This window comes from Podarcis tiliguerta (genome assembly GCF_965153285.1).
Source record: "Podarcis tiliguerta genome assembly, chromosome: 7".
In the NCBI taxonomy this organism is placed as follows: domain Eukaryota; kingdom Metazoa; phylum Chordata; class Lepidosauria; order Squamata; family Lacertidae; genus Podarcis; species Podarcis tiliguerta.
In genome coordinates, this window is record NC_139540.1 from 24734853 (window position 1) to 24806941 (window position 72089).

The 72089-nt window shown below is 43.2% G+C and overlaps 2 protein-coding genes and 1 long non-coding RNA gene across 7 annotated transcripts in view; 1 reads left to right on the forward strand and 2 right to left on the reverse strand.

The window, feature by feature from the left end:
* Window positions 1-15712: 15712 nt before the first annotated feature.
* On the reverse strand, window positions 15713-35990 carry PLEKHF2 (pleckstrin homology and FYVE domain containing 2). 4 transcript variants are annotated; one of them, XM_083451420.1, is made up of 4 exons: window positions 35238-35990; window positions 21958-22112; window positions 16379-19752; window positions 15713-16300 (listed from the first exon to the last, which is right to left on the reverse strand). In XM_083451420.1, exon 3 carries the CDS (start codon window positions 19736-19738, stop codon window positions 18989-18991), a length of 750 nt encoding a protein of 249 aa, XP_083307546.1. In that variant the 5' UTR covers window positions 19739-19752; window positions 21958-22112; window positions 35238-35990; the 3' UTR covers window positions 15713-16300; window positions 16379-18988. The 4 variants fall into 4 exon arrangements, with proteins under 4 accessions (XP_083307546.1, XP_083307548.1, XP_083307547.1 ...); XM_083451422.1 differs by lacking the exon at window positions 35238-35990 and adding an exon at window positions 34892-35195; XM_083451421.1 differs by lacking the exon at window positions 35238-35990 and adding an exon at window positions 22451-22588.
* Window positions 35991-36101: 111 nt separating this feature from the next.
* On the forward strand, window positions 36102-42453 carry LOC310682554. Its single transcript, XR_014513985.1, has 2 exons — window positions 36102-36910; window positions 39859-42453. It is a non-coding gene; the product is annotated as an uncharacterized lncRNA (long non-coding RNA).
* Window positions 42454-57011: 14558 nt separating this feature from the next.
* NDUFAF6 (NADH:ubiquinone oxidoreductase complex assembly factor 6) overlaps window positions 57012-72089 on the reverse strand; it is a 21175-nt gene continuing 6097 nt past the window's right edge. For both annotated transcript variants that reach the window (XM_083451314.1, XM_083451315.1), the window contains exons 4-9: window positions 68862-68918; window positions 67630-67732; window positions 66035-66168; window positions 62232-62333; window positions 57875-57931; window positions 57012-57156 (exon numbers count right to left, since the gene is read on the reverse strand). In XM_083451314.1, coding sequence (XP_083307440.1) covers window positions 57028-57156; window positions 57875-57931; window positions 62232-62333; window positions 66035-66168; window positions 67630-67732; window positions 68862-68918 — 582 coding nt within the window. In that variant the 3' untranslated portion in view covers window positions 57012-57027. The remainder of the gene's footprint in view (window positions 57157-57874; window positions 57932-62231; window positions 62334-66034; window positions 66169-67629; window positions 67733-68861; window positions 68919-72089) is intronic.

The window sequence follows — 72089 nt, forward strand, 5'->3', positions numbered from 1 at the left end:
TTTGGGAGCCTGTAACAGCCCATTCTGCCTTCCATCTGGCTAAAAGCACACAAGCTAGATTCTACATTCCAGTCCACTATTTTAACTTCTTAGAAGGTTTTTTTAATGTTCTCAGATCACAAAAAGGAGGATTGCTTGTCCATGTAGTTAAAGTAAGCATAGTATTCCTATTCAAAACTGCAGAGGGCAGACTTACACCAAGGTAGGTCTCTTGCGTTTGTGTTTATTTGCACAGGAAGTCTTAAGCACTTCTTAAAAGCTGACCCAGAGCTCCTTCAAACCACTCCTCTGGCTATAAACTGAGTAATATGAACCCAAGATATCAAAACCTAGTTTTCTGTATGTTGCATAATGTGTGATAAAAATATGTCAAACAATAGTTCTCCCCTCCCCCCCTTCACTTTTTGACCTCAGATAGGGGTTCCCACCACCACCCACATCTTAACGTTGAGTAATTTATCAGTTACTGAAGCTGAACGTTGTTAGAAAAGACAAAAGAAAGTATATCTTCACACAGCACATGTTTTATCTCTGGAACTCACCACCACAAGATGTCATCAAACTGGATTACTTTAAAACAGCAGGGTAGGCATAAATTAAAAAGAACATCAAGATCAAACACAAAAGGGCAATATGAGGTGGGGGGGGGGAGAATCACTATTCTTATTTTCCTATGCTAAACTATCCACTTTTTTAAAAAAGGTTGTTTTCATACAATTAACTGGTGGCAGTTGTAATTACTGTGTTTGTTTGCAAGCGACAACCTCCAGGAAACTTACAGATTACATTATTTTCAATCTCATAACTGGGGGGGGGGGGCGATCCTGTGGTAAAATCGACTGGGCTGAGCAGCTTAGGATGCAGCACATCCCTGTCTTGTTTGGCATCAAGTTCCCAACCCTGGCTTAGCCAAAGAGATGCCGGTGTAACTTGCACATCCTGGCTGAGCCAAAGCTGGCAAGTGTAAATTACAAAAAAAGGGTGTTCCAGGAGTGTGGTGAGGGCAGGACCAGAGAGAGAGATCTTAGTCTGGATCCTAAACACAGCTCAGTCATGCAACCTAGCAAACCTGCATTAGAACATTATTTAAGGCTTGTTTTCCCTCTGTCAGGCTCAGGCAGAGCAGCAGCAGTAGCTCGGATGCAGAACGGGGTTTAAGAATTAACAGGGTATAAATCCAAGAACTCCCTGGCAGACGAGGGAGGGGCATCCCTCGCTGAGGATTTGAATGCCTTTTTTGCCCGTTTTGAAGTAACATCTGCAGCAACACCTGCTGAGGCTTTACCAACACCACCACCACTCCCTGTGAAGGCTTTGCCATCATCACCACCATTACCATCATCAGTACAAAGGAATGTAGTAGTCTCTGTGGAAAAAGAAGAGATGAGGAAGGTGTTGAAGGGAATCAACCCAAGGAAGGCCACAGGGCCAGATGGGGTAGCTGGAAGGGTATTGAGAGACTGTGCAGATCAACTAGCAGGAGTTTTCACTGGGATTTTAAATCGATCCCTAGCCCAGGCTATTGTTCCATCCTGCCTAAAGTCCTCTATTATCGTTCCAATAGCAAAAAAACCTAACCTGGAAGATCTGAATGATTTTCGTCCAGTAGCACTCACACCTATAATCATGAAGTGCTTTGAAAAGCTGGTACGAAATTATGTCATTGCCTGCCTACCAGAGGGACAGGACACATTCCAATTTGCTTATAAAAAGAAAAGATCGACAGAGGACACTGTGGCGATTGCCCTCCATGCCGTCCTTGCACATTTGGAGCAGCAGGGGGGTTATGCCAGACTGCTTTTTTTAGATTTTAGCTCGGCATTTAATACAATTCTACCACAACGTCTGATGTCTAAACTGGAAGATCTGGGGCTTCCGTTATCACTTTGTGGGTGGATATTGGACTTTTTGTCAGACCGCTCCCAGAGGGTTCGGTTGGGCCCTTATACCTCTAATATGCTTAAGACTAACACAGGAACACCACAGGGATGCATACTCAGTCTGCTCCTTTATATTCTTTACACGTACGATTGTGTCGCTACTCACCCTAGTAATAGGGTTGTCAAATTTGCAGATGACACAACCGTGATTGGGCTCATCTCTGAGAGGGAGGGTGAAACGGATTATAGAGATGAGGTGGAGCGGCTGACAGAGTGGTGCAGAGCTAACAATTTGCTCATAAATACAAGGAAGACAAAGGAACTTGTGGTGGACTTCAGGAGACAGAAGAGCAATGTCCAGCCACTTTTGATTGATGGGGTCTGTGTGGAGAGGGTAACAACGTTCAGATTTTTGGGCATTGAATTACAAGAGGATCTGTCCTGGAGTGTCAACACAAGGGGGCTTGTGAAGAAGGCGCAGCAGAGACTGTATTTTTTGAGAATACTAAAGAAAAACCATCTTCTGCAGAAACTGCTGCTTGCCTTCTATCACTGTGCTATTGAGAGCGTGCTCACTTATGGCTTATGTGTGTGGTACGGAAACTGTACTACCCAGGACAGGATGGGGTTGTGCAGGGTTGTTAAGGCAGCAGAGAGCATTGTTGGCTGCCCACTCTCCACCTTAGAGCAGATTTATGCCACAAGGTGCCATAGGAAGGCACTGGACATAGTAAAAGATCCATCGCATCCTGGTCACTGTCTCTTCGAGCTCTTGCCGTCGGGACGGAGATACAGGACGATGAAGACAAGAACGAGCCGTCTTAAGAACAGCTTCTTCTCCAGAGCGATCTCGGCCCTGAATGGGAAGCCCAGACTTTGAAAGTCATCTAATCTCCCTTGCTGTATTATACTGTATTGTTTAATTAGTGTTTTTATGGAGCAGTCAAGTAATTTCGTTGTCCCCGAAGGGGGCAATGACAATAAAGATATTATTATTATTATTATTATTATTATTATTATTATTATTATGATCTGGTGTGGCTTTATGGTGGCTAAACTTAACACCAGCTTCTTGTACATAGGATTGCTCCCCTGCTTTTTTTTTTTTTTTAAGGAGGGTGGATATAAATAAGGAGGTAAATTAAAAACAAATCTGCTAAATCAGATCTCAGTCAATTTTAGGGACATCTGAAAACTTATATCCCTACGTAGAATCAAGCTGAGAAGTTTGCACAGAGAGCAGTGAGAGCATCTTCATCTGCACATTGAATCATATGGGGGATTCATTTATATGGAGCCTTTGGACACAATCCAGCAGAGGCATACTGAAGACTGCAGTCCTAGACACACTTACTTGGAGCACACCCCATTGGATTAGGTAAATGGGACTTCTGAGAAGACGTGCATAGAATTGTACTGCAAGTGTAGAATAAGCACTGAAGCATTTCCTTGTGCCATTCTATTTCTCCTAAAAACATAGCTACAGGAGAAACCTGTAATGCAACTTTCTCTGGTGTCATACTACAGAATTGTTTGGAATAAAGGGAATAAGGAAGCATCAGGCACATAACTGTAGGATTGTGGCATTTGTCTTGACTACTTGTGTTTCTTCTCTCTGGTTTCCTCCTCTCTATTTGGTTTGCTTGCAAAAAGCTTACATGGTGTTGTGTCCTGTCTTCAATGATTAATTCTCATTTGCTCATGGGGTAGTTATATGACAATTAGCCTTCATCCTGATCTGCTTGGGAGCTGTTTACACGGCTTCCCATTTGTTCATCCTACACTTTTCAATGTATTTTCCCCTGTCACTTTCCAAACTGCAAAAGTCCCCTTTTTAAAAAGAAAAATAGTTTTGATGTGCCAGGACAACACTTAAATCCATTTCAACTGTGCAAGCCTAAATATCAGGCATGTGCTTGGGTCCCTCCTGCAAAATACTGTCATTCTGGAGGCCACACACACACACACAAACATGATCCTTTTCAGTACATGCATGATTCCTCTTGCATCAAAGGAAACACTTGTTCATATTTGTTAGATCCTCTCCATCTTTGCTGCCTTCCCTAATTCTACACTATTTCTCTGTTTTAAGAGCACAGCACTTTCCAAAAAATTGTAGAAGGCATTGGTGTTTTTGCTGTAAGGGGTGGGTGCAGGGAACAACTGTGAGGTCTGTCATAATCCAGATGTGCAGGAAGTTACATCCATAAATCTCTGTGCACAATGAGAGGAGAATACAGAATGGATTAGAGCGTGTTTTAAATAATCTCCGCAGCGAACTGTTCAAAAAATAGCGTGGTATGTAGACTATTGCTAGACCATCATTGGGGCAGAGAGTACGTTTGTTAAAGTATGCAAAGGACTGATGAAATCACTTGTATTCCACCAGAGCCATTTTGTGAAATTTGGGCATCAAGCCAGAGAGAAGCTGCCACTTTGTCAAAAACAAGGAGAGCTGCAGTGGTACTAGTATGTGTGTGAGAGCTCAGGGCTGCACACTGAAATAAGCCCAATATAATCCCATGGAATTAGTTTTAGTTTACATGAGTGTAACTGAGCACAGAATTTCACTTAAAATCCCATGACAAATCCTATTAACTTCAACAAAAATCCCGGTTAGGCTATGATACCTGTTAGACTTGGGAAGTTTAACAAAGGAGATCTCCTTCTGCAGACTGCAGCTGCATGCTAAGTATTTAAAAGACTCAAGGCACAGCCCATGACACAACTTTGCATAAAATTTGCTTGTGCTTGTTTACAGATGCAAATATATGGCAACTTTCAGAGGAGCAAAACAACAGTTCTTGCTTTTGCTCTCAGGGTGCAAAACTTTTGGGGCCAGAGGCGCATTTGTGGACACAACACACGTGGCAGTCTCTCACACACCACAACCTATTGGCTACAGCAGAATGCTTCTTTCAAGTCTGATTTAACTAGAAGAGGCAATGTGAGTGACACTGAATGCCTCTGTAGGTGCAGGTACACCCACGGGCACCATGTTGGCGACCCCTGCTCTGAGTTATGGGTTGCCAACAGGACTTTATGGTCCCAGGACACTGTAAACAAATTGAGGTGGTAGGTTGAGGTCTTACCTGCATGGTACTTTGCAACTTCTTACAATCACTGCGTCTGTGGTCTTCCGTTTCCTGCACTCTGCTCCCAGCCCATGAACAGTGCAGGATAGCACCTCCCAATTGAAGCCATAACATGGCACGGGATAAAGTACACATTAATAGAACCTTGCAGTGCTGTGGCTGCATTGCTAACATTTGATCCTACAATCCTCACCTGCACTTAGCCAGAGAAAGAAAAGGACCATAAACAGGGTTAAGTATGTAAACTAAGCCTATGGATTCCCTCTTCATAGAGCTGCAGCACACATATAATTGCTACTGTTGTTCTTCAGAGGGACAGAACAATATGGATAAAAACCCTTTGCTGGCGGCAAAATTATTCCCCTCCCTTCTGTTATGGTACTGACTTTGAATGGAGGCTTGTGGGGCCATAATACAGAGGCTGAAAATATGTATTCACTAATTGTCTAGAGACACCCTGTGTTCACATGTCATAGAATCAGAGAATTGTAGAGTTGGGAGGGAACCTGAGGATCATCTTCCTTAACCTCGGGCTCTCCAGATGTTTTTGGCCTACAACTCCCATGATCCCTTGCTAGCAGGACCAGTGGTCAGGGATGCTGGGAATTGTAGTCTCAAAGCCTCTGGAGGGCCGAGGTTGAGGAAGCCAGATCTAGTCCAACCCCCTACAATGCACAAATATGCAGCTGTCCCTTACGGGGATCAAACCTGCAACCTTGGCGTTATCAGCACTACGCTCAAACCAACTGAGCCATTCAGATTTGTCTTCCCTCTGCAATTTAAATCACATTGCACCATACTGTAGCGTTGGTATTTATTCCCACTTCCCCAAATATGAGATGTTTAGGAGCAGCATTGCAGGGTTTATTTTCTCTTGGATGAAAGAGCGTGCTGGTAGCTTCCTAAATAGGTTGTTTACAAATAAATAAGCAGAGCCCATTGGGAGCAAGCCGACTCCTAAGGCAGGCAGCGCAATCACTAATCCTGCATGAGGGTCCCACAGAGCACCTGAACCTCAAAGATGCTTCAGCAGAACCAGTTCCATCTAAAAAATGAACGTCTTGTCTCTCACCCCAACAATCACACAGCCAGCTCCCTCCATTTTTCTCTCTCTTTCACACAGGCACACAGGATCTCAGTCTCAGATCTCAGCCGAAAGTAGATTTCCCATTCATCTCCTTGTCACCATATCCTACTGAGGAAGCAATCAATTCCTCACCACCAGTAAGCACTTAGCTTAACAAAGGAAAACCATCCTCTTCCCATCTTGCAGCATGACCTTCCTTGCCCAGATATTCTCCTTCACCATTATTCTCTGATTAAAGGGAATGGAATTTGGCCTCAGCCAATGCATGTAGGATCACGTTCTTGTGACCTTGCTGTTTACACACAGAACACTTGACTCTGAACACACCCAAGCTAAGCTATGCAAAATGAGCTTATAAACACATGACCAAAGTTAAGTCAGTTCACTGATTTAGGCCAGTGTTTCCCAGCTGAGTGCTCTCCAGATGTTTTGGTCTACTGCTTGGAGCTTATGGAAGTTGTACTCCAAAACATCTGGAAGACATTCAGTTGGGGCAAGAAACAAACCCACGTTGGATCTCCAGCACTGTGAAATGTTGACGGGGTGTTTCAATGAGGTTTTTCAGATCATCCTTCTAATTTTCCTTCTCCCCCCACCCCCCTCTGCCCTCTGTGTATACAAACTGCTGCTATTTTTTGTTTCTTTGCTGGAGAAGAGAGGCGATTCTACTGCAGGAGGAGTAAAAATTGCGCCTTTCAATTGGAACTCTGCAACAGTCATAATTACACTCTGAAAGCACACTTAATGGCTAGGCTTTGGGCTCTCTTAAAACCAGATTGATGTCTCTACATGTTGGAAATCTACATAGCAAAAAAAGCAGGCGTGTTAGATCAAAAGAGTCCCTAGAGACAAGGGGCACAAACCAGCCCAATTTAGCAGTTACTAAGTTCTGTGGAAATCGAATAAGGTTTGTTGATCTGCTGCTTTCAATGGGACTTTTGGTGGGATTGTACCAGCCTAGTGGTTGGGCCAAAAGTGGTTTGTTCTATGGTTTAATGGTGGAAAAATCCATGCCACATCATTCCAGGCTTTAAATAAAGTGCTTTAACCCACTACTATCTTTCTCCTTTGAGATTCAATCCCTCATGGATGTCAAAGATTAATTTCTGGCAGTCCCCAGCAAGCAAATGCCACCTCTCCCATAGCTGTCCTTTATACAGGAGATCCAGTGCTAACCTTTCATTACAAAATGCCAGCTGTTTTCCAGCCCTCCCCTGTAATTTTATGGTTGAAGAGATTAACAGAGAGATGCCTGGTTCCTATCTGGCCACAACAGTTCCATTAAACAAGCTGGTCTTGGTCCAGTTGTACTTTGTGGTATATACGAACACCAACCCTGAGTTGAGGATGTTCTTTCCAGTCTGTTATCAAGATTATCATCCAACAGAAACTAAACCAACATAATGACATGCATCGGACCTGAATACATTCCCCTATATGTGCAGATATCCCTTGCTGGATCAAGAAAAGAATTCTAACCAAATTAAGCGTGACAGGCAGCACAGAAATTTTGGTGGGTCTATTTTGTCTCCATAAATAGGAAACAATGACTTTTGGGGCCATGGTTAGAGATTCAGACTGAATGGTGTACAGCAGCCACAATATGATGACAGTACAGCAGAAAGTAATTTTTGCACACATTTAAAATTCAGCGACGTTTTATAATTCAAAGCTCTCTTCTTGAAATTGCAAAGTTTGCTTTTGAAATCTGTTGTGTTGAACATATTAAGCTGCTTTAGGTGAATCTGAACTATTTGGTCCTACTCTGTCTACTCTGACTGGCAGAGGCTCAGCAGGTGTGTGTGTGTGTGTGTGTGCAGTTGCATTAGATTTAATTGACAGCATCTCCAGTTAAAAGATCTCAGGTACAAGATAGATAGATAGATAGATAGATAGATAGATAGATAATCAACACTGCAAAGAGCAGCACAAGAGCCAATTGGTAAGTGGGAAGAGCGCCAGAGAGATGAGGGAGACATCATATTTTTTTATTTTAAAAAAACTAAAGCAAAAAGAAACTGAGGGGATGATTACTACTGAAGTGTGACTAAAAATGCTTTAAGGTAAAAAATAAAATAAAATCACCTGCACAGATTGTGCTGCATCATATTATAATGTTGCAAAGGGTAACATTTGTAGACTTGTATCCTGAGCCTCTCAAGTCAAAGCCCGGGTACAAAAGCTGCAGGAGGCAGAATTCCAGACTGGTAGAAACACAAACAAGTTGGAAAGTAGCAGAGCATATTCAAGAAGCTCCAGGCTTGCCTCCTGGCTTGAAATCCCAACCACATTTATTTTTTCCAGAAGGAGGCAGAAACTATATTGATTGCTGAGGACCTATACAAAGCAAGTAGCACACACTTCCTTTTTCATATTTGCTAACTGCAGGGAAATGAAACATATGTCAGCTTGTGCTAGTTTTTTTGCAGTCTGGGCTGTTTTGAGATTTTCCTCTTCAAGGAAAATCTGAAAATGAAACAGCTGAGAACAGGAGGGTCCCCTTTCGTCCTGTGGCTGTAAGTTGTCCAGAAATCCTCCCAAGATACTTGAGGGTGTTAAACCAAGAAAACAAACCCACCCACCCTCCTCTCATCATCTCAGTTTTCCTGCTAGGAAACAGTGGGACCCCAATTTGTCATTCTTACAGCAATGCAAAACAAAACAAAAACAAGCCCAGCTTGCAAATCGCATTAAACATTGACGCAGATAACTGAAAATTTATCGCTATGGTTCTGTGGCATTCAGGAATGTGGCTAATGTCTCAAAGTGCTTCAGACCCACAAAGAAAAACAACTTTGAATTCAATGGGCCAGAAAGAAGCAGCTTGTGACCACCCCCTGGATAGAATGGAACATTCCGACTTCCAATCTCCAAAATGTTTTGCTCCCTTTCATGTTCCCTTCTGTCTCTTAGAAAAATTCTCTTTTATAGTAAATACAGGCCAGAGCTCCCTATCTATAGCCCTGAATTTATACACAGATGAACACAGCCTTGTTGCATGGCATGATTTGCATATAATGCTAAACTGTGGTTTATTAAAAAGAGCAATCAGTAAAATAATACTAATGCAAAAATAACGAGCGTCCAGTGGATGAGCTTAAATGGTACCAAGTGTGTAACAGGCCAGCACTCATTTCTGCATTTTGTGCTCTGGGAAGGATTTTCATTTCAAAAGGATGTTTCCAGTAATTGTGGGTGTTTTTAAATAAATAAAAGCCACAAAACTTGAGACGTGTATTAAAAGCCACATGGGGAGAGCTGCCCTATCTTCGAAAGGCTATGATTCTCAGCACCAGTCCTGCCCCCGTTCTCATTTTCATCTTAGCAAAGTCTGATGCAAATTACTACTCTATTAACCACTTCATTTTCAGATGGAAACTTTGGAAAAACAAGAAGGCAAATGCTACACTGCAATTAACTGGAAATTACAGCCTGCAAGGAAGGGGAAGGGATCCTAATACTAGCCACTTAGCTGCACAGTGAAGAAAGAAGCATATGGCTTTAATAAGGAAAACCCTAACAGGATTTTCCATCAGTAGCTGGAGCCGTGCCTGGTGCGCAGCACGAGACGTACGAACAGACCAGAAGACAGCACAGTCCTTCAGCGGTGCTAGAAACCTCTCGGAACTACAGAAGCAGAAGACAGATTTAGTTTGTGTGTGTGTTTGTAGCACGCTTAATAATAAAGAAGAAATAGAAGAAATCTCTGCTACTCTTACATTATTTTAGTCAGGTGCAAGGCATCCCATGTTAACACAAGGTGGTGCTGGATGACTCAGGGTTTCTTATTCCATTTAGGAAATTAGTGAGATTTGTTCGACTATTGCACCTAGAATAACCCAAAACAAAGCTTGTCAGGACGCATTTGCCTTAATTGTTACAGAAGGCATTTTAGCAGGCATAATTATAGATTGTTGTTGTTGTTAACTGGAGTTCTTAAACGCAATTCACTATGAGCTGGCAGGTGGCCACAATACAAAAATGCAAGATTAAAAATAGTTAAGTCAGGACAGGCCCGAAAGATATACACCTATCAGGTGTCTTTAGGTAAAGGTAAAGGGACCCCTGACCATTAGGTCCAGTCGCGGACGACTCTGAGGTTGAGCACTCATCTCGCTTTATTGGCCGAGGGAGCCGGCGTACAGCTTCCGGGTCATGTGGCCAGCATGACTAAGCCGCTTCTGGCGAACCAGAGCAGCGCACGGAAACGCCGTTTACCTTCCCACCGGAGTGGTACCTATTTATCTACTTGCACTTTGACGTGCTTTCGAACTGCTAGGTGGGCAGGAGCAGGGACCGAGCAACAGGAGCTCACCCCGTCGCGGGGATTCAGTGTCTTTAGCACCTGATAAAAAAACTGTGCAACGGAGGTGCCAGATGTATCTCTGTAAGGAGACAGCTCTCCCGTAATGCCATCACCTGACAGTGGAAGTGCCAAGAGGGTTCCTTCTGTTTATCTGAACACCTGAGAGGGTCTGTAGGGAAACAGTCTTTCAGATAGTTGGCTTTCACCTTCCAAACATGGCAAGTGGCACCTGCCAAAATCCCCTCACATAAGAGCAGGGGCAGAGGAAGGGGCGGGCAGTAGGGGCGGGCAGCCCCGGGTGTTACCACTGAGGGGGGTGACAGAATGCTGGGCAGCACTCACTGTGGGGCTTGCAGCGTGCCCAAGCCACGTGTCTCTCCTGGGAGTGACACGGCAGCTTGGGTGCCAGCAGGCTACGCTCTGCCCCAAATGGTCTGCCCACCGTCTCCCCCTCAGCTGTAGGGCAGCTGAGTGGGAGGAGGCAGGCAGACTCCTCAGAGGCCCTGCGGAGCGTCCTGCCCTGGCTGGCCCTGCCCCTGGGTGCAGGGCACACAGGCCGCCCGTTGCCCGATCGGCTTGCTCCACTGCTGCATAGGAGTCCTGCTGAATCAGGCCACAGGCCCATCAAGTCTGACATGTTTTTCTCACGGTGCTATGATCCAACAGGGAAGCTCGCAAGCAGAATCCGAGTGCAACAGTCCTCCCTGCACTTAACATTTCCCAACAACTAGCATTGCCTCTGTCAGTGGAGGTAGGAAAACAGCCACGGAGGCTGTTATCTATCGATAGCCTTACCCTCGCCTGTCTGATGGTTACAGTTTCTTCCTTGGTTCTTATCATCCTAACTGAAGCAATGCCAGTGCTTTTCGCAAAGAGGCTCCAAATTCAAGCTGCACAAAAGGTCTGGAGTAAGAGGAGTATTTCAATAAACGAGTGCTTGCTTTCCTAGGAAGAAATGAAAACATTCATTCAGGCATGAGGGAAGATTGCTGCATTTTAGATACAGTGGTACCTCGGGTTAAGTACTTAATTCGTTCCGGAGGTTTGTTCTTAACCTGAAACTGTTCTTAACCTGAAGCACCGCTTTAGCTAATGGGGCCTCCTACTGCCGCTGTGCCGCCAAAGCACAATTTCTGTTCTCATCCTGAAGCAAAGTTATTAACTTGAGGTACTATTTCTGGGTTAGCAGTGTCTGTAACCTGAAGCGTATGTAACCTGAAGCGTATGTAACCTGAGGTACCACTGTACAGAAAACACAAAATGGAAAGTATTGCTTTATTTCCCAATAAGGCTTCTCCAGATATTTGCATCACTGTTTTAACAACATCTTTTTTTAGGGGGAAGGGTGTTTTGGGGGGGAACCCCTTCATTGTTGAAGGATATGTTTATCTTCTTTCCCTTATTTTGGTTTTATTTTTTTATATATATATAATATTTTATTAAGATTTTCACATGAAAAAAAATACAAAACATAAAGAAAAACAAGTAAAAACAATTCCATTTTCATAGTATTTCTTACATTAGCTTGTTTCCCAGACTTCCCCACACCTCCCCTCTCTGTATTCCAATTCAAATATTTAATCAGCAAATCCCTTCCCTCTGTCTTATCTTTATCTTTATCTTAGTGTATTATACCTTTAATTCTTCATCTTTTTAACCTTCGAATTTTCCGTACTCCTTCACCACATTATTACTAATAACCCTTTAACCTCCATCCAACATCATTCTAACATTCATTAATTTTATAATATTTCTGTAAATAGTCTTTAAATTTCTTCCAATCTTCCTCCACCGTCTCTTCTCCCTGGTCTCTGATTCTGCCAGTCATTTTTGCCAGTTCCATGTAGTCCATCACCTTCATCTGCCATTCTTCCAGAGTGGGTAGTTCTTGTGTCTTCCCCCTTATTTTGGTTTTAAACCAGAGTGAACACATTTGAGCATCCTCTATCATGCAGAAAGAGACAAGAGTCACATCTGCATTGCCTACCATAATAAGTTGGCCATAGTACATCTTGTGCGTCGTCTGTGAACCAAGGAGAATGTGAATCCAGACACGTAACATAATTGTTTTAGATAGAGGACCGAATATGAAATAATCATTGCTAATCTGATAACTCTTTCCCTTCAGCTGAGTAGGGGTTATAGGAATGATTTCTCACATGGCAAAGGTATTTCCTCCCAACATGGTGATTAATACCTTTCCAGTAAAGCAGACTCAACTCCAGTTGCACAAGACAGGTGTCCTCTGTGCCCTCTGCCAAGAGTGGAAGTAGAGCACACCCAGTCCTAATTCAACTGTCCTCTGCCCTCTTCTGCTTCTACAGAGTTAAGACACACCTATGACTGAGTATGAACCCAAATCTCTTTCCTTTTTTCCAAAGCCTCTGTGGGGAAACTGGTTTTTTTCCTTTACAGTACCCAAGTTTACGTCTATCAGGTCTGAGCATGTTCTAGATGGCAAGGCTCATCTCTTTCATGTGTTCGACTAGTTCTTACCCTAAGACAGGAAATTCAAAGACTCGTGGATTCCAAAGGGAAAGATTCAAACTTGTGCTTAAATCTGTAAGACTTAAAAAGTGCTAAATTTTGGCTGGATCACATTCCTGTATCAAAGAGTAGAGCAAATGAGACACAGGCCCATCTGCCCTATACGGTGGTACCTCGGGTTAAGAACTTAATTTGTTCTGGAGGTCCGTTCTTAACCTGAAACTGTTCTTAACCTGAGGTACCACTTTAGCTAGTGGGGCCTCCTGCTGCCACCGCACCGCCGCCACACAATTTCTGTTCTCATCCTGAAGCAAAGTTCTTAACCTGAGGTACTATTTCAGTCTGTAACCTGAAACATCTGTAACCTGAAGCGTCTGTAACCTGAGGTACCACTGTACATTTAAAGCAAATATCACACCACTTCAAACTGCTATGGCTTCCCTCAAAGAATCCTGGGAACTGTAGTTTGTAAAGGGTGTTGGGAGTTGTTAGGAGACCCCGGGATCTCTTACATAGCTACAAATCCCAGAGTTCCCTGGCAGATGAATTGTTCTTTGGTGATAACCATGACTATTTAAGCTGGTTTCATGCAGCTTAAAATGTGAAGTGCCGTTGGGGTTATAGCTAGAGCACTGGACTTAGCTGGGCAAAAATTTGGTTCAGACCTCTTCAGCCATTATACTTATGGGGTGGCCTCAACCAACCTACTCTCCACCAAATGTGGCCACCCCACATTACCAGCACATACACCCCACATACACAGGAACACAAGTCTTCCCAGAAAGTTCAACTGAAGGAATGGATAAAGGTAAAGGTACCCCTGCCCGTACGGGCCAGTCTTGACAGACTCTAGGGTTGTGCGCCCATCTCACTCAAAGAGGCCAAGGGCCAGCGCTGTCCGAAGACACTTCCGGGTCACGTGGCCAGCGTGACATCGCTGCTCTGCCGAGCCAGAGCCGCACATGGAAACGCCGTTTACCTTCCCGCTAGTAAGAGGTCCCTATTTATCTACTTGCACCCAGGGGTGCTTTTGAACTGCTAGGTTGGCAGACGCTGGGACCGAACAGCGGGAGCGCACCCCGCCGCGGGGATTCGAACCGCCGACCTTTCGATCGGCAAGCCCTAGGCACTGAGGCTTTAACCCACAGCGCCACCCGCATCCCGAAGGAATGGATAGCACCCCTCAAATGACTGATCTGATGTCCAGATCTTTTCAGCTATCACACAATTACCCAATGAGTGGTTTATTTGTAAATGGCTAAAAGATAACCCAAACGTTGTGGAAAGTACTACCAAGTTGCATTCCCCCTGTCTCTTGGAAAACACACACCAATTTCCAACTGAGCTTGCTCCTGGCTCCTGGTTTTTTATAAAATCAATGAAGTGAGCACATTACCCAATTTACTATGATGCACTGCTTTTTCCTGGGGGGATGCAGGATTTTGTGAATCTAAGTTTGGCCTCATTGAGGGGCAGTATTTCCATATGAGTAGCAAAATGAGAGTACCCCTAAACAATTTTTTAAGGAAAAAAAGCACTGCTGTGATGTAATGTACAACAAACCAATTTCACACCTCCTCAAGTTTTTCTTTCCATTTTGGTATTTCACAACAAAACGACAAGATGATTTACTGTTGCATGTAGTTTGCTTCTCGGAACCTGTTAGATATATATGGTGAGTTTCAGTTCTTGATGTTATTGCCAAACCAAACGTTGAGCCATTTAAAGTCACTTTGGGGCATTTTTAAGTTGAGAGGCACAACACACAAGCTCTTTCTCTTCTCTGTGACAATAGCTCAAATTGAAGGGAATGCTTCCTGCCCTTTACTGCTGGTGAAAATTCAGTGCGTGATCACTTCACATTACACTACTGATATGAACAGCAGACTTTCACACAGACCGTTAATACCTGAAGAACAACGCAGTATTAAAAAACAATGCTGATCTTACTGAACGTAGCGGTAGAGGAAGCAAACATCTTTCCATTCATTTCTGCCAGTTCAGCCACTTGATACTCACAGACACTGTAAGCTTCATCCCTTTTGAATCCTAGTGCCAATATAACATTAAGGTCAGGACAGGTGCAGGCTTAGCAATAATGCTATTAACAAGACACTGGATGTCTCCAGCCCACCTTGTTTTAAATAGCAGCATTGATAAATAGGGACAGAAACCTCAACTAGACTACACACAGTGCTCATATGACTATTTCCTAGGGACGATACGTTTCCTTAGCAGTGCCACAGATTTTGGTGTACATTAAACAAACCTTCAGGTCCATTCAACGGAGTGTGGTTTAAAAAACTGTCTTGCTGGCCTATACAAAAAAAAGCCACCTTTGGCTTGCTTCCCTCCTCCCTTGTCATATACTAATTCCCACCCATCTTTCCAGTGTTGTGAGGTGTGCGGTGTGCAAGTGAGAATTGCAGGCTTGCATGCAATCTGACACTCAATTATAGGGTTCAGTTGATGGCAAGTCCTGGGCACATACCAGCTTTTGGCACTCCAATAACCATTAACACAGACAAAAGAGATATATCAGGAATAAATTCACTGTAACAAAAAGGGAATTAGCTTATTGTCTGAAAATGGAAATTAGCACATTTACTAAAAATAAATATAACCCTACAGTTCATTCTTATACCGTCTCAGAAATAAATCCTACTGTGTTCAGTGAGCTTTATTCCCAGGTTAAGTGTATACAGAGTTGCAGCTTAATTGTTGCTTATCTAACCACGCTCATTTTTTGAACATGACACTTTAAAACTCTTTCCTTTTTAGATACCTTACAAGAAAAGTACAAAGACTTGCTTATTCAAAACTATTCGCATATTTACAAAATGAAAGCAGCCCAGACTGACAAAGTTACAAAACCATTTATTAAGCCCTTTTAAAGTTCGACTAACACACAAAAGTTTATTTTACACAATAAACATCCTGAACGGAACCACAAAGTGGCAACCTATTTTCACACTCCTAGTCCTACAATTATTTTCTCCTACAATGTGAATTTGGTAACAGCTTCAGGGATCAATTGCAGCATAATGTGAATTTCATTCACAGATAATGATGGGGTTAAGGTAGGTAGGCAGAACACATTGCCAAATGGGAGGATAAATTTTCTTGCAGGTAGAAAGTGCTGAAGCGTTTGTGCAACATTCAAAAATAATTGGGTAAATACATGTATGACATTCAGTACTGACTATGCAAAATCTTTTGCACAACGTAGGATAAGAATGAAGATGAACTATATCAAGATGTACCTTATAGTTCCTATCTGTGCCATGAAAAAGAAACAATCTTCAAATTATGCTTTCAGTGGAAGAAACAGACGAATTCCATTTACAGCAAGCTCCTACGGAGGTCTGCTTAGAAGAAAGTCTGATTTCAGTATGACTTTCTCTCAAGTAAATGCACATAGGATTCCTTCCTTGAGATCACGTGGCTGGGGAAACCCACAGAGTGGCTGGGGAAACCCAGCCAGATGGGCGGAGTACAAATAATAAATTATTATTATTATCACGTCTCAGCGTTTCAGGGCCATCCATTTCCTGACATCAACTGCACGTTATTGCTCATCTGATTTTTAGTGTTTTAATGATCTATAGCTTTAACAGCAAGTCAAATGCCTCGTTAGGACACACTGCTAAACCATGTTTTAGCATTACAAGCATGAGCCTCAACAAACATGGGGCTTGTGTGCTCTCCCAGCCACCTTCCAGCACTGCTGATTAGTTCGGAAACTGTCATTTCCATTTTAATAATATTTTGCTGTGTTGTCCCAACCCAGAACAACCATGGGTAATTATTATTATTATTAAAAAAACAAGCCATCTTCAGACCATAGTGATCATGGCTTGAAGCTGGCTTGCTCTAACACACCATCGTTAAGTTTAACCACATTTTGTGCTAAACTGTGGTTAGCCTGAAACTGGCAAAGCAGGAGAGGGGAGGAGGGAATGCAGAGGCCGATGCTCATTGAAATTTGTAACACTAAACTATGGTTTACAAAATGAAAACATTTTAACCTTCAAGTGCCTTCTTCCCAAATCCCCCGAACTGCTTTACAACTTGGGAATTCGAGGAGCAATTAGCTACGTTTGGGGAGCATTTCTTAAGAGAGGTTCTCCATAATTATGTGCCTTATTCTGAGCTGCCACCTGAATTAATGCCATGGCTCCTTCCTTCCCTGGTAGCACTATTCAGTTATCTGTATATAAGATGGAAACCATAGCTTTAAATTGGCATAACCAACGAGGAAGGCACTGCTGCTGCACATTCTCCAACAAATTCCCAAGCAACCCCCAAGTGAATGGTAGCTGCTCCGCATCAGCTAATGCTGGGATGGGGAACCTATTGTACTTTCATCAACCCCCAACTGCAGGGCCAATAATCACAGATGGGAGCTGGAGTAGAAGACTGGGTGGTCACAAGTTCACCATCCTGCCCTGATGGAGTGCACTCCCCATCTCATTTTTCCAACGCTGACTTCTGTGCTACAGTGGCCAGATTACAGACTAGGAGACTAGAACAAGATGCAGAATTGATTGTTTATTCAATAAATATAGCCCAGTTAGTGCCAGATGAGGCAAACAGTGCAGAAACTGTCACTTAATAAATGAAATTCTAGATACTATAACTTTTTTTTTTTTGTACAAACAATATTCAACACTTTTTATAAACTCTCTGATGCTACTGAATTCCCAACACAATTCCATCAGGGGACTTTTACATAAACTGATTAAACAGGCTACCGTTATATAAAAATAGAGATATGTATTGGGGTTTTACAAAACTTCACAGAGCTAAATCTGACACTTCTCTAAAAACGACACCATCATAGAAAATAGTATTGTTAAAGGTAAAAAGAAAATACTCTATTGGAAACACTTTTTGCCCTAATTGCCCTGCTTCCTGGATTTATATATTTAAAATGAAGTCATCTGCATTTCTTTTCTATCTCGAGGTCAGCTGTGTACAAAGGATGGATATTTTTTGCAAGTTCTCTTCGGGTGGCTGATTGGGATGTTTTCCCATGATGTTGTGCTTTTAAAAGACATTCTAATTATTTTTTTTAAAAAAACCATTGCTAAAGTTTAAAATGGTTAGCGTAAGTTCTAAGGAATTAATTTTATAAATATCAAATCAAAAACATTACAGCAAATACCATGATCTGAGACAAAATACAGTTCTCAGTTATAAATACCTGATAGCTATAAACATTTAAAAATCTCACACAATTTTGAAAATAGCAAGATATTAAATCCATTTGAAGAATATCTAATTTATTAGCGGTCCCCAAGTTGAGTAGTTGTATACATGGTGTGGGAGCTCAAGCTGTATTCATCAGACTCCACAATAATGTTTCATCTACCCTCATGCATCCTATTAGAGGTACTGGGGGCTGGGGCTGGGGCACAACTCAAATTGCCGTAACATACAGTCCTCACTACTCAGATCCAAGTTACACAACAGCAATTATTGTCAATAGCACCAACTATTTCTTAGTTTGTTGCACAACAGAGGATACATTGGATTAGTTTCTTCCTGCAACAGTGCAGTCATTAAAAGGCACTGCTTGGTATATGACTTCTTGCATAAAGTTTTAGAAGTTAATAATGTTACAGAATGCATTTAGGTTAAAAGGGGTCATAGCACAGCATCAATTTCATAGCCTGGTTAGATGTTCTATTCAATCCGCTAACCAAAAATACCAGTGCTGGTTTAATTGCCCCCTCCCCAATATTAAAAAGAAGTGGTAGGATATCACTGCCAAACACACTGTGGGATGCTTCTTGGTAGCAAAAGAAAAGAATAAAAACTGTTCATTCTCTATTCTTCCGCTGGGAAAGAAGGGGAAGGAAAGGATGATCATCAGCTCACCCCTAAATAGGAAATCAAGTATACAAAGCTAGGAAAAAAGGATATATTTGCAACAGTCTATCCCTGCAGAAAAGAGAGCAATGATATATCTAAGAGATTCAGATACTGAGGCACATTTGAGCTGAAGGTTTTTCAGGCAGATTTTATGGCTAGGTCAGGCCTCTCGGAAGAGTCTGCAACTAGAGGTTTCCTCATCCAGCAACTCAGGTTCAAATACCAATTGTAATATTAAGACATTCGCTTTCATTACTTAGTCACTGCTGTCATCGTCGTCGTCGTCATCTGACATATCATTTAAAGGAAGCTTCGGTGGGTGACTGTAGGAGTCCGATCTCGTAGGCTGACATGTAGGCATCTCTCCTGTGGAAAGGAGGTCATAGCAGAAGTCGCAGATTCGCACAGGCTTGGAGGACTGACTGGGAATAAGAAACCTCTTTTCAGAGCAGGGCCCACATACAACAAATCCACATTTCCGGCAGTGGTGTCGACGATTGACGGGGGTGAATTTTGCTTTCTGGCAGCGCATGCATACAGTGGCTTCAGAATCAGGTACCCAAACAGCCGCGTGTTCATTACTGGGAGTCTTCCCGCTTTTGGAAAGCAAATCAGAAACACATTTATTTATGTGGTTCATCCATTCAGATTTCTCTGTGGCAGTAGCAGCATACACTGCAAAAGATTTAGTCGGGGTCTTGATAAGCCACCCATTCCGTAGATCCCCCTCATCCTGGATGGACTCAATCGTCACGTTTTCCAGTGGAATGATGTGCTGTTTGTTATATTTCTTCTTCTGGATGACAATGTTACCATACACAAGGATATCATTGAATAAGAAGAACTGCCTCGCTTTTGGTTTCTTCCGACACAGCTTTGTTAGTACTCCTTCACCAATCAGGACACGGCCTGGAATAGTCAGAGGCTGACCAGCGGCTCCGAAACAGTTTTCCACAATGCTTATTCGCCTAGTATTTGCTTCACTGTTTGCCAAGCGATCCACCATCTTTCACTAGTATCCTAAAACAAAAAGGAAAAATGTTAGGTTGTTGTTGCAGCTATTCAGCCAATTGATGAAAATCAAGCAAGATGTCATCAGCATGCATTTTTCGGTCAGCTTCTCTAGCAGCAGGTCCCACACCAAACCATTAAGCTGTTTCCCTAACCCCCCCAAGCATAGAGAGTTATTTTAAATGACAGGGGGAATTTGGTGAGCATCACTGGAAAAGAGTGGGGAAACCCTTCCTTCCCAGTTTTTGCCACCCTCTTGCCTGTCATTAAAGGATTTCCATAGTGGCTGTTGCTATCTGACAGCCTCCACAGCTGTGGTTTGCATTTTTCAACTAATCAACAGCTTAAGCAAGAAGACTAAACACAAGAATGAGCCAGTACCTCCCCCCTCTTATTTTGCTTTCCTACCAAGGAATAACAAGGCAGTAAAAAAAAGGGGGGGTGCTATTAGGCTGCTTTATAAAACTTAACAGGATTTGAGCAACACAAGGCAACTTGATTGTCTTCAGATTTTTTCCAAGAGATACCATTTTAAAATTGTAGGTTCTTCATAATAACACTGCTTTATTCCATTGACCTGAGTGGTCTCTTGCTGCATGTCCTGTATATGTTCGCTTTAACTTTGTGGCCTTTCCACAACTATAACTTTTGATCTTTGTCATATCCAATTATTAGTTTTTCTAAGTCCCAGTTTAGAGATATGTAGTGAGATGACTTGAGGGTGAAAGCTACTGCGTACAAAAACAGCAAAAAAACAAACCATAAGCCAATTCTGCTCATTTTAGGGAAGTTAACTCATCAGCACTGCACACTGAGTGGAAAGTCTTTTAACCTTTTGTCATGATACCCTTTTCCTAGAAATGTACTAGAAAGGCAGAATGCCAAATGGAAACTATGAAAACCACCACATTGTTCCAAGTTTAGATTTCTAATATTGTTGTGCTAATCTAGCCACCTTACAACTTTATGATATTTTCAGCAGTAGGCAGCACCAGCTTTCTGAAGGCCACTACTTTAAACACTGTTGTGCACACCCCAATCTCTGAGTGGCAAGGGACTCCAGGGGTTCCAGTGCTCACCCAGGGTTTGGCTTCCTTAGAATGAGGATCAATTGAGACTGTGGTGGTTTTAGGATGTATATTATATATACATATATACAACCTGAGCACAGGGTTTGTTTGTTTTTCTTTGAAGGAGGCTCACAGCATTAACACTCCAGCAGATCTTGCTTCCCCTTCAGGTTTCCAGTGAAGCCCCAAGTCATAGCTTTGGGTTCAGCACAGAACAAGACGAGCCTATGTGTATCCAGCTTCTGGTATCAGCCAAACACACACACTCTCTCTCTCTCTCTCTCTCTCTCATACACACACACACACACACACAGAGCTACCTTGACATATCGTTCTGCATCCTATAATGACATGGCATTAGTTCAGATTCACGAATGAAGTAAATTCAGTTTAACCTAATGTCTGTTATTTAAAAAGCAAATGCAAACAAGTCCTCTTCACATGCGCAGAGCTAAGCTAATACCCCTAGGCAATAATAAACCAACTTGCATTTAAAAATTAAAAGCATGCACCCAAACTGACCTTTGCTCAAGGAAAAAAAGAAGCTACAGAAAATTCTCCTTCCAGAGCAGATATGTGAAGTCCCTTGTATACTATTACATTTAAAATATACAGATGACAGCCCAGGGCCCTAGTTTCTAGGTTTCTAACTATGCACCTGCCAAAAATAGCTCCTAAGGGGTGGGTGAAATCCATTATCATGACAAAACTCTCTGCTATACAGCTATATCTATACATTAAAAATAAGTACCTACATGAAAACAAGAGGCATGCCTAATCCATTCTTTAGCAGGTTAGTACCTAGTCCAAGCTTCCTCAAGCTCGACCCCTCCAGATGTTTTGAGACTACAATTCCCATCATCCCTGCCCACTGGTCCTGCTAGCTAGGGATCATGGGAGTTGTAGGCCAATAACATCTGGAGGGCTGAGGTTGAGGAAGCCTGACCGAGTCAACATGCAGGAGAAGTGGAGGAGAGTGCACAAGCACAGGGCTTGCTGCAGCATGTTCCCATTGCACTAAAATGACCGTCAGCACCATGGTAGGGAGCTGGAAGTGGCTGGAAGTCTGGATCCTGAGTTCCTCCACTTTGACAGCAGGGAAGGCTGCCACCTGTCAATCAATTAACATGATAATTATGCCCACCTGTCAAAAAAGAGTTGCTGTAACTGCCAGTCAGCTGATTGGCAGTTACAGTGAGCTCTTCTGAAGTCCATTTATATGTGTGGCTTGGATTCCAACCATTCCTTCAAATGGGCTCCAAAGAAGTTTACAATGAATTCCATGAAAGGTGCCTGGGCCTGTCAATGAAAGTACAATCCAGGTATCCAGTTGCATTCCTTCACTTTGCAATCATAATGCATGAACATTTACGGAGAGTCTGGAAATTTACCTTGTGTTCTTATATCACTGCTCAACTTATCAGGCAAATCTTGTTCTAAGATACACCAGTGTTATAAAGAAGGCTTATTACAGCAAACAAATGTCACAAATTGGCTTTTAAAATGTTACTTGACAGTGCTGGATCAGATTCACTATCATTCACGTTTAAAAGGACTTAGTTAATAGAGTCACTGAATTTAGCCATCAGGGCTACAGAATCAAACTTCATGTCAGAAATTAAAACTTTTACACTTACTTGTTGCGGGAATAAGAAATGGGAAAACAAAACAGGAACAGTGACCTGAATCCAAGTATCACTTCCTAAAGAAATATACATAGCCAAATAAGTGCATAAAATCAGCCCTTGAGGTGGACTTCCACTATCAGCTATGGCAGTCAACTCTGCCTCTTTTAAATAATTAAAAAGCACAGTTTGTGCATGCCTCTGTATATGGCTAGACTGCAGTAAGAATTTTACATGAATGTAACAGTAGGGTTACTTTAATACTAAGTTATAATTATATTAATTCCATTTCCACAAAATGTGACTATGTAGTCCCATGAAGCTACAGGAATCAGTAAAAATGCTTGCTCAGCCATGAAGTTCAGCAAGTGAACTTGGTCCTCCCACTTCCTCTCAGCCTAACCTACCTGCCAAGGTGATTGTGAGGGGGCGGGGGGGGGGGAGAATGAAAATGAACTATACATACTGCCTTGAGCTCTTGGAAAGATGGAACAGTATAATAAATCAAATTAAAAGTAGATGTGAATCTGTCAGAAACTCTGTTAGACTAAATATGTGCCCTCTAACCTTATGGAATAAAGGAAAAGGTCCAGTCACGGACGACTGGGGTTGCGGCGCTCATCTCGCTTTACTGGCTGAGGGAGCCGGCATACAGCTTCTGGGTCATGTGGCCAGCATGACTAAGCCGCTTCTGGTGAACCAGAGCAGTGCACGGAAATGCCATTTACCTTCCCGCCGGAACCGTACCTATTTATCTACTTGCACTTCATGCTTTCGAACTGCTAGGTTGGCAGGAGCAGGGATGGAGCAACGGGAGTTCACCCCATCACGGGGATTCGAACCACCGATCTTCTGATCAGCAAGCCCTAGGCTCTGTGGTTTAAACCACAGCACCACCCGCATCCCTTATGGAATAATGGAATGGAATAATCTATGCTAAATTATAAATTTAGAATTCTTTCTGTAGGCTATTTTATTTCATAAAACATTTTATACTACCTTTCATCCTTAAAAAGAAAGGCAGTTTATAACAAAACATCAATGCAACTAAAAAGCACATTAAACTAGATAAATTAAAACATTTAAAAGCCTGGTGCAACAAAAATTTCTCAACCTCCCACCTAAAGGTTGGCAGAGGCAGGGCCAGTCTAGCCTTCTTTGGAAGAGAGTTCAACAATCATTGAGCTGCCCATGAAAAGTCATCCCTGCTAAATGCACCTGACTTGGTGGTGGAAAGCAAAGCCTTTGGTCTGATCCAGCATGACTCTTATGTTTTTATGTTACATCAATTAGGTCTTCGACAATAACCAGCTTTACATAATCTGCTATTGCTGTCGTAGGACCTGCGGGATTTCCTGGGAAGATTCCCTCAGCATTACCCACAAGAAGATTGCTATTCATTGAAGACTTTGCAACAGTACAAACACTATGCTATAACAAGCTCATGATTCTCAGCTGACTTAATCTTCCGTGCAAGAAACAGCCTTTTCTTAAATAATTTTACCCAATCATGATTTAAACATAAAATTATTCTGTATGGTGCAGAGCCGAGGCATGACGCTAACTAGATCAGCACATGAAGCAATTGTATTTTGCCCCCAGATGCCATACCATATTTTAAAACAAGGTACAGCAAGACCTTTTACTGTTTCACATGCAGAGGAATGAGACTACATGTGAATTTCATATCAGTTTTACTGTACATTGTTTGCATTCTGGAATGGCAAGACCCCTTACTAAACTTCTCCTTAAGAGGATCTTTCAGGAAAGCACATTCATCAGATATGCGCCCCATCCAATCAATGCCATCACAGCCCTTTTTTTGTACCTCTAACTCCTTTACTGCCAAATGACATACATACAGTCCAACAACTCACTAGGTCAACTGAAATGATCTAGTCCTCACCAGACGAGTGTCTGGAGAAACAGGGTAGTTTTTGAAAACATAGAAGATGGTCATTCTAGTGTAAATTCTTATCCTACTGGACCAACCAATCCATCCATGACAGGATAGAATCATAGAATCATAGAATCATAGAGTTGGAAGAGACCACAAGGGTCATCGAGTCCAACCCCCTGCCAAGCAGGAAACACCATCAGAGCACTCCTGACATATGGTTGTCAAGCCTCTGCTTAAAGACCTCCAAAGAAGGAGACTCCACCACACTCCTTGGCAGCAAATTCCACTGTCGAACAGCTCTTACTGTCAGGAAGTTCTTCCTAATGTTTAGGTGGAATCTTCTTTCTTGTAGTTTGGATCCATTGCTCCGTGTCCGCTTCTCTGGAGCAGCAGAAAACAACCTTTCTCCCTCCTCTATGTGACATCCTTTTATATATTTGAACATGGCTATCATATCCCCCCTTAACCTCCTCTTCTCCAGGCTAAACATGCCCAGCTCCCTTAGCCGTTCCTCATAAGGCATCGTTTCCAGGCCTTTGACCATTTTGGTTGCCCTCCTCTGGACACGTTCCAGTTTGTCAGTGTCCTTCTTGAACTGTGGTACCCAGAACTGGATATATTGGTTACTCTCAATGCTGAGAGCCTGGATAGGCATCCCATGTATTTTCTCTCTCTCACCCAATAACTATACATCCCTCAGGATAAGGTTAGATCATACTTCCCATACAAATAAATTAATTGGTAAAGCATGCAGCAAGCTTAATGCAAATATGAAAATAAATAGTGGCATCACCCAAACATTTGTTATTTGGATTTGAAAAAATTCAAATTGACATGGCATCTAATGCTTTTGCTCCAATATGTTTTGTTGTAATTTTCACTTTTTGTACACTAAAACCGGAGGTTGGAATATAAACCACCCAAAGAAATGAAAAAAGAATATGTAAATAACTAGTTAAAATGTTCTGGAAGTGAACTAACTGTACCGTGAAGAACAGAATTCAAGCTACGAATGCAGCACACTGAATAATTTTGATGATGTGGAGGAAGTCCACGTATTTAACCACAAGAACTCGAGTTAGATTCACTATACTGCTAAATTTATCCAACTGTTACACTATTCGGTTTTACTCGGAGATCCCACCGCATAGTAAAGCATTTACTGTAAAGTGTTTCAGTTCTGTCCCACACCCCTCACCCTTTACTTCTCACAGTTGACACTGCATCTTTCACTGTGCTTCATGGAAAACTTTAGAGATGCAAGGTGAATCTAATAATCAGGTGCATGCATACTGCTTCCAAAGTCAGTATATCAGAAGAGTGTTGCCAAATCATCAGTCTGTATGCCCCAGATAACCCTGGTTTCCTTACATCTGAACCAGCACTAACCATACTTACACAAACCCTAGGATGTTTCAAACACTCTGTTTGCAAAGCTAGTTAAAACTGGTTGCACAATTTTCTTAAAGTTGTGCCCTGTCTGTGAAAGGTGTTAGACAGCTCACCAACACTTTAAAAAGATGGTGTTCTCTCTATGAATATAAAAACAACAAGCAACTGAAAATGTGTAATACCGGCAGAATGAGTTACTGGACAGATGCAGAACAGATAGACACACATCAAGGATTTGAGTGTCTTTTAAAATGACTATGTTATTAATTAAAGATCTGCTTGACATCGGACCAATAGAATTACACTGGTTTCCTGACTTTATATAAAACAAATCATGCTACTTCAAAACAATATCCATAACATAAAAGAGGGGAAGATTTTGAACTGGCATGATGATCCTCTGAATCAAAAGAGTATCAGGGAAGTATAAAGCTGTTTACTGCATATTGTGTTTACCTTGATTACGAAACTAGTGTCTCCAAGTGTGGAATCAATCGTCCTGCCAAGGAGACATTTAGTACAAAAAGATCCTTAAGGAGATGAATCCTGTCTCAGTGCAGCTGAGGTTTGGCATTTTACAATCACTGCAGCCACTTCCAATGAAGAAACCTCCACAGCACTCTTAGATAAAGATAAAGGTCCGGTTCTTTGCAAAAAGGAGTTGCTGCTTTATCCTAATGTTGGTTTATTGTTAGTTTTAGGAAGGCACCACTATCTCTTGTGCTTTCTTTCATTCAAGGTCAATTTCAGAGAAATGCCCTAGCCCAGAGACCAGCGGCATACTATACGCAAGCAACACAGATGGGTCTGGATTGGTGGAGTTGGGGGGCACAAAAGGTAGAACAAGCTAAACTGGGAGGAGGAGTTGAGATGTTTTTGTATAAATATCCACAGGATACCAAATAGTTTTCTCTAGATTATGCTATCCTTATACCTAAAGAAAATAAGAAAGACCAAACTTTTCTTGCTTTATGTTTAAATTAAGTCCAAACTTTCCCACCAGACACAGCTGTAATTAATTAGCAAGGTTTCAACACACGACCTCCTCTGCCCAACAGGACCAAAGTAAACTAAACCTATCTAAATTATGCCGCATCTCACAAAAGTTGCAGCCCACTAGGAATGGCAATGTCACTCTTCCTCCTTTGATACTACAGCCTGACTCAGGGTGCTTTGTTATTCTTCAATGACCACTTCAAGAGCACACCTTGTTTGTATAAGAGACACAGCTAACTGAACTGGCCATGATCCAACTTAAATTTGGATTACTAATCATCACAAAAGTGCATGCCATTCAGAAGATTAGCTGGCCAGCAACTGATTCATGAATCTCTAGGCAACTCAAAATAGATAAGAAGGTTAAGCCACTCTGTGTTACTCTGGAGCATTAAATCGGGAGTGTACTCATTAACAATTATCAGTCTGAGAGGTTATATAGAAAGGAGATGAAATCAGAAGCAGCAAGGAAGTAGTAAGCCTCAAAAGACAAATGTGCAACAAAAGAAAGTGAAAGAAATAGGTAATCCTTTGGAAAATGATGCCAGTAGCAACTGAATATAGAGAAATGCTTATTAAAAATAGGTGCAATATGGCCCCTGTTTTAGGCAACAACGGATTGCATTTAAGTGAGTACTGAGTAAGCAGCCCAGGTGGATGGAGTACTTTGCTCCATCTCTGCACGCAGCAGAGAAAGCAAGCAGGCTGTTAAGAGGAGAGAAGCCCCCTCAGCTGCACCCAGCACAGAGTTCTTGTCCTCTCCTTTGCCAGTGCCCTATGGGCTAAAAAAATTTTGCAGCATACTTCTGCACATGGTCCATAACTCAAAATGCAAGTCAGCATTCTCCATATTTTAAATACCTGTGTCTCCAACACAAAGTGCAAATTTCTCTATCCAACCAGGAATCGCTTCAGAAAATGTGGTTCACTCTTAATTGCATAGGCAAGAGAGACAGAAAAAGGTGACTCATAGTCCTCTACAGCAAATCTACAAGCAAAAAGTTTTTGTTGTATTTTTACTAATAAGTAATTTACTGCCTTCTTTCTATCCAAATATGAGCCCTATCCATGGAGGTGTCCATTAATTAAATGGCAGAGAATAGGAGGTTCCCTTACTGGAGGTAAATATCAAGAAAATGAATTCGATAACATTTTTTGATTGCACATGCAAAGTAGCACGCGCAATCAATAAATGTTTTTGAATCCATTGTCTTCTTATTTACATCCAGTAAAATAACTTCCTAATTTCCCTTACACTACTACCGTGATAAACTAAGAACACCACATTTTAAAAAGAAAAATGTGCCACTGGAAATACCTTTTAAGCTGCCACTTGAATAACTAATATAACAGAAATTGTTGCATGATCTAACAGCTTTCATTCTCAGGGAAGGAGGTATCTAGTTATAAAGAAAGTGGCAGCATGCTCTCAAAAGCCTTGATAATTTTTTAAGTTTTAGCTTTTAGTCTCCATTTTCCCATAGTGCTAAATCAGCTGCAGAAAAAGCACACACAAATGTGACAAGCATGCTTTAATCTTCACAGCAACCAAATAAACTTAATGGAATGAGTCTACTGAAAGCTTCTGGAATGTAGTCAATGAATACTGATGAAATTCTTAATCTGAGGTTCGAGGCAAGAACACAGAAGCTTATCTTGCCAAACATATTTAGAAAGTCAGGGTTTTAGTCAGTATTTGGATTGTAGCCATTTTTCTTAATAATGTTTACTTTACATAGTAGCCAAAGGGAACCGAAAGGCAAGTCGTATCACTTTAGAAATTATCAACATTAAAACAACTTACACAGTTGGCAAAATGCAATGCTGTGTGAGCGACTGCCACTCGTGTAATGAAACTTCCCCTTCCTCTTCTTCCTTTGCAGTTCATCCCTCCCCTCTGGCAGGGTCCACCAGCCCGCTGGTGAAGTTTTGGGGGCGCATGCGGGAGTTGCAGGAGGGTGGTCGAGGAAGATGTCTGTTCAGCTCACAGACAAGACACAAGTGGATGTCAGAGTGGAGGCTGGTATATCAGGGCAAATGGGGCTCTGGCCCACTAACCTCAGCCTGCCCTCGCCCAGTCTGTGCTTTGCTACTTACAACCAGCACAGGGGACGGCACTGCCTTTCAGCTTCCTTGCCTTTAGCTGATGCCTTTGTAGAACTCAACAGGGAAGAGGTCGGGGACAAAACTCGAACAGCTGACTCTGCCTGTCATTGACTCCAGCTCCAGCTCCTGCTCCTGTTTGGGCTCTCTGCCTTCCACCCTACCAGACATAAGAGGCATCAGCCATTAATGGATGTCACCTAGTATTGGGAAGAGATGTGTTTTCTTTTTGCTGCCTTAAAGGCTTAACCAACCCCTCTGAGCCTTTGGGTTACTGTCTAAAATGAAATATACCGTATTTTTCCGTGTATAACACGCCCCCATGTATAAGACGCTCCCTATTTTGGGAAACTCAAAATTAAGAAAATGGGGGGAGATTGCCCCCGTGTATAAGACTACCCCCCCTTTTTAACATTATTTTTAGTTTAAAAAAACCCTAGTCTTATACACAGAAAAGTACGGTATGTATTTATATTAGAAACGCAAGAGGATCTGTTTTATTAATAGACAAATTCATGGAGGAAAGCGCTACCAATGGTTACTTAGCCGTGATGGCTACGCAATACCTCCACAGTTGTAGTAGTAATGCTTCTGAATACCAGTTGCTGGAAACTGCAGGAGGGAAGGAGAGGCTGCTCTTGTGCTCATGTTCTGCTTGCTGGTTTTCCCCAGGCATTTGGTCGCTCACTGTGAGAACAGGATGCTGGTCTAGAACAGGATGGGCCAGTGGCCTGATTCAGCAGACTCTTTATGTCCTTAAAAAGGTAAGTCTTTGCTCCCCAATGAAACTAAATTTGGTGCTCTTAGGGCTGGGGCCCCCAAATCTTTGATGCGGCGGCCGCAACAAATTTTGCTTTTTCAGCTCTGATGTTAACGGCCCTAACAAAGCTCTTTCACTTCTCAACAAGTTCATTACATACAAAAATGTATTTCTGGAATCTTATGGCAGCACAGGACCCATTTTAACAACACGGGTTTGTTTCAGATAAATCAGAGCGATGTTGGCTCTGTTTTGTCTTTTAAAAACTTCTCCTGACAATTGGTCATATTCAGATTATTAGATCTCTGCTTAATTAACAAATATGTTCAAGCCTTTTAACCTTCACATGCAGCCCCTTCCCTCCTCATAGAAATTAAGTCTCAAATTAATAATTAACTGGGAAAGTATGCCCACCACGTTCAAAACAAGTCAATAGCTCACATATAAGTTAGATATTTATTTGAGATCCCAACTTGTTCTGAACCAGGTGACCATAATTTTCCATTTCTGATTATGTGGTAAACTACAGATAACTGTAGACTTCCAGGTTTGATTGCTGCAGTCAGAGAAGGAAGAATGGAAGGGGTTGTATGCTTTGGCAAAATGTTTGCAGCTTATTAAGCCAATGTATGATAGTCCCAAACAGGTTTGTAAATGTGTGCAGTTATTCCTGCAGTTATCACATAATTTTAAAAAATCACATACTAGGAGGAAGCACATAATTTTTTTATCTCTACGAACAGGATTTTCAGCTGCCAGAACAAACAAATCATAAGTGTACAAACATGTTCAAGTAAACAGCTAACACAAAAGTCCAAATGCAAGTATAAGAATTCCTTCCTGTATTCCTCCAGGAAGATTAACCAACTAATGCATGCTCTCATGGAATTCAAGACATCATTTCAGGTTTGTGACAATTCAAGAACAAATCTTTAGTTCTATTGTTAACATATGCCCAACTGGAATGCATGAGCCTTAAAATCATCCACTCCCTCTATACTTCCTGTGTGGCTGTGTAAAGACTGCAACCATTGCCTTGTTTGTCACTAGATCTGGCAAGACAACATTTATAGGACATGCTTTTACTATTTCATGCCTCCTTTCTCTAATTTTCTTGCTTTTTGTATATTGTATGAACATGTGAACACTCTTAGTTGTGGCTTTTCATCTTTTACATAAGACTTTCCCCTTTTTTGTTTTATAAGGGAAAAACTAATGGGGGGGGGCTTACATTAAAGAGTTCAAAAACTTCATCTGAACCAAGACTTCTACATGTAGTCACAGCAGCCTTGCCGGCCTGGTGCCCTCCAAATGCTCTGGACTACAACTTCCATCAGGTCCAGCTGCCACAGTTGTGTTGGCTGAGGCTAATGGTGGTTACAGTCCAAAACGACTGGAGGGCACAAGGTTAGGAAATGCTGGCCTACATCCTTCCAAGATTTTGTGGGCTAACAAGAAAGAAACTTTTGTGGGCGGAATATGAAGTACTTCACATACTGATTTTGCGCTTAAGTCTTTTTTAGAAATAAGGAAAACAAATGTGACAGGAGCTCCTATCAAAACGCAGAAAATGAAGAATCTTACACTACAGGTTCAAGGTCACCTACATGAACAAGATCAAAACTCATGACTGTGAATGCTGGGACGAAAAATTAATAATCAGGACTGGCCTAAGATCTCAGCTGGTGAGAAAGCCAGTTACACCTCCGTACATGCCAGCATTCATTTCCTGAAAAGGAAATGTCAAATGTACTATGCTCAAGATACATAGGTAGTAGAGAAAACACATCCATTGTTAAACAGGGATCGAAAAAGCCTCTTTGGGCAGCAGCCTACCAATATATGGGTAGGTTATGAAGTGAACTGGATATATTTCCCTCCACAGATACATTGGCAAGCATTCGGCATTTTACTGCTGAACTATGAACAAAAGTATTTACTGTATTCAATTTATATCCTGCCTGTCCTACCAAAGGAGCTGAGAGCGGCAAGTACACCAGCAATAAAAACATCTAAAAACAATTCCAATACAGATGCAGACTGGGGGAAAGGCCTGCTTAAAAGGCTTGTTGGAAGAGGAAGGAATTCAGGAGGTGCCAAAAAGCCAACCAAAGTGCCACCTATTATTTAATGGGAGGACATTCTAAGGGGCAGGTGCCGCAGTTCTAGAGGCCCAATTCCTATACAGTGTGGAATGGACCTCCTGATAACATGGTATTTGCAGGAGGCCCTCAACAAAAGAGCACAGTGACTATATAAGGAGTGAGACAATCCTGGTCCCAAGCTGTACAGTATTGGCCCGCATATAAGCCGCAGCTTTAAAACTGGAAGGGAGGGAGGAAAAAAAAGAAAAAATACCGAATATAAGTTGCTCCATTCCTCGCTGCACCTGGCTACATACGGGGGGGACGGGGGACGGGACCGCACTGTGTTGCCAGCGGCCTTTCCCCTTCTTTGCTCTCTCCCTTCCCGGCCTTGGGGGAGAGGCCGCACTCCTGGTGCTGTTTGCCCTGCGCTTCTGGCTGCAATACCGTAAGGTTGGGAATATAAGCCACACTTTATAACTTTTCACGGTTGGAATTTGGGGAAAAAGTGAGGCTTATATTCAGGCCAATATGGTATATAGCTTTATACACCAAAATCAACACCTTGAAAGTAGTCCAGTAGCTAACTGGCAGTCATTGCAATTAATTCAGCAGCGGTGTAGCATGGTGGAGATACCCTGTAGCTGTCATATTTTGCATTAGTTGAAGCTTTCAGATCAACCTCAAAGGCAGTCCCACCTGCAGTACTTTGCAGTAATCCAACCTGGAGGTTACAAGTACATGGATGACAGTGCTCAGACTATCCTGATTCAGGAATGGCTGAAGCTGGTGAAAGGAACTCCTAGCCACCTAGGTCACCTGGGCCTCTTGCAGCAAAGATGCATCCAGTAACACTCCCATACTATAAAACCACTCTTTCAGGGGGAATACGACTCCATTTAGGGAAGACAAATTATATGGATTCAGGAATCACCCATCCACAGCACTTCTGTCTTGCCAGGATTCAGTCAGTTTGTTGGCCTTCATCCAGCTCACCACCAAGTCCAGGCACCACTCCCGGGCTTACATGGCCTCTCCTGGTTCAGATGTTAGAGAGCTGGGGATCATTAGCATACTGATGACAGCTCACCCCAAATCTCCTAATAACCATTCCCATGACTTCATATATATGTTACACGACACTAGGGACAATATGATACCCTGCGGCACCCAAACTGCACAACTGCTAGGGGGCCAAAAGACAATCACCCAATGCTATATGAAACCAACCCTGGAGAAATATATGTAAGTCACAGCTAACTAATGCATAGAACCATAGAATTGTAGAGCTGGAAGGGACACTGACGGTCACTGTTACTGAAGAATGGATGAAACAGTTTTCTGCAGAAAAATAAAGCACATCACTGCCCCCACATCACTGAGTGCTGCACCTACTATCACTTCTGAAGCCCTGCCAGCTTGTGCTGGCCAGTCCAGAAGGTGAAAGGAACTTGCTGCTGCTTCATTTGCTTCACACAGCTTTTCTCTTTAAATTCCCCCTTCTATATTCCTACCTGGAAGGAATTAGTTAAGCCAGTTTCAGGGAGGATGGAGCATTCTGACCTGGAAAAAAGGGACCTTGAATCTATCAGATCCAGTGCTGCCCCTGTCCCACCCCTGGCCCACTTTAGGGCTTAATGCCAGCTACTGTTGGCAAAAGAACCACCACTGGCAAAAAAAGAGAAAAGAACCACCAACTGAAGTTCTATGCACATGGAGCCATCTGCATGCATAGGAGGGATCTCAACAGTCCTCTATCAGCCAGCTTCTTCTCCACCAGTGGAGGTGCCTCCCCTCCTTCCTAACCCTCTCTAATCAGCTGATCTGGGAGGAGGTGTAAGACTGCACTGCAAAATATTTACACAAATAAAAAAACAAGGTCATCTGAATGTAAATATGGAAAAAGAAAATGTACTGGCTAGTTTGAAACTGTTAGGTCTCATGGCCATCAATATAAGAAACAGTAGCTGACTGGACCAATATATTCCAATGTAAGTTACAACAGCAGAAAAAAAAATATTTTCAGGTAACATATTTATCTTACCTGATAACAGAAAGCATTTTTTTATAAAATCTGAGTAATGTGGGGGGAAAGGCTTTAATCACTTCAATTGATTTACCACTTCAATAGACTCATCACAATCATTATTGTTTAAAAGCCATGTTTAGCACTGTGTGACTTTACACCTATAAAACTGTTTGCCTCATTTTTAAGTGTTAGACTTGTCTGTGTTGTCAATAGCAATTTTCACAAGCTGCACTGAGTGGTCTTTTAAGGGAAAAGCAGGTATGGGTTTGCTAAATAAATAAGCAAATGAAATCCCAAATGCAGACAGGTAACACAAAAAAAGAACCAGCCCTTCTTATTTCTGTAGAAGCTAACAGAAAGTTGGCACCCTCTCCAGGATGCCATGGCATTAGAAACTTAAAACAAAAAACCACTGGCATGAACAACATCTCAGCCAAGCCCAGCCTATCAGAAGAAAACTTAGGAGAGCTAACTTCCTTCCAACCGGAATCCACTTGCTTTGCTAACCCTTGTTGACAGTCACAGGAAGTTCCCTGCCTTCTGATGCAAAACAATCACGCACCATCACGAAACTCGCCCGGGAAGAGGAGAAACGCAACACACGCAACTTTTGACAGGCAGTCTTTAAAAGCAAAAAGACCCCCCGCAACCCAATAAAAAATAAATCTCATAAATAGGGTATTTTAAAAAACCAAAACAAAACACTATTATTCCAGTGAGAGAATAAAAGAGAACTGAGCGGGAAGTCTATTTTCTCTGGAGAAGTGGGAAATGATTTCCGTTTTGTTTACTGAGGGGGGGCGACCACATACGCCTCATTTTACCCCAAATCAATGGCACGCCGAGGAGTGGGAGGTGCGCACACTCCCCCCTGCACACACAGGCATCCACGGGGTGCCAATTAGGCTGCAGCCGCTTGATCTCTGCCCCACACTGAACGCAGAAGGGGGGCGGCCGCTTCTCACTTTTGCCAGAGTTTGAGGGGAAAAGGAGCGTCGGCTACCACTACTTTCGGAAAGTGTCACTTAAAAGGGGAACCGGTTTAAATTTTAAGACTCTGGGAGGCCGCCACGTCCCCTCCTCTCTCCTTTCACGCAGCCTCCCTTTGCTGCTGCCAGGCAGGGGTCCCCCATCCGTGCCAAGTCGTGTGCCGCCGCCTGTGCGGAGTCAGGGCGCGCCCGAAACCCACCGCAAGCACAAACACACGGCCCCGACGGCGCCTGGGACGCCGGCTCCCAATGGGCAAAGCTGGAGCCGCCTTTCCTCCGGCGGGAGGTTCCGCGGGGCCGCCCCTAAGTCAAGGGACGCCGTCCGGGTCTTTGTGGGGCGCCTCCTTCTTCCCCCTTCCCCGCACCGCCGCCGTCCTCGCTCCCCAGAACAGACGGGATCCCAACATGGCCGCGGATCCGCCAGGGACCGGGAGGAGAAAGTTTCCTCCGCACCACCTCCGCCGGCTCTCGGCTTCGCCCCGAAGGGGGACGGCTGGCTGCTCTCTCCCCGCGCACCCCCCCCCCTGACCCGAGCGCGCCGCTTACTGAGAAACCGAAGCGCGCCCTCCCTTCGCTCCGCTTCCCAGGTCCGCAGCTTGTTGCTTCTCTCCCTCGGTTTCCTTCAGCCGCCGTTGCTAGTAGGGCTACTGCCGCCGCCGCTGCCCCGCCCGCCGCTCGTGCGCGTTCACACACACACGCTCTCTCACACACAACACCCTGGGCCGGCCTCCAAGCGGCGAGGAGGACGAGCCTCGGCGGCATCCCGCCCCAGCTCGATTTCCCAAGAGAGAGCCGAGGGGAGGGGCCGGCGCCATCTTGGGAGAGGCGCCCGTCGAAGCCGGGGGGCGGTGCGCTGCTGAAGGGGGAGTAAGGGTCGAAGCCCTCCCTGCTGGAGAAGGGGCGCACGGGAATGTGCCGGGGTTCACACGGGGCGCCCTTCCAGCAAAGCCTTGGGTCATTCTCCCCTGAAGCTCTCTGGCCTGCCCCCCCCCCGTACTACGAGCCGTTCAAAACCTTTCTGCTGCCTGAGGTGAAGGGCAATGTGGATGCTGCACACATCGCATTTCCGTGCACTGACACGGAGTGGGCTTCGCTTCAAGCCTGGAAAAGGGACTTCTCCTGAGGCAGCAGCAGGATTGTATTTGGTTACCTGGCATACATAGGCAGCAAGGTCCTGCAACACCTCTCTGCTGCTCCCCAGCACTTGCCACTTCACTTTGCCCTAGAGTAGTATAAGGGGAATAATTTGGATATATTATCCGTTCATTGTAAAAGAGATTCGGAGGATCTAACACGCACAAACCATATGTGACTCGCCTTGTGGAACAAAACGTTTTCACCAGATTGGGTTGTGATTGCTGTATATTTTAAGTGTCCGTTGATGTTATGAATGTTGTTATGGCCTTTGATGAGGAAGAAGATATATAATAAAGCTGTTTCTGTGCTTGTTGGAGCCGCTTGTGCCCACACATCTATTATTAGCACTGAGGATGGGGATGAACATGAAACACCTTGCCTATTAAGTCTTCAGTGCAATACTTTTCCTGATGGGAATTCGCCTCCACAAAGGCTTGACTGCTGTAGCATCTGGATGTCTTTGGGTAGGTCTCGGTTAGAATGTGTTTGGAAGTGTTTTTTTAGCACTTGGGTTTTAGGCCGCAAGTAAAATTTCCTCCACACCAGCATTACTGCACTAGTCATGGACATAGCCAGGATTTTTGTTTTTTTGGGGGGACAAAACCTCAGTTATTCTTTTTATTAAGGGGGGGCAGCTGCCCCTCCCTGCCCCCCTCTTGGCTAAGCCCCTGGCACTAGTACTGCAAAATATTTCGCTCCATCCTCCTAGGAAGTGGAGCCGGGAGAATCCGCACTGGTAGGTAGGCTACAGAAAGCCCCGAAACACTGAGGGGTTGAGCTATCCACAGTCCACTGAATCCCCAACATTGGGTCCATTGCTACACTAACTCCAAGTTGGCAAAGCAATTTGCCTGTCCTCTTGCCCTGAATGGTGTAAGACGCAGGGCTGCAGATGCGGCAGTGACCCACTCATCCACTCCATTAAGCCTGGCCAGGGTTTGAATTGCCATCCCAGTTTGTAGCATTTGTTTGTTTGTTTGTTTTCCACAGGCTCAACTGGTGGATCTGAGTAATAACAGACTGCTGGACACTAAGGGCTTCCACACTTCGTCTTAAAAGTAAAGATAACAATAGCTTACCAGGCAAAGTAGGAGAGGTTGAATGTACAGAGAACTTACTCTCTACTTTCACCGTGTGTGTGTGTGTGTGTGTGTGTGTGTGAAATCTTCTCTTAAGACCTGTGCAGAATTTGATGTGAGTTAAGACCTCATTCTGTCTCTCCCTTTGCAGCCAAGACAAGCATCTACAGTATTTCACATACATATATCCACATATTGTTATTTCTGAAGTGAATTCCATTCAAAATGACTGCTGTTCCACACTTATTTGCTGGTTTACTTACTGTACCTGAATTATAGCCTTTTCATGAAGGGATAGATTGTGCTATATCCCATAATACTACTCTTTCAAAAGTAGTAATACTGGGATTGTTAATAGTTGGGATATATCTGGATTCAGACCTAATTCAGACCTTTCTGAATTTAAGAAGTCTAATAAGTTTGAATATATTGATCTTAATATTTAGGGCGTTATGTCGTGGAATTGGTACAATGATAGTCCCTTTCCCCCCAAAAAAGTCTGAGTTCAACCTGGTTCAGGGTATATGACAATAATTTGATTACTAAGTCAGTTGTCTTGGTGGTCCTCTTGCATTTTACATACAGGAGGAGCCAGTGTCAGATCTATGTACAAGAGAAGGCTTTGTTGTTGTTTAGTCGTTCAGTCGTGTCCGACTCTTCGTGACCCCATGGACCAGAGCACGCCAGGCACTCCTGTCTTCCACTGCCTCCCGCAGTTTGGTCAGGTTCATGTTTGTAGCTTCAAGAACACTGTCTAACCATCTCATCCTCTGTCGTCCCCTTCTCCTTGTGCCCTCCATCTTTCCCAACATCAGGGTCTTTTCCAGTGAGTCTTCTCTTCTCATGAGGTGGCCAAAGTATTGGAGCCTCAGCTTCACGATCTGTCCTTCCAGTGAGCACTCAGGGCTGATTTCCTTAAGAATGGATGCGTTTGATCTTCTTGCAGCCCATGGGACTCTCAGGAGTCTCCTCCAGCACCATAATTCAAAAGCGTCAATTCTTCGGCGATCAGCCTTCTTTATAGTCCAGCTCTCACTTCCATACATCACTACTGGGAAAACCATAGCTTTTACTATACGGACCTTTGTTGGCAAGGTACTTCTCTTTGCCAACAAAGAGAAGGCTTTACATAAATACAAAAAATCTTTAGGGGGCAAAACCCTACAGGGACCCTCCCCGCCCCCAAAAGGCACCCCAGTCCAATAAGAATTTAAAATGCTCAGTGGCCACAAAATGTTGAATAACTGGGGAAGGAATGGAAAATGGAGCGATAATGGAGTAGAGTATCATGGAGGACAGCATGGCTTACTGGAATACTGAACAGGAACCCTCCATACTTTAATATTTTGTTGCAGGTCCCACTTATAAACATTTAATATTCAAATTACTCAGTTCAGTGCATGATGTGGCAACCGCAGACACATGACACTGTGGTCTACAACCACAGTGACAAGCCACACACACACTGTGCCTCCAGTCTCAAACCACAGGCAACCCTCACCACCACCAGATCCACAACACACACACCCATTATTCACCACTCACAAAGCAAAATTCTTAACAGAATAATAATAATTTTAATAAATAGAACATCTTTTTGATGATTGTGATCAATACTTGATTCGGACACTCTAGGAAAATGCAACCTTTCTTTCTCTACTAATTCATCTACCTAACCTCAATATTATTTGAGCCTAAGCAGGGCTTCTTGTATTCCCTTTGAAATAAACTCAGAGTCGCAAAGTGATTTCATGCTCTTTATTCAGCTCATAGTGGTGAGGAGGGAAATGAAAGTCCCCTCAAAGTATCTGCTTTATATACATTATTTACACAATGAGCTGCACGTGATTGGCTAATTCCGGAATTCTCCTGTAGGCCAATCAGGTTGTGGATTCACTTCTATCTGGAGCTGGATTGGGTGGCTCCTGCCGACCAATCATACTGCTGCATTGTTCTAGGACCAATCAGACTGCTGCATTCTGAATCCTATTGTTCTAGGACCAATCAGACTGCTGCAGTTTGGATCCTATTCAACTCAGTACATAACACCCTTGTTCCCACTAACTGATTTTGTGCTGGCCTTTCAATGCCTTTATGTTGCTCAGTTGAGTTTTCATGCCTCCAGCCCCCCAAAAAATCTGCCTTTCAACCTTTCCCCTAAAATGAGACATCAAAGTTTGCTTTATAATATATCCCCTTGTGCTTGTTGTGACTCTGGTGGTTTCATTTTCATTTTCCCTGTTCATTTTCTTTTCATTTTCATTTCCTCAAGCAGGATCTAAAGGAATGAGTTAAACGTTCTTTTTTCCGGGGGGCAGGGGGGAATATGCATCTTGATGTTGGTGGTTCAAGTTTACCTTGTTTTTATGATTGTAATATATTCTTGATATGGTATTTAACACTGCTCTTTCCACTGGGTTGTTTCACTGCTACACTTTTTATTCCTGGGAAACTAAGTGCCTTAACTTCAAATCCAAACTGCATACCAAATGCAAGACAAATCTAATGGGCGATAAATTTTTGTTCTGCTTAATCCTCCAGCAGAAAGTGGTGGCTGGGCTGCCTAAACCAGATGTTCTCATAGTTACTTCTATTTTCAAGCTTCAGGCTGTGAGTATCACTCTTATGTAGCCAAAATGACACCACCTACATACAAGAAGTGGGATATCAACAGGCTCAGAGGAACCCAGAGTACAGTTCAATGAGAAAGAACTATGTATGCCCAGTAGTTATGGAATGCTCACTGTACATTGGGGAGAAATATGGAAACCTGTTTGGGGAAAATGGAATGGAATGGAGAGTTCTGAACAGAAGCAGTCCACGTAGCAACATTAATTATTATTAATAATTGTTAGCATTATTAAAAAGCATTAAAAGCAAGAGTAGAACTACAACATATAAAAAAATCAACATTACATTTTACAAATGATGTCACTTCTATTATGTTCTAGTGGCCTGCTGCAACAGCTAAGTCTTACTGAACATATGGTAGTGTGGAAGACAATTTGATCTCTTCAGGGAAGGAATTTCATAGCCTTGCAATGTCCCCCTGAGCCATATTGCCTGAGGACAACACAAGCGAAGCATCCCCTGCAGATCACAAAACTCAGGCTGGCTAGTTCTAGGCTGGGTTCTCCTTGAGTCCTAAGTCATGTATGACTTTGCAAGCTGTTTGCAGTTCCCACTTGTAACAGTTTACAATTAATTATGGTACATATTCACATAACTTCAGTTTGTATAAGAACTTCTTTCTCATAAAGCCCAGAAATTCAAAAACCTTATATTAGATGCCTCACAGTTTTGCTTGTTTCTGATCTTATGCTCTCTTCCGTTTCACTTCTCTTCCAACTTCCTTTGATGGTTTCCTTTTGAAAGCTCTCAACCGGCAAGATAAAACGCTCTTTCAACCTTATATAAACACTTCCAGCAGCACACCACTTAGTTGACTGTGCCTTAAATTTTACAAAGCTCATAAGAGCATGGTGCCATGAATATGGTTATTTTTATGTCTGTGATTTAGAGATCAGCCTTCTTGAGACTGGGATATAGTTGTTTCACACACTTCATCTCCTATTATGGTTCCTTCCACCATCACCACACCTTTTTAACTATGTTTATCAAAGTAGTTTATTGGATACAACAGAAGATATGCAAAACATAAATTCAGCTTTAAAAGTCAAGCCAAAAAAATTACATCATAGCATATCAATTACACAGCTTTTGGCAACAGCATACTCTTTACCATGCTTTTTAACATCTATATGAAGCCGCTGGGAGAGATCATATGGGGGTTTGGGCTGGGTGTTCATTAGTATGCAGATGATACCCAGCTCTACCTCTCTTTCAAATTAGAACCAGTGAAGGTGGTGAAGGTCCTGTGTGAGTGCCTGGAGGTGGTTGAAGGATGGATGGCGGCTAATGGATTGAGGTTGAATCCTGACAAGACAGAAGTACTGTTTTGGGGGGACAGAGGGTGGGTGGGTTTGGGGGACTCCTTGGCCCTGAATGGGGCAACTGTTCCCCTGAAGGAGCAGGTGTGCAGCCTGGGAGTCAGTTTGGACTCACAGCTGTCCATAGAGGCGCAGGTCAATTCTGTAACCAGGGCAGCTGTCTACCAGCTCCATCTGGTACACAGGCTGAGACCCTACCTGCCCGCGGACTGTCTCGCCAGAGTGGTGCATGTTCTAGTTATCTCCAGCTTGGACTACTGCAACGCGCTCTACGTGGGGCTACCTTTGAAGGTGACCCAGAAACTACAACTAATTCAGATTGCGGCAGCTAGACTGGTGACTGGGAGTGGCCGCCAAGACCACATAACACCTGTCTTGAAAGACCTACATTGGCTCCCAGTATGTTTCCGAGCACAATTCAAAGTGTTGGTGCTGACCTTTAAAGCCCTAAAAGGACTGAGCCCAGTATACCTGAAGGAGCGTCTCCACCACCGTCGTTCAACCCGGACACTGAGGTGCAGCGCCAAGGGCCTTCTGGCGGTTCCCTCACTGCGAGAAGCGAAGTCACAGGGAACTAGGCAGAGGGCCTTCACGGTAGTGGCGCCCGCCCTGTGGAACGCCCTCCCATCAGATGTCAAAGAAATAAACAACTATCCGACGTTTAGAAGACATCTGAAGGCAGCCCTGTTTAAGGAAGTTTTTAATGATGATGTTTTAATGTATTTTTAATCTTTTGTTGGAAGCCGCCCAGAGTGGCTGGGAATGGGCGGGGTATAAATAATAAATTATTACAAATTATTATTTCCACTGATCCAGAAAATAGAAAAATAGAACAATATAAAAGAGGATCAAATAAAATCAGAATGGAAATATTCAGCAGTTATTTGTTTTATGATTTAAACTTTGTGTTTGTGTGCACCTCCACACAAAAATGTATTTTTCAAACTTCAACCTGGATATTTATCACAGGATGAAATATCTGCAGAAACTCCAATTTCATTGTTTTATGTGTCACCACCCACACTGAAGTGGTGATGGTTGCATTTTGCATAATCAGTGGCTGCATTCATTTAAAAGCAGTTGTTTCATTGTAATTTTATAGAAGTTTCCCCATCAGTACTGATGTACTATATTACAATACTAATTTAGTGGCAACATTGTGCACTTCTAACCAATATTGCAGAAGAGTCCAGTGAACAATAAACTTCTGTAGAAGTGAACAAAATGTGCCTCAATTCAAGATACTGATAAAGAGGAAGATTCACTATTTGAGACAAGTGTTTGAACTTATCGAACTCCATGGCACTGAAAGCAGAAAGACGATGTAACATTTTGCGTAATTTTGCTGAAAATCCTTGAATCATTTCTTCGTAATACATTTCAGAAAATAACCCTATTTTATAAATAGCCATGTGTTTTTCCCATTTAAACCACGTAAGTAAAGTAAAGCATCCCTAACACTCCAGTTTCATTAAGCTTTCTTAGGTAAAACAAATTCTAAAGGGGTTAATAGTGTATTACTATCTTGCAGCCAAAGTTTTGTGGCACTTTGGAGACTTAACAATTTGTACAAGCAAATAAAGACTAGTGAGGTTATTTACAGTCAAGCGGTGTATAATTTTTATGAAATAAATAAAAACAATAAAGCAAATCACTTATGCTTTCATGGACAAACCCACTTTGCCAGGTGAGTGAAGTGAAATCTAAGTTGGCAAGTGCATAAAGGAGAAAACTGTACTGTGGGAGCTGAATGGCAGTGAGATGCAAATGTCATTAATAAATTGACATAAAGCCACACAGTAAAAGGCGGTTGAATCCCAAATTTCATCTCCATCCTTTCTGTTACTTAACAGAATATGATCTGAGCTGGCCCAATATATTTTGCCGCTTGGAGCAAAGGTGTTCCACCTGCCATCTGCCATCTGCCATCGTGGCAATTTGGTCTTATTTCAGCACTGCTGACAGGAGAGAGTCCTCCACAGCATTTGAGAGTAGCAGGCTAGCTTAAGAGGGTGCAGGGCAGGCCACGTGGTAACTTTACTCCCTGGCTTCTCTGCTTCCTGCTTCCTGCTCACTGCCTGCTCCAATGCTGCAGTGCAGCACCATTGTGCAACACATGAATGGAGGAGCACATGACCTGGGCTGGTTGCCTCTGCTTGCCTGACTGCTTGCTTGCATAGGCAACTTTCCTAACAGTGTGAGGTCAGAGCATGTCATTTTAGGTGGTGGATCTTAATTTTTGCAAATATCTTCAGTGAGAGGTATTAAAAATATGTTGGGGGGGTAAGGAATTCAAATCTGCTTTTTTTGTTAATGGACAACATTTAGCTTGGTAGGTTGACATTTGATGAAGAAGCACATAAACTATTCTTGGAGAAACAAAGAATTTTAGTTTTACCTTCTGAAAGTGTCAGGTAATATAAAATATGTATAATATATAAATGGAAAAATAATATTAATATATAATATGACTTCAAGTACAGTGGTACCTCAGGTTAAAAACTCAATTCGTTCTGGAGGTCTGTTCTTAACCTGAAACTGTTCTTAACTTAAGGTACCATTTTAGCTAATAGGGCTCCTGCTGCCACCACGCCGTCACCGCCGTGCAATTTCTGTTCTTAACCCAAGGTACTATTTCTGGGTTAGTGGAGTCTGTAACCTGAAGCGTCTGTAACCCGAGGTACCACTGTACTTGGCAATCATTTTTAATTATTTCTATGCAATTTTACATACATATTACCGTATTTTTCGCCCTGTAGGACGCACCGTCCCATAAGGCGCACCTAGTTTTTTTGGGGGGGAATTTTTTTTCCCCAGCCCCCAGAACAGGCAACTCTCCGCAAGCCGTGGGAGCCCAGCGCTGGGCTCCCGCGCCTTGCGGAGAGCTGCGCGAAGCCTGGGCATGCTGAGCTCAGTGCGCCCAGCCTTCGGCATGCAGGCAACTCTTCGCAAGCCGCGGGAGCCTGGCGCGGGCTCCCACGACTTGCGGAGATCTGCGCGAAGCCTGCATTCGCCCCATAGGATGCACACACATTTCCCCTTCATTTTTGGAGGGGGAAAAGTGCATCCTATGGGGCGAAAAATACAGTATTTACCAAGCAAGACTACCATTATATAAATGTAACCAAAATATCTTTTGAACGACCAAGTCATGTTGCAAACTTTTTAGCACCCCTCATTTTTTTGCAATTTGAAAGTTGAAAAATTCAACACACCTTACTGTGAGGTGGTGGGGAAATGTGACCAGGCAAAACAGAAAGCCCAGCCTGTAACTGGAAAGCATCACTGCCACTGAGATACCAGTTCAGGAAAATGGCAATACCTGTAAGAAGGAACCTGTAGAGAAATGACCATGGCCAGCCACCATGTCCTTCAGCATCCACTGCATGAGGAAGCCCTCTCAATATGCCTCCAAGAGTACAGCAAGACCCGGGTATGAGAGCTCTTGTTCTAGATAACATGAAGTATTTTGGTTTTGTAGCTTTCATCAATGGAGGCCGCCACAAACTAAGAACATGACAGGTAAGCAGTTTATCTTCCGATATATCTGTGAGTTGTTCAACCAAGCACCCTTGCAAAATGGTGCTGGTTCAGCACCTGATCATAGTCTAGCATCCTGTATGATCTTAGATTATTCCCTCAGGCGCAGTTCTTCAAGTTATTAATGTTATTCTTAAGAACACATTCACTTTTTTTTAAAAAAATCCACTTTCCTGTACCACTACCCCTGCCCACATTTTCTCAGTGAGCACGGTCATTGTTTTTTTCCAGAGAAATTAACTACATCACCATTTCAGCCGTCACACTCTCATCGATTGCCTTAGAATCTAGCTTGGAATTTCTGCCATATTATCAAGTTCCTTTTCGCCTCCTGTATTTGGGGCAGCCTTTTTAGGTTCAATGCCTACATCAGAAACTGAAGCTATGTCTGATGAATTAAGGGAGTCCTAAAAGTTTTGACTTACTGGCAGCAAGATCTTTGGTCAGATCTCAGCGGGGCTCTTCTAAAGTTAATCATTGGCATCCTGTAACAAATAACCAAGGCGGTCGTATATGTGTGGTGAACTATAAATCATAGGTCAGAGTGTGACCAGTACTGGCTTAACTCAGATTGTGTTGGATTTGAAAAAGTAAGGCTGTGATCAATCATCCAGCAGGTCTTATCAGCATATATACAGCTACATTGAGACTTCCTCACTCATTTCTGTTCATAGAGAACTGCTGCTGCATTTCATACAGACTGCTTCCCTTCAAGGGAGAGAACAGCGAGCCCTTGTGTATGCAAGGGACTTGGGACTGTGGCCAAGGTCCAATGTACTTACATCTACTATTTGTGCCAGAAATTGTGTTTGCAAGCACAACTGACTTGCTCATTTGCTGGAACAAGGAACTATCTCAGAAATGAGCTCAAGAAGTCACACGAATTATCCCAATCAACAATTTATGTCACATTTCCAAACTCAGCCTATATCAATAACATTCTCAGTAGATCTTCCTCGCCCATACATGTTACTGCTCCTAATGTATTTCAATGCTCTAAATCTGTGAGAAGGCTTCAGCTAATGTATCTCCTGCCCTGGTCCTCAACCCTGACCAATGGCCATGCTGGTTGAGGCTGATAGGACTTGGATTCCACCCACATCTGCAAAGCCACAGGTTGCCCATCACTGATAACGATATAAAGGGCCTTTGGACAGAAGGGGAAATTATTGGCGAAAAGAGTGTGGTGGGTTACTGATTCTGTATGCCTTCTGTTTCCTTAGAAATATTTTCATAACATCCAAGAAAAATGAGCATAGTCTCTAAGGAAGAATATGTTCAGCAGGCACACATATGGTTTTTGGTTAGAAGAAGGAAAGACAATCAGGTCTGAATTTAGAACAATCCAATTAGTATTAATTAGTATAAGCTTCTCAAACGTCCATACTTCCAACTGCTGGCATTTGTCTAAAGGTGCACCCAAAATTTTTTTTACAGGGAAAGTACTTTGATATGAATAAGATGCAACCCACATGTGAGTGTAAATCTAAAAACAAATGTATGTAAACGTATGTGTGTAATATGAGACTGTACACAGGATGCACTCGTTTCCTATGCTGACATATTCTCCACATATTGGTTTTTCCAATTGTAGTATAGCTAAAATGCTCATTATGGTAGGTTATACATTCTATGCACACTGCCTCATTGCTTGTATGATTTCCCCCCTTCATGAAAGACAGACAGATTGAGGAAATCCCATTTCCTTGGTTCATACAGTTCACCAGATAGCCTTGTGCCAATCCCAATCTTTTAGCCTAATTTACATATCGTGTGGCGATAACTCCCATACACCTCCCTCAGATCTGCATCCAAACAGGATAGACTAAGATTAAAAGGGAAACTGTGCCCTGTCAGATGTTATGGACTCCAGCTACCACAGCCAGTATGGTCAGTAATCAGGGCCAATGGGAGTTGGGAGTTTGAATGTGAAGTTCATAATTTGCCCTAGTAAACAAGGGAGTTATGTACAAAGATAAACTGTTGAAATGGATTTCAGTTAGCAACAGAAGACCAGTGAATGCAATTTAGTATGTGAAAGATGTAAGCATAGTCCACAAATAATGTCAAAGGAAAATCAAAATAACATTTTACATGAATTAATTTTGGGATAAAAGAAAATATAAGAAGCTGTGCATACAAGAGGCAAAAATTGGAACACAGTGATTGCGGGAGAAAATGTGAAGCAATCAGGTAAAGTAGCTTTTATGTAAGATTGCAGCATGCATGATTAAAATTAAATGCACTCTAGCCACCAACCCACCTAAACTCCAACAACCTTCTAGTTAAGGTTTATACACTGCACGCTGCATAGCAGATAGAAATAAAGGTTAAGGAAGACAGGTTGATCCCCATGTGAAATTTTGTATAAATCAGCCCAATATAAGACCCAAGAAAAAATAATTCAGTGGAAAATGAGAATATTTAAAAATAGAGGGGTGAAATCTTTACAGGGAATAAATTAAGTAAGGAGAAGGGGAAAACAGCATAAAAATTAAACTTATACAAAGCTGCCTGTAGGCCAAAGCCCAGAAAAAAAAATCACAAGCAGTTCAGAGAAGTTAAAAGGAAAACCCCAAGCATTAAAAAACTTAATCCAACCTGTACAAAGGGCTATGGAAAGCTCAGCATAGATGCACCTAACCCCATGGAAAACAACTTCAAATGGCAAGAATGAGATATAAAAGCAAAGCTTTCTTTGAAACGTGAATTTGAAAAATAAACTTCGCTTTGTGTTGCTGCAACTGATGAGCTCCAAATAACTTATCACTGTATGTATCTAACTCTGTATATTATTCACACTATAGGCCATTCTAGCATAGCTTGAATAGTGGCCATTTATCCATCCTTCCCTCTCATTTCAAAATCCAGAGGCCCAGTCTGAGAAAAATACCTGTCCTCTCTCCTGCAACAGGCAACAAGACAACAGTTTGTGAGCTACTGTACTGTACTGAACCAAAGACCTTCCATGCCATTGATGGCATGGACTCCCCCAATATAAGAGTAGACCTACAACATCTGGAGGACCACATGTTCTCCATCCCTAGTGTAAGGCACACAACACTGAACAATTTAGCTGGTTCAGAAACATACTTGTCTTTTTCTTCAGATGCATGCAGCCCAAATTGTGCTTTTGTTAAATTGTGCAGTGGGACATAAAATATACAAAAGCATATTTACCTAAGTTTTAGCACAGAGAACATCTGTTGAGGAAACGTCTTGAATTATGTTTCCAGGGAAGCAGCCAGACATTTAAATCTGAGAATGGAGCCCTTTTAACAGTATGAATTGTCTTGACTGGTTCTGTAAACAAATATGCCAAGTAGCATTGGCATCTTTTAGTCACTAGAAAATGAGCAATTATGTCTTAATTACTCCCCTACCCCTGTATTCTTGCATTCCTCGCATGCTTCTTGAAGTGTGACGGACTCAGCTGAATGAAGATGGATGGTTGAGCATATTATTATACTATGATGACATGCGCTAAGAATACACTGTTCAGGTGCACCTTTCTGCAACATGTAACAGCAGCTCCTCAAATGCGTACACGTACAGACACTTCCATCCTTCTTCTATAAAATTAATGTCACGCATTCATGGTATAGCCAGCACACTCAATTCCAAAAGCTGTACCACAAACAGAAGTGATGTCCAAACATTTTGCTAGCATGTCACCCCTGAACAAATTCATGGCTAAGTGTACAGATACAATTGTCCATTTTGGCCAACCTTGCACACTCCAGTGCCTCATGTCCTCATCAATTGTAAGGTCATGGCCCTCACATTTCGTACAAGTGGTTGTGGGTTCAAATGCCACATGGCCTGCCCCGTCCCTACATCAAAAAATAAATAAATAAATCCATCCAAACCACCTTAAGGGATTTCATGGAAGGTACTTGACTGGGAGAAGACGAAACTGTGTCCCATTGTGAACATACAAAATCTTTTGAATATACATGGGTTTTCCCAAAAGGCCTGTAATTTATACTTCACCTTCCTTAATATAGTAGCCAGCCCCACCCCTATCTGTTGTCTATGCTCTGGTAACCTCTAGGTTAGATTACTGCAACGCATCATACGTGGGACTGCCTCTGAAGACAGTTCAGAAACTCAGGTGTTGTAAATTCAGCAGTCAGGTTGCTCACTGAGGCAAGACACTTTGAGCATAAAACGCCAATCCTCGCCCAACTGCACTGGCTGCCAGTTAGATTCCAGACCTAGTTCAAAGTGCTGATTTTGACCTATAAAGCCTTAAATGGCTCAGGACCACAATACCTAAGGCATTGCCTTTTCCCCATATGAACTGACCCAGACTCTGCAATCATAATCTGAGGCCCTTTTTTGTGTTCCTCCTCCATGAGCGGTCCAGAGGGTGGCAACACAAGAACAGGCCTTATCTGCAGTAGTTCCACTCTCCCCAGGGAAGCTCACCTGCAGCCTCTGTTACACATCTTTAGGTGCCAGGCAAAAACATTCCTCTTCTCTCAGGCCTCTGGCTAATTAAACTATGGCCTTTTAACTTGGGGGGGGGGGCTCTGTTTTTGTTTGCTGCTACGTTGTGTATTTTTGTGCTTTTATGTTGTAAACCACCCGTGATCCTCGGGTGAAGGGTGGTATAGAAATTTAATAAATATACAAAATAAATAAAGGTTGGATTCATATTTGGCCGCTCTAGTTTCAGTGGTGGCCGGAGGGGCTGGGAGAACCAAAAATTAAAAAGACATACAGTGGTACCTTAGTTTTCGAACGGCTTGGCTCCCAAACAAATCAGCTCCCGAACGCCGCAAACCCAGAAGTAAATGTTTCGGTTTGCGAACGTTTTTCAGAAGCCAAACGTCCAACGCAGCTTCTGCTTGAGTGCAGGAAGCTCCTGCAGCCAATCGGAAGCTGCGCCTTGGTTTTCGAACCGTTTTGGGAGTTGAACAGACTGCCAGAAAGGATTAAGTTTGACAACCAAGGTACCACTGTACTGCTTTTCCTCCTGCAGGGCTTGGTGGAGGTGCCCCACTCCTGGTGTAAACCTTGAGTTCACTTAAAGTGGGTCTCCTGGTTACCAACATCAGTATGACTGTGCTGTAACGAAGAGCAAAACCATCATGCTTTTTTTTTGCTTTTTTTTTGGAAAAGGATAGTATTGTGCTGAAGATAATCAAATGTTTTTACTTTCCAAATGCATGTTTTAATTAAATACTGCTAACAGAGAAAGCACAGAGGCTTTTGCATATGTGGCTCCAGGGGGGAGGAAAGAGAGATGAACGATGACAGCGTTGCCAGAGGAGGTGGAGTGGGCAGCCTGACTCACTCCAACAGAAGGGGCTGATGAGTTAATGAATGAACTAAGGAGGTACATCCTCACCTGTCACATGCTGCCTACAATGCAATCTAATCTAATGGGAGTTCTATACATCACTCTCAGAAAAGAAGCAGAATGTTTTATTTGCGGGTAGAGCAGCACACCTTCCAATCTCACAGCTCTGTTGTTGAATATGATAAGATTGTCGTGGCATTTCCTCCCCCCCCCCCCCAGCATACTGTATGCAAAATGAGAGGCAATGCCTGAGTACGCTATTGGGTTTTAGCATATTACCATATGACCTCTATGACCATATAATTGCACATGGTGATTGCAAGCTGTTGTAACTGCTTACATCCTGTTTACTTATTTCTCAGCATTCTCTCTCTCCCTCTCCTCTGCTTACCACACCACATTTGCTTCCTGACATCACAACAGATGACATCCTTTTGTCTTTTGTAGCTACATATCTTCCTATAGCTGGATTTTACACACCTGCTAAATGTTCTCCATTAGCACTGGAATGTTTTGTCTGCTTTCCCTCAGTATTATATAGGATCCACATACCTTCCACCATTTATTTCCCAAGCCAAGCTAGTTTTATGGAGGGTAGGAGCACACAGAGAGCTGCAATTCTACAGAGTCACGCTGTTCGTGCTTGCAGCTCAGTATTGGCTAAAGCAGCAGCATCTAGCCTCTGGCCCTCCAGATACAGTGGTACCTCGGGTTACATACGCTTCAGGTTACATACACTTCAGGTTACAGACTCCGCTAACCCAGAAATAGTACCTCGGGTTAAGAACTTTGCTCCAGGATAAGAACAGAAATCGTGCTCGGGCGGCGCGGCAGCAGCAGGAGGCCCTATTAGCTAAAGTGGTGCTTCAGGTTAAGAACAGTTTCAGGTTAAGAACGGACCTCTGGAACGAATTAAGTATTTAACCCGAGGTACCACTGTATCAGGGACGCGGGTGGCGCTGTGGGTAAAAGCCTCAGCACCTAGGGCTTGCTGATCGAAAGGTCGGCGGTTCAAATCCCCGCGGCGGGGTGCGCTCCCGTTGTTCGGTCCCAGCGCCTGCCAACTTAGCAGTTCGAAAGCACCCTCGGGTGCAAGTAGATAAATAGGGACCGCTTACTAGCGGGAAGGTAAACGGCGTTTCCGTGTGCGGCTCTGGCTCGCCAGAGCAGCAATGTCACACTGGCCACGTGACCCGGAAGTGTCTTCGGACAGCGCTGGCCCCCAGCCTCTTGAGTGAGATGGGCGCACAACCCTAGAGTCTGTCAAGACTGGCCCGTACGGGCAGGGGTACCTTTACCTTTACCTTACCACTGTCTTGTTGGTTTGCAGCTCACATTGTTCCCGAGTGAGGTAGTCGGTGTGTTGTAGTTTCACAGAACAAGTGATATGATTATTCCCTTGCACCAGCTAGTGTTTTCACAATGTTGGAAGTGGGCTTTTGAGTTATACAAAATTAGCTGTCAGGCATCAGCTGTCAAAGCAACGTATCTGATTTTACATGCACAGCCCAATGCTAACCCAGTAAAGCTAAGCCTTTTCTAAAAGTAAGTGCATACTTCCTGGCTTAATTTTCTCACCACCTTGCCCTGTTGCAATTTGTTGTGCTTCATTTATGAGTGATAATGTAACTGGAAGGACAGCATCCACTTATCATTGCCCCTGGTTAAATTTCCCCCCCTCCATCCCCCCCCCCCATGATTTTAAAAAGCAGGCTGGCCATATCATACTCTTTATTTTGGCTTGGAGCACAAATGGAAGAGGAAGAGGCCTGCATCACTGAAAAACTTGCACCCAGCATCTTGGACATTTGCCTCTTCAATAGAATAAGTACCCCATGCTTTATCAAAGACAGTCAAAGCTGCCTCCCTGATGACCAGCACAGCATGCTAGTAATTCATCAGACTTATCTCTCCCAGCATTGGTCACTGGTGGGTTTTGAACAGCCCCTGGGTCTCACCTTGATCTCAGCTGTGTTACACCAGTAGCACAACACCCATCACATCATTGCCTTGTTAAAAGTTGTTAAAGTTTAACAGAAGGACAAGCAAAAGTCTAAAAAGCAACCTTACACATCTCAGACACTTTGCTATCTCTAATATGTACTTAGTGTTAACTAGAGATGCCAGTGAACAAACTTTTCCTGCATGCATACAACATGCTTTACTATTGCTACTGTGTTTTGGCTTCTACCATGAAAACAGTGGTAGCGAACCACAAGGAAGGGTGACCATATATTGGGGGGGGGGGAATAAGATGGAACCCATGTTCCACTTCTGGGTTAAAAGCTAGATCTCCACATTGTAAGAGAAAGGTTGAAGGTTATTGTTACACTGAGTAGGAGTGTAATCTAAATGCTTCATTTGCTGTTCTGTAAAATTCTCACTCTACACCAATAAAATGCATGCCAGCTTGCGTTTTGCAAGCTGTGTACACATTACAAGTTTAGAATGCAGGTAGGTCATTCCTTTTCTCAATTTGGAACAATGCTGGTTTTGAGGGAAAGAGTATTGCATAAGAAACGAGATAGGCATGGATTGTGGCTAATAGTCATATGTACACCACTTCCCAAGCCAGCAGGAAGAGCATACTGAAAGCAAAGTGAAGGGGCCTAAATCATACCTGGTGCAGTCAAAACATTGGGACACCTGTAGTTTCGTGTTTGGAGTATTTAAAAAAAAAGTCTATGAAACACCTTTCTAGATTTAGCTACCACTAGACCTGTAACATGCACTGATGTCATCTATTGAAGGAATTTTAATATTTAGGCTACAATCCCAACCAATCTAAGGGACATGGGTGGCGCTGTGGGCTAAACCACTGAGCCTGTGGCTTGCCATTCGGAAGGTTGGCGGTTCAAATCCCCGTAACGGGGTGAGCTCCCGTTGCTGGGTCCCAGCTCCTGCCAACCTAGCAGTTCGAAAGCACATCAAAGTGCCAGTAGATAAATAGGTACCACTCCAGCGGGAAGGAAAATGGCGTTTCCGTGCGCTGCTCTGGTTCACCAGAAGTGGCTTAGTCATGCTGGCCACATGACCTGGAAGCTGTACGCCGGCTCCCTCGGCCAGTAAAGCAAGATGAGCGCTGCAACCCTAGAGTCGTTCGCAACTGGACTTAACTGTCAGGGGTCCTTTACCTTTACCCAACCAATCTGCAAGGATTATAATATGACCCACCTATTTGTGAGCCTGCATTGGGGGAAAAGAAAATGATACAGGGTTAATTTCTAGCCCAATGTGCTTTCTTATCTAAAATCATTTTGAAAGTGATTTTGGCCAAAAACCAACAACTATACTTAAATAATAATAAAAAGTTCAACAACGTGGACCAGCCAAAAAAGTTTTAAACTATTTTGAAGTTAAAATAACAGCTAAGGAAGTACTTGCTTCTGCTGACAATATTGTTAATGATATTGAAGAGATCAACAACATTAAAAAACAGTCCTTCAGGGAGACCAAATGCACACGTGGCTTGATGGCAGGGTGCCAATGGCATGCTTCAGAATAAATCCTCTTTCAAACTAGCGGTGTGCCACATGAAAGAAGCACATTCCTATGCACCTATGAGCCCCAGTGAGACCTGCCTAGAGGATGCACAGGGGATACTGCTGTACATCCCACTGAGTTCAAAGAAACTTGCTCCCAAATAAATGAGTATAGTGAATATGCATAGGATCGCACTGCAAATTTACATTTTTTTTCTTTTTTTTTCAGAGAGCCAGTGTGGTGTAGTGGTTGAGAGCGGTAGTCTTGTAATCTGGGGAACCGGGTTCGAGTCTCCGCTCCTCCACATGCAGGTGCAGGTCCTTGGGCCAGTCACACTTCTTTGAAGTCTCTCAGCCCCACTCACCTCACAGAGTGTTTGTTGTGGGGGAGGAAGGGAAAGGAGAATGTTAGCCGCTTTGAGACTCCTTAAAGGGAGTGAAAGGCGGGATATCAAATCCAAACTCCTCCTCCTCCTCTTCTTCTTCTTCTTCTTCTTTTCACTATAGACACTTGAAGAGTGGGAAACCAATGCAGCTGAGGCCCTCGCTATTCCAGAATGTCAGGAAAGCTCTTCCTCACAAATCGACCAGGATTAGCACATTCCAAACAACGTAGAATAAGCAGTCAAATATCTCCTGCAATTAGCCATTTCAATGAGATACAAATCATTATGCAACAATGCATTAAAGCACTGGTCCCCAAAGCGCAGCTTGTAATGGCCTTCCACATTAAGTTGTTATTTTGGGATTTTCCAAGTTTCCTTTGGTGCAATAGGCCCTCTGATTGAAACTGCAGTAGGATCTTCCGCTTAGACAAATTCATTATGTGGCACGTTGTTCACTAAAAGCACTGGATGCTGTTACACAACAAAGCAGCTGTGGGGATTAATCCTGATTAAAGTGGGGGGGGGAGGCGAGAGGGGGATTACATGCAGAATTTCATTCAACAACTCAACGATAGCTACAAAGAAGTAACGTGGAGAAACAGATGACTGGGTGAATTGTGTTATACAGAATTGAGATATTTTGTGCATCTGGGGCTTTGCTACAAACGGTGTACTACTGCTCATTTGCAAGATGCAAGGGCACCAATTCTTCCCTCCACCCCTCCTATTGTGACACTACCTTCAAATCACTATGGGTAGCTTACGTATGAAGAAGGGGCAGCCTTGCTGCAGGAGCAAGTGCGCTTGGTCCCAGGAAGCTTCCAGCCCATTTAGGAGAAAGAAAGAAATTACTTTCCATATATATTTTTGTAAATAACATATGGACCATGGCCAGGTTATGGTGTAGTCAAGTGCTGGCGAGCCTGTGGTGTGCCAGAAGTTAAAGGTAAAGGTAAAGGTACCCCTGCCCGTACGGGCCAGTCTTGACAGACTCTAGGGTTGTGTGCCCATCTCACTCAAGAGGCCGGGGGCCAGCGCTGTCCGGAGACACTTCCGGGTCACGTGGCCAGCGTGACATCGCTGCTCTGGCGAGCCAGAGCCGCACACGGAAACGCCATTTACCTTCCCACTAGTAAGCGGTCCCTATTTATCTACATGCACCCGAGAGTGCTTTCGAACTGCTAGGTTGGCAGGCGCTGGGACCAAACAGCGGGAGCGCACCCCGCCGTGGGGATTCGAACCGCCGACCTTTCAATCGGCAAGCCCTAGGCGCTGAGGCTTTAGCCCACAGCGCCACCCGCGTCCCTGTGCCAGAAGTTGTTGAACTACAATTCCCAATACCTTACTTGAACCATTTGCTATTCTGGCCAGAGCTGGTGGGACTTGGAATCCCACAACTTCTGAAGAAGTTTGGCCTAAACACATGATGGAACAGGTGGCAAAGCTCTGCAGGCCTGGCTCTGGTGAATGCCTGGATTGGAGAGGGATGTGCTTCATTCGCAGAACACATGCTTGGCATGCGAAAGGTCCCTGGCATCTCCATGTAGACTCGGGAGAGACTCCTGCCTCAAGCTCTTCGCTAGAAGGACCAATGGTTTGATTCATTATCAGGCAGCTTCCTATATTAAGACCACCTGGGAATTGCAAACAGCAGGGTAACTTTTTTAAAGGAATGGATATGTTCAAGCTGATGCACAAGGCAGTGGAGATTCCCAAACACTGCAATACAGGTTAGAGGCATATTGGCCTGGTTCGCTCAACATAGTAGGCCACATGCAAGCTGCTAGAGAGGAGCTCACAGCTGCTTTGCTCCTTTTCCCAGTCTTTTTTTACTCCTGAACCAGGAGAGCAAGTTTTCCCCCTCCCCTTGGCTTCAGCTCATGGTTAGTGAGGACAGAGCTTAACCACAAACCTGGATTTGGACAGCAAGCTAAGTCAAACCCTGGCTTAGCTCAGCATGGCATTAGAATAAAAGAGACATGCATCTGTGAGCCCCTCTCCAGGAGCCCAAAGATTCATGCAGTCCCAATAAGCCAGAGGGCTTTCAAAGAAATAAATATTTATTTCCATTTGTTTGGCTTACTTTGTCAAGCAAACCAGGTTACTATGACACAATTATCTTGACCAATGGTGTTTTATTGAGATTATTTTGGTTTCTAAAAATATCACCCCAACTTCTAATTAAGACTAGTGAATCAAATTGCAGGACTGGAGCTTCAGCATTGTGACTCACACTGCCTATGCAAAGGACAACACAGTTAGAAAATGCAATGTTGCAGTGCTTCATTCTTCCACCCTTACGCCAACAAATACCTAGGCATTTACATCCAAAAGTACTTTCCTTACTTCTGTACTGTTACATTGTAAAGAATGATGCAAAACATTGTTTCACTGTTAGGAGGATTGTATTAGGTTAGTCATATATGAATAGCCAAGCACTCATTTAGCTCTGGTTTCTACATACATGTAAGCCATACCCAGCAGACACACCCTGTGAAGAGAAAAATAAGAGATTATATATTTACAAACCCCATAGATGTCAAGAGCAACGTCTTTAAAGAGGAGTCATATGACTGTCAGTGCTCATGAACTCTTGCATTGTTTGCACTGAGGAAAACAGTTAAAAGGCACAATGTGGCTGTTAAGAGTCGATTGAAGAATGTGACCGACATATTGTTCAAGTTAAATGTTTGAGAAGGCTCCCCTCTTGTCCTCCTCTTTAACAACCTTCTGACAGATGGTTGCACAGCCATCAGCAACTGCTCAATTAAGGGTTTACTTTTAAGATATTTGTTTTCACTGTTAAATAAATTTAGCAATCCCATTTGGGGGACTTTTATCCACTGTCTGATTGGAACGTTTTGCATTACTTCCAAATGCCCTGTCTGTGAAAGAAGCTACCTCAGGAGAGGTCCAACGCACAGAAGTGGTACATCCCAAGGTTTTGGCAGCTTCTCCAGAAGTTGTCTCTTTTTTTAAATCTTGTTTTAAGTAATTTTTGTGATTTTGTTTTTATCTGTTGCTAGCCACAAAAGGAAAGGCAAGACATGGTTTAAATAAACATGGCCCTTGTGGTCTATTCCAACTCTATGATTCTATGAAATAGCTAGCCAGGGTGTTCAACATAAGCAGCACATATGCCAGGAAAAAGAGCCCTAGGAATTGGCTCCCCTGCCAGCGATCAGATTAACCTAGAAGCCCAGCCAGTGTGGTGTACTGAAGAGTGGTGGACATCAATGGGGAGACCTGGGTTCAAATCCTGGTTTAGCCAATAAGTTTACTCTGTGATACTAGATCAGTCTAACTCTCCTAACATGGTTGTTGTGAGCGTGAACAGTGGGCAGGGAAGGAGAAGAACCATTATGTATGTCACTTAGAGCAACCTGCAAGGTGAGTGAGGCTAAAACTCAGCCAACAATAACCAGAAAGACTCGGATCTCATGTCGAATGCACTTTAATATGTTTTTTTCCAGGATCTAATATACAAATGCAAAGGTAGTAAAGTGCTCTTCCTGTGCAAACTTGGATGAAATATATCAAAGTCAGCTTTTTGTATTTTATTCAAATAATCCTCAAGAGCAGCCTGGAAAAGAAGGGGATATTATTATTATTATTATTATTATTATTATTATTATTACTAAAGTGAAAGGACAAGAGATTAACAGCAGCAATGGATGAAATATCCATTTATAGTGATCAGTACCAAATAAAAATACCACACTGATGAAAGTTAAGATGTCAAAAGCCAAGCCTGCAACAAAATTTTGGCAGTGTTGAGTGTGCCTGATCAAGATATTCAATACTTTTCTTCCACCCCCCCTCCTGGTTTTCTGTCCTACCCCCTCCCCCCCCATGTTGTGCCGGGAATCCACTGAGTATGCTCAGTCTTCATGTGGATTTTTTGTCTCTGTTCCACCCTCTTTAGTTTCCCCACACTCCAAAGAGATTTTGTACTTTTGCAAACCCTGGGATACTCAAAGCCTGCGGTTTCCTCCCTCTTGTGCAAAAGTGGTGCCATTCTTGTTGCAAAACCAACAGCACCCACAGCCCAAACATTAGCTATGGAGAGAATGACGCTATCAAGAAGCAGCACTACAGAACACATCAAACTCCTATGTGCATCTAAGAAACAGGAGCTCTGAATTTCAAAGACGACCTTGGGCACACTTGGGAGGGAACAGAGCCACCCAGATTACAAGCAGAACCCCAACCTTTCTTGAAGTATTCAGGGAGAGATCCATATTGCCCATTGCTGAGCCAAGCTATTTTCAAGGGGGTAAAAATGCAGTAGCCCCACTTACGGTATAGAGAAAGGCAGGAAATGCTTTAACAGGAACGTTCTTCCTGAAGGACCTAGCCTGCAGACAGACAGAAAAAGCACATTAGATTTTAAGGGGCAATTTAAAATACTGAGCATACAGCAAGATTTTTCACGAACTGGGCGCTGTCATGCCACGCACAATCAGGTTTATCATGTACATCAAAATGTAACAGCAGACCCGGGAAAACACGCCACAGTCCCTGCAAAATCTAACTGTGCTTCTTTACACTCTCTGTAACCTTTTGACTGCCAGAAACATGATCCTGTAGATTTTCCCTCTTCTCTGAAGAAGAGAAGAAGAAGAGTTTGGATTTGATATCCCGCCTTTCACTCCCTTTAAGGAGTCTCAAAGCGGCTAACATTCTCCTTTCCCTTCCTCCCCCACAACAAACACTCTGTGAGGTGAGTGTGGCTGAGAGACTGTGACTGGCCCAAGGTCACCCAGCAGCTGCATGTGGAGGAGCGGAGACGCGAACCTGGTTACCCAGATTACGTGACTACCGCTCTTAACCACTACACCACACTGGCTCTCTGGACTATGCCATCACTATAGAAACACAGGAAGTCGTCGCACACCATTAGAACATTGAGCTCAGTATTGTTTACACTGACTGACAGCAGTTCTCCAGGCTTTCAGCCCAGACACTGAGGTCCAGCTCCGAGGGCCTTCTGATGGCTCCCCCACTGTGAGAGGTGAGATTACAGGGAACCAGGCAGAGGGCCTTCTTGGTAGTGGCGCCCACCCTGTGGAACACACTCCCATCAGATGTCAAACAGATAAACAACAATACGACTTTTAGAAGACCTCAGAAGGCAGCCCTGTAAAGGGAAGTTTTTTATGTATTTTTAATTTTTGCAGGAAGCTGCCCAGAATGGCTGAGGCAACGCAGTCAGATGGGCAGCATATAAATAATATTTTTTTATTATTTCAGGCAGGAGTCCTTCACAGCAGTAGCTGGGAATATCAGGAACTGAACCTGGGACCTCCTGTATGCAAAGCAGATGCTCTGAGCTACATTCCGCTCATCTAAAAACATCAACATCAACAACAGTTTATTTCTATTAGTGCTGTGGTGACAATCCAAGCTTTGAACAATGAAACAGGCCAATGTCTGATCAAAGTCGTTGACTCACACTCTTAACTGTGTTGCTGAATGTAAAAGGAAGTTTTATTCTGTATTAATGCATTGGTCATCACAAAAAAACATGGCAAAGAATTGCACTACTCTCAGGCTCTAACTGAGGACCAACCACCAAACACTTTTGCTTGATTTGGAGTTGCCTTGAAGGTTTACAACCAAAACAAGAATATGTTTCACACATCAGCTGCAACCCAGGTGTAAGACGAGCACATTAAGTAATGCAATAAGACAGAGGTGCCATTTGCCCCTGACTCAGTGGCTCAGGTAAGTAACCAAACTCCAACACACCCTCTAGGCCAAGCTGAAAAGAGCACGGTATTTTCTCCTTAAGTGCCCATCTTGCAAGACTGACAGAAGCAGCCAGATGTCAGGGCAAAAGAGCATAGTCATAATACTGCATGCTCTCTCCCAGGCTCCAATGGATGCTGGACGGGAGAGCATACAGAGGCTTCACAGCACTGCATTGCTATTTCTGTGCTGGAACACAGAAGAAGACTATTTCAGCTGTCCAGGCAGCTGAAGAAGCATGAATGACTAGGTTGTGGTGTGTGGGCAGGAAGGATATGCAACAGGCAACAAGATATGCAACAAACAACAAGAAAGAGTGGGAAGCAACAGGCAGAGCAACGGACTCCACAGATTATTTGCATGGCTGAAGTAAATATTTCAGTGTCATTTGGATTGCAAGTGCAATTAAATATATGTGTGTTTCCACCAATCCCTTAAACAAAATCTTAATATCAAATAACAATGACTCGCTTGATTTCTAAGAATCCTTTTATAGGCCAAGTTCTCCAACAACAGGAATATTTAACATGTCAAAGCTAAAAGACAGCCATCATTACTGTCATTGATAAAGCACCATCAAAAAGACTACGTCCGAGCCCCAAGGAATTCACACAAATCAAACTGCTCAAGCATCCCTAGTCAATTTGCCATCTCCAATATTGTTATATTTGTTTGGGGTAAAGCTTTGCCCTCCCCCCCCCTTTTCTTTGGGAGGAAAAACCAGTGTAAAGAGATCAAATGAAATTAATACCATACTTTTCCATGTATAAGACTATGTTTTTTTAATCAAAAATCATGTTCAAAATTAGGGGTTGTCTTGTACAAGTGCATTGTGGGGCCGCGGGATTGGCTGCTGCTGTGAGTTGGAGATTGTTATTGGTGGCTGCTGCAAGGGAGGTTGTTGATTGGCTGTTGCTGTGTCAAATGAGTGGGCCTTTTGCTGCTTTTTTCGGTGTTGGGACAGAGGATAGGTTGTTTTGTCGATGTGTGTGAGCAGCATTGTCGGTCTGGCGGCTGAGCAATTTTTGACATTACTCCCGAAAAAAGCTCAACAACTCTGCCCCCCCCCCAAAAAGCTCAAAAACTGTGGTCAATCCTCCCCAAAAAAGCTCAACAATAACTGTCTTAAATTTTGAGTCCCCAGAAATAGGGGGTGTTTTATACACAGGGGCATGTTATACACAGAAAAGTATGGTAGTTAATTGAATTTGAAGGTCTGGCAGAGAGCACATTATTTCACTTTGCAAACATAGATGGATGTTAAGCAAGAGACACACAGAACTAAATCAGGATGCTAGCAGGAGTTACAACATTTCCCAGGGCTAAGTCTGCAATTCTGAGGACATCAAACTGAAAGAAAATCTGAATCATCTTAGACAGAAGGTTTATTTTGCCCTCTGCTGGCCATAAATGAAGATTCACTAGAACAGCAACTTTCATCGAGCTTTGCTGGCACCCATCAATTTAGTTTAATTTGCATTTACAACAGTCAATAATTTCATCCTGGTTACAGCTCAGTACATTGTCTGAAAATACAGTCCAATCTTGCCTGTGTTACCAAAAACATGACCTGACCCTTCAAAGCTCACTCACTGTAAATCATTTTTTTTTCATCCATTCTCAGTAGAATCAATACATATCCTTTATGTATTATGGATTATACCTAGCTATTGCCTTTGTCTGTGTTGGTGGGTGGGGAACAGGGCTGGGACGAGAGAGGATGCCAATTTATTTAATGGTTTGCTGAGAAAGGAGCCTTCGTCCAACCGCGGAATCAGCAGCAGAGCAGCTTGCAAGTGGAGACGGGGGCATCCAACAAAAGTGCCAGCTGATTCTTCAACAAAAGGCCCTGTCCACAGCGCATCGCATTACTGTCAAACAGGACAAGCAGAGACCGCAGAACAAAAAGAAATGGGCCTGGTGGTTTAGGCTATGCTGCCCGCGCCAGTTACAGCTCCTTCCCTTTTGCTGCGTTTTGTCTCGCTCAGTTTGCCACTCGTTATATCGAGTGTTAATGACAGCGCTGGCACCAAGAGGGGCACGAGAAAGCCCATGCCTCTTTCCATTGGCTTTGCAAAACCTGAAAGTGACAGCACTAATCAGGGATACCACCTGGACTGAGCTGCAAGACAGCACCAGCTGCTAGCAGAAGCAGGTTTTCGGAGGCATCCCCAGGAAAAGTATCTGAGCAGATGTCACTTTTGCAGGGGCCAAGTTACAGGCCGTGCTGTTTGTGCTTTTAAAAACATGTAATTATACTGGGCATTTATAATTTTGAAGGGAAAGCATCTACAGGGGCCCTGATCTGGAACAAAGCCATGCATCAAAAATCTCTTGACCACCCCCCAACCCAACTGCTATTTGCCCCTAAAGGGGTTGTTTCCAGCAAAACAGCACCTCTGGGAACAAATAGCAGTCAGGGAGGGGACTATTTACCCCAGGTTACTTGAATACTCTCAACTGGGGCTCGAAGGCTGCTTTTTCCTTAAATGGAAGCAGCTCACTTAAACACAAATAAAAACAAATAAAATGTTTTAAATGTGCCGTAAAGTGCAATATATAAATGTGACCCTAGATGGCGACAGTGAGCTACAGCAGTTTTTCACAGCGTTTTTATGTGTGTGGATTCCACCACACTTTTTAAAAAGCATTAACATTTATTTATGAAAATATTTCCATGGCATCCTATCATAAAATGTAGAATATCATAAAATATCCATATAAGACTTCTGACCACATTCAAAGCTCATTTTTCAGTCCCATCCTAGGCAAACAGGGAGGGAGCCATCGGCTCAAAGCCACCAACAACCAAAGGCTACGAAAGTCTAAAGGGAGGAATTGTTTTGCACAGTCATTGTTTACAATAATATTCTTACAGAGATATCAGGAAAAAGGACAGAAACTCACGTGCTCCAGATGTACGTGTGCTTGACTGGCAATGTCATATATTACATCCCTCATTTTCTTTTCCTGATTACGTCTGATGAAATCCTCTTGCGAAACACCATGCTAATTTACCAGGAAGGGGGTGAGGAGCAGAAAACATCACAAGTTAAAAACATATCTGGTAAATAAATTAGGAATGGCCTGCCTACACAATTGCAGCACAATTATCATTTTTAATTTGGCACTTTAAATCGCATCATGTCAGCACATGATCCCACACTCTTCCTCCTTCATGAAACATCCTCAGGCTTTGCATACCCTGTACAGAAATATCATTCTACCAGCTTCTGGTCAGGCAAAAACAGCAAAGGAAAAATAAATGCTTCAAGGCACTAGTCAGCCACCATTTTTCAAAGAGAGGGGGCATTTGACAGAGGAAGTGGGGGAGCCTGATGGCTGTGAGTGGCCTAGTGCAGGGACGTCCAACTCCCAAGAGACTGTGATATACTCACAGAAAAAAACCTGGCAGTGATCTAGGGGGTTCAGGTCAAAGTTGTTGACCTTTTTTTAGAGTGGCAGGTCTAAAATGGTGAGCTTTATTTAGGGGGAAAAGGGAAAAGTCGCTCACCAAAATATCGATCAGGAAACAAACAGCTTCCCAGCAAAAACTATCTTCCGTTCTAGGGATCATGTGTGAATCGAGGACGGGTTGAGGGCCGGGCCGGGTCCTCTCCCCCCCCCCAAAGGAAAAAGAGCCTGCGATCGACCACGATCGACTCAAACCTCCTGGGGATCAACCAGTTGATTGTGGTCTACTGGTTGGACATCCCTGGCCTAGTGGGCCCAATTCAAAGCATTAGCGCTAACATATAAAGCCCTAAACAGTTTGGGAACAGAGTATCTAACAGAGTGCCTTCCCCAGCATTAACCATCTTGGATCAACAGGTGAGGCTTTCTGGGGTGTAGTGGTTAAGAGCAGTGGACTCGTAATCTGGTGAACCGGGTTCGATTCCCCGCTCCTCCACATGCAGCTGCTGGGTGACCTTGGGCCAGTCACACTTCTCTGAAGTCTCTCAGCCCCACTCACCTCACAGAGTGTTTGTTGTGGGGGAGGAAGGGAAAGGAGATTGTTAGCCGCTTTGAGACTCCTTCGGGTAGTGATAAAGCGGGATATCAAATCCAAACTCTGGTGTTGTCCCATGACAGGAATTTCTCAGTACAGCGGTACCTCAGGTTAAGAATTTAATTCGTTCTGGAGATCTGTTCTTAACCGGAAACTGTTCTTAACCTGAGGTACCACTTTAGCTAATGGGGCCTCCTGCTGCCACCGCACTGCTGCTGCACGATTTCTGTTCTCATCCTGAAGCAAAGTTCTTAACCCGAGGTACTACTTCTGGGTTAGCGGAGTCTGTAACCTGAAGCATCTGTAACCCAAGCTACCACTGTAGTGGTTCTTCACTTGCGGCATTGCCCTACCCTGGTGAGGCGCATCTGTCTTACCCATTATTGCCTTTCAGGGGGAATCTAAAAACATATTCATTTACTCAGGGATCTGATGGAATTCTGAGAGAATGTGATTGTTTTAAAACTGTTCTTGGAACGTTTTTAATTGTTTCAGTGGTGTGTTTGGGCTGTTTGGGAAGAAGGGTGGGATATAAATTGAATTATTATTAATAATAAACATGTGCCAGTCTCTCCAAGAAACAAGCCAAACCTTCCCACCCTCAAGTGTAAGCTACAAGAGAGGCTTCCTGTTCCCCAAGGTCACACTGTGATGGAGGCCAGTTGTGTATTTAACAAAGCACCTGGCTGCTGCAGGAAACTAAGGAATTCCATTCAGGCAAGTGAGTGGGTTGACAGAGAAGGGACAGACCATACTATCCCTCCTGCATGGCCAGCATGGAAACTGGCAGGGTAGGGTGTGTGATCCATCTCTCTTCCACCAGCCCTTTGGGTACAAGTGGTTTTGAAATCTAGCCTACTAAGAGGCTACCAGCCCACATTCCTGGCTGGACTGCAGAGACAGCAGCTCCCCTTCCTCCATGGCCTTTTAGCAAACTAGGGGGTGGGAACTGCAGGCAACTGTGGGCTCTTCATTGTACTAGGACAGTGGTTCCCCATTGCTGTGGACTCCCTGTTTTTCAAAGGCCAAGCCACAGACCCCCACTTTTGAAAATGTCAATATCTCCAAGGTAGTTTTTTGTTATGTTATTTTACTAGGCTGTGACAAAGCCAAACCACATGTTTAACTGAAACTGTCACATCTTGCCACCCTGTTTTCCCCTGCTTTCCCTTCCTCTGTAGTCTTCCTGTGTCAAATTTTAGGTTGTAAGCTCCTCAAGAGTAGGTACGTTGGTAAAGGTAAAGGGACCCCTGACCATTAGGTCCGGTCGTGACCGACTCAAGTTGCGGTGCTCATCTCGCTTTATTGGCCGAGGGAGCCGGCGTACAGCTTCTGGGTCATGTGACCAGCATGACTAAGCTGCTTCTGGCAAACCAGAGCAGCGCACGGAAACGTCGTTTACCTTCCCGCCAAAGCAGTACCTATTTATCTACTTGCACTTTGACGTGCTTTTGAACTGCTAGGTTGGCAGGAACAGGGACCGAGCAATGGGAACTCACCGCGTTGCGGGGATTCGAACCGCCGACCTTCTGATCAGCAAGTCCTAGGCTCTGTGGTTTAGCCCACAGCGCCACCCATGTCCCAGGTACGTTGGTAGAGAGGTTCAATTATGGGAACAGGTTATAGCTTAGGAGTAGAGTATTTGATTCCCATGTGGAAGGATCCAGTTTCAGCCTCTGGCCTAGGTAGGGCTTGGGGAGACCCCTGTCCATAACTCTGGAGAGTCACTGCCAGTCAGTGTAGGCAATATCAAACTAGACTGACCATTGGCCTTCCTATTGCTGGAGGGAGTACTACCTATTCCGCACAGATTTTCCTCCTCTCAACAGGTAACATTGCACTCCATGGAAATCAGCAACGTATCATCAAGAAGCACTTTGTTCCAAAGATTAGGTAAAAAGCCTTTCAGTTATTTCCTGCTCATTATCAGAACAGAGTCGAACCACGTGACTGAGTGAAGCCCTTTCAAGAAAGGAGCAATGCTGGAATGTATGATAATGGAAATGTATGCTAATAAGCCATCAAATTTTACATCAATGCCCTGATCAAATACAGATGCTGTTACAGTAGCACATGTCATCTTAAGGGTGAAACTTAATTTTTGCAAATTTCCTAAGTGAGGGGTCTTAAAAATATGCTTTTGGGTGTGGGGAATTCAAATCTATTATCTTTGTGATTGGACACCTTTTAGTGTGTTTGATTAAGAAGCAAATAAACTGCTCTCGGAAAGGCAAAGAATTTTAATTTTATCTTCTGAAAGTGTCAGGTAATATAAAATATGTATAATATAGAAACAAAAAATAATATTAATCTATACTTCCACTGAAATGAGGCTGCATTTTAAGTTGTATTTTAATCCTGTTTTTAAGCTGTATTTTAATCAATTGTTTTTATACCTAATGTTAGCCACCCTGAGCCCAGTCTTGGCCGGGGAAGGCGGGGTATAAATAAAATTTATTACTACTTGGCAATCATTTTTAATGATTTTTATGCAATTTTATGTGCATTTTATTTACCAAGCAGAACGAAATTTTATTACTTGTAACCAAAATATATTTTGAATTCCCAAGTGATGTTACAAACTTTCTAGCACCTCTCATTGCTGGAATGTGAAAGTTGAAAAATTCAACAAGCCCTACTGGAGGAAAAAATGCAGTTGTGATTACTGCTATGAGTTTGGATCCCAGCTGTATCGCCTTACCAGCATACATATGTCCATGGGCAGAAACACCTTCCCTCTGCTAGCATGGAAGGGAGTGGCTCTTAAGCAGGTTACAATGCCTTGCGCTTTCCCGATGTGACTGGCAGCGTGGTCGGCATGGAGGTCCTTCACACCTGTCCTTGCAGAAACAGAAGATCAAAACCACCCTGTGAATGAAGTCCTGAGCGGAGTTACTGGAAGGCATGCACATTCAGCCCAGTTGCAAAGCTAAGCAGGGTCCAATATGGTTTGAACCAGGATGAGAGACCACAGGTTGAGATTCCTGCATTGCAGGCGGTTGGACCAGATGACCCCCAGGATCTCTTAAAACTCTACCATTTTGTGATTCTATATTCCACCTCACCCATTGGGGACTTACACACGATTAGCTGCAAAGCACAACTCAAGCCACAAGCAATGTTAAAACAGTAGCTGTCCGAGGACAGAACTGCACGTTATAGGGCAAACACAAGGTTTCCCATTCTACGTTTGTTTAGTGGGAGCTGGGGATCATTTATTAGGAAGTTCAGTGGGGAGCAATGTTCAGCTGTTCCCTCACCCAGCAATTCTGCCATACAAAGGATGCACCCTATCCCGGGTTTGCAAGATCTAAGCAAATGCAGGTTTGGAAAATTGTGTTTGCCAAGGTGGCATGCAATCCCACTACTGGCAAAGTAGCACGGCTTGGGGACAGATCACATGCTTTGTATGCAGGAGGTCCCAGGATTAATCTCTGGTAGCTCAGACTAAAAAGATCAAGTGGCAGATGATGGGAGATGCCTTTCCCTAAAGCCCTGGAGAGCTGCTGCCCATCAGAACAGAAACTTGGGTCTCCAGCTGTTGTTGGGGCACCTCCCATCATCCTTGACCACTGGTCCAGCTAGCCAGGGATGATGGGAGTTGTAGTTCAACAACAGAGACTCAAATTTGGGAAACCCTGGAATAGACAATGCTGAGCCAGATGGGCAAATCTCATTTCAGCATTAATATTAGAATATTTTCAACACAAAGAAAGAATCTCATTTTGTATTGATAGTAAATACTAGGGCTAGTCTCCAAAGACTGCCCTTAAGACCTGATAGTAAAGACAAAACGTTTTATCCCAATGCTTGATTTACCACTGTACTGGGCAATGCCTAGGACAATGGTAGGCTCATAAGCCAAGAGCTCAACCCCTTCCTTTGCTAATTTTTTTCTACACAAAACAGCAGGAATTAGGTTCTCTGTGTAAGCAATGAGAAATATGAGTGCCTACGAGACAACTGAAAAATTATGAGCGAGGTGGCTCCAAAAGCAGAGGCTGAATTCGCTGTACCATATTTCTCTCGTGCTAACTGCAACTGTTGTGATTATAGTGCTGTGTGAAATTGCAAGCGTCAACACCAAGTCTATATATAAGCCAATTTTTCAAACAATGCTGAAATGCCTCACAAGCCTTATATCCGCACCATATATCTAAAGCACATGGCTTGCCCCAGAGAATGCTGGGAACTGTAGTTTGTTAGGGTGCTGGGACTTGTAAGCTACAGTCCCCAGGATTCTGCACCCATTGATAAAAGGCTATTGACAGACATGGTAACTAAAGAGGCACTTACCAAGCATTTCCAACGTCAGATAAAGGATAGCGCTTTGGGTGTTTTCAGCATATGCTTCGAGCTCACCGATATCCCGATAGGCTCTATCATCCATATTCTTTTCCTAGGAGTTTGAACACAGAAAGCAAAACCTGTTTCCTAACACTGGGCTAAGTTGATTGAATGAATTGCTGGTATCAAAGCAAACTCTCATCACGGAAAAATAGCGAATAGAGAGTAACAAACCACAATCCCTGCTTCAGACGAAATGGGAAGTCAAGGCTTCCTGGTTCGTTTTATCCTGTTCGTTACAGGAGAGAAGCAGAACAGGAGCAAACAGGCAGTGTGCACCAGCATGCTGCTCATTCCCAATAAACATCACAATACGCCAAGAAGTTTGGCTTGTCGTTATGTATGAACACAGCCATGGTTTGAGGCTGGCTTAATTTGAAACTAATCATGGCTCTCACTGCAGTTTAGAGCTCCCGGGGGAGGGGGGGAATAATGGGTTGTATCCAATGTTGCCTAACAGAGTTCCAATTGCACAACAGGACTTCTCCTTCCTGTCCCAATGCACCACCAAAACCTGCTCCAGTGGGTCTCCCAACCCTCTAGAGCAGTGTTCCCCAACCTTGGGCCTCCAGCTGTTTTTGGACTACAACTCCCATCATCCCTCGCTAGCAAGACCAGTGGTCAAGGATGATGGGAATTGTAGTCCAAAAACAGCTGGAGGCCCAAGGTTGGGGAACACTGCTCTAGAGCAATGGTTCCCAACCTTTTTTTTTTTTTTTTTTGGCCACCTAAGCATCTCTAAAATCCTGGTGTCCCCCGTCCCACCGTGACATATAATTCTTACTATTCAAAAAGTGAACTCCTATTCACATGGAGGAAGCCTAAAAAGGCCATGAACTTGGTCTAAACAAGCTTCCAAATTGCCCCCCTTAATAATCAAATTGCCCCTCTGTGGGGCGTGTGCCCCACATTGGGAACCACAGCTCCAGAGCAAATTTGGAGGGTATGAGGTGTGGGGAAGGGATGTTCCATTGCACAAGTAGAAAAGCAGAGCTTGATACAATGCAATGACTGTAACTCAAACGTAAATATGCTCATAGTATAACGAAAAATCCTGTATGAAAACTTTATTCCTATATGGAGGTGGGTATTTCATTTCCCACAGGCTTTCTGGCAACACCAGAACACAAGTAGAAGAAAAGCTCACATGGATGAATATTTTAAACAGGGGGAAATCTTACCCTTTCATCAATAATCTTCATAAGCCACCTTTTGGTTAACTTTTGCCTCTTGATTGCCTGGAAATGATGGAACACAATGTAATCATTTGAGAACAAGGAAAAGCCAAACCAGAATATAGTTAGGTCAGAACAGAGAACACATGGGGGAAGATCAATATTGACAATACCAGCTTTTATTAGAAGGTCATATTTTATTTGCATGTTGTTTTGTTCTCATGTGTCTTAAAACTACTGATTTATATAAAGTTCCCTTTCCATCGTCATATCATATAAATCAGCCACTAAATAAAGGATTGTTTCTTTTAAAAAAGAGGAAAAAGCCAAACCTTCCCCCATAATCCTATTTACTCCAGAGAGACATCTTGAACTCATCAGGTTTTCTGCCAGATGCGTAGTTTGGGATTTTAACATTAACATCCAAGCTAATTTAGAGAAAGAATGAAGAGTGAAAGCATGGGCTGAGACAACTCTCTTGCTCATCAGTGATAGCACCTGAGTGAACTATCAATTATGACAATAGGAGATAAATATCAGAAGTATTGATTATTGCACCACAAACTGCTGGTGAATGCCAACTAAGACATTAAAGAGACACATGCTATGAGCATCCATGTTCACCTCTGTGAAGGAAGATAGACTCTAACATGATACTGCTGTCATGTTATGTTGTTTCTATTTGTTTTAACTGGCTTATATTTTAAGATGTTTTAAAATCATTGTTTACGCTGCGGCCACTGGAGCTTAATTTTATGGGGTAAAAGGTAAAGGACCCCTGACAGTTAAGCCCAGTCGCGAACGACTCTGGGGTTGCGGTGCTCATCTTGCTTTACTGGCCAAGGGAGCCGACGTTTGGCCGCTGACAGTTTTTCTGGGTCATGTGGCCAGCATGACTAAGCCGCTTCTGGCAAAACCAGAGCAGCACACGGAAACGCCATTTACCTTCCCACTGGAGTGGTATCTATTTATCTACTTGCACTTTGACGTGCTTTTGAACTGCTAGGTTGGCAGGAGCTGGGACCGAGCAACAGGAGCTCACCCCATCGAGGGGATTCGAACCACCAAACTTCTATCAGCAAGCCCTAGGCTCAGTGGTTTAGACCACAGCTCCACCCGCGTTCCATGTAGTTTTATGGGGTGGCATCCCCTAAATCTGCTCCGGAGGGTTGGGTGAACTCCCAAAACATACTCAGGGGTTGTGCTGGGAGAGGAAGTTCTGCTGTGTAGTGAAAACTGCTTGCACTAGCAGAACTGCTTAGCTGGGTATCACCCACGGATGTTATGAAGCCTGGAGAAGAGGAGGTTAAGGAGTGATATGATAGCCATGTTCAAATATATAAAAGGATGTCACATAGAGGAGGGAGAAAGGTTGTTTTCTGCTGCTCCAGAGAAGCGGACACGGAGCAATGGATCCAAACTACAAGAAAGAAGATTCCACCTAAACATTAGGAAGAACTTCCTGACAGTAAGAGCTGTTCGACAGTGGAATTTGCTGCCAAGGAGTGTGGTGGAGTCTCCTTCTTTGGAGGTCTTTAAGCAGAGGCTTGACAACCATATGTCAGGAGTGCTCTGATGGTGTTTCCTGCTTGGCAGGCGGTTGGACTCGATGGCCCTTGTGGTCTCTTCCAACTCTATGATTCTATTTTATTCTGTAGTGAATATTGTAAGCCACCTTGGATGAGCGATGCCCAGCAAAGGAGGGATGTTACTTTTATAAATAAAAAACAGACTTGGGGGTAGGGAGAGAAACCATTTATCTCGGGCTCACCGCAAGTTGCATATGAAAATCAGGAACCCCAGGGAGTTGCAGAAAGGGTATCCTGTCCCTTCCACTTTTCTCTTTATGACCCCATCACCAGAAGGCAAGTTAATTTGCTATGTGCTGTATTATTATAATCTGCTTTAAGATGCCTTGGAGATGATTTGATCAAAAGGCTAAGTATAAATCTTGAAAATAAATGCTGGGAATGACACAATAAAGACTGGCAAGCAGATAGATCCTTTTTATTTTTAAAAAATCATGTATGTGCCAGAAAAACGCAAATTACACCCAATTTAGAAGTGTATGAGGTCTGGTATGCCAAACAGCTTGGAGGAAGAATTGGCCCCACTGCACAGTAAATACTTTGGCTAAACAATAAAATTCTTATCAATAACACGTGCCGAGTAGCAAAAATATGGTGCGCAATCTGTGCAGCAGCAGAAGAAATGTTAATTGCTTGAATAACACCACTCTTCTGAGAGACTCTCGTCCCTCTCTGACTCACAAAAGAATAAAGTTATGACTCATCTATAAGGGGCACTCAGAAAAACAAGTCTGGACAAGTCCATAGCAAAAAAAAAAAGTATAGTAAACAAGCTGTACTGGACTTGGAAAGGGAATCAGGGAACAAGAGCCAAGCTCACGAGGAAGCCATTGAAAAGCAAACTTGGCAAAATTATTCACGCCTCTTCCTGGAGGGAGACACCAAGGACTGGAGAGAACAATAAGCATTCTGCCATCTGTTGAAACGTGTACACTAATACACGGCAGGATGGCACATGCAGCAGCCTGGTATAGTGGTTAGAGTGTTGGATTAGAAAAAGGAAGATCCAGGTTTGAGCCCCTACTCAGCCATGACCCTGAGCCACTCACCGTCCCTCAGCCTAATCTATTTTTTCAAAAAAAAAAACCCAAAACATTATTGATATTTTTCAGATATATACATTTCACTGATTTTACAATCATTTTGACATTTTAAAACTTGCCTTCCTTCCCCCATTTCTGCAGTTCCTTAAATTTATTTTTTAATATATTCTGCCTATCCAAATTAACTTTTCTTACTCATTTATTTATCTTCTTTAAATATATACGCTTATGTAACTGCCGGTTATAACAGTAATCCTGCCAGTGTTTTTATCTGTTGGAAAAATTATCTGTAAATATTCAATAAACCATTTCCAGTCTTTTATAAAAAGTTTGTTTTCTTGATTTCTTAATTCTTCCAAGAAGTTTTGCCATTTCTGCATATTCCATAAGTTTCTGTATCTCAGCCCAATCTACTACCTCATATGGTTCTTGTGTGCATAAAAGCGAAGGGATAATTATGTACCAGAGATCTTTGAAGAAAGGGAAGGGGTTTAATTGGGGAGGGGGTGTCCCTCTTCAACAAGGCCTTTGTTGCTTCTGTTTTGACTATTTATTTGTGCTTTTACCTTGTTTTTATCTTGCAAACCGCTCTGAGATCTTTT

Excerpts from the sequence above, each read along its gene's own strand:
- PLEKHF2 (XM_083451420.1), bottom strand. The coding sequence starts at position 19,738 with ATGGTGGATCGCTTGGCAAACAGTGAAGCAAATACTAGGCGAATAAGC.